Source organism: Oncorhynchus masou, chromosome 5 (assembly GCF_036934945.1).
Source record: "Oncorhynchus masou masou isolate Uvic2021 chromosome 5, UVic_Omas_1.1, whole genome shotgun sequence".
NCBI lineage: Eukaryota > Metazoa > Chordata > Actinopteri > Salmoniformes > Salmonidae > Oncorhynchus > Oncorhynchus masou.
The window spans coordinates 68845309-68917397 of record NC_088216.1 but is presented as its reverse complement, the minus strand read 5'-3'; the positions used below and the strand labels follow the sequence as shown (position 1 = coordinate 68917397).

The window sequence follows — 72089 nt, the reverse complement described above, 5'->3', positions numbered from 1 at the left end:
TTGCTCCTCCCATCTCTTGCACCTCTTTCTCTTTCTTCTCCCATCTCTTGCTCCTCTTTCTCTTTCTTCTCCCATCTCTTGCTCCTCTTTCTCTTTCTTCTCCCATCTCTTGCTCCTCTTTCTCTTTCTTCTCCCATCTCTTGCTACTCTTTCCGTCCTTTTATTTATTGCATTTGAAACAACAAGTGTAGCAGAGTGCAGAGTTAAAAGATGAAGATAGTGAAAAAATAAACAAAATATAAATATTGGGGGGGGGGGGGGTTCCAATGCCTCGCGAAGAAGGGAACATATTGGCAGATGGTGTAAAAATAAAGAAAAATCAGACATTGAATATCCCTTTGAGCATGGTGAAGTTATTAATTACCCTCGATGGTGTATCAACACACCCAGTCACTACAAAGATACAGGCGTCCTTCCTAACTCAGTTGCCAGAGAGGGAGGAAACCGCTCAGGGATTTCACCATGAGGCCAATGGTTACTTTAAAACAGTTACAGAGTTTAATGGCTGTGATAGGAGAAAACTAGGGATGGACAACAATATTGTAGTTACTCCACAATACTAACTTAATTGACAGAGTTATGGCAAATGTGGCAAAGAAATTAACTTTATGTCCTGAAAACAACGTGTCATGCTTGGGGAAAATCTTAACACAACATCACTAATCTATTGTTGTCTCTACCTTCCTGCTCTTTGTGCTGTTGTCTGTGCTCAATAATGTTTGCACCCTGTTTTATGCTGCTACCATGTTGAGCTGCTGCCATGTTGTGTTGCTACCATGTTGTGGTCATGTTGTGTTGCTACCACGCTGTGTTGGTATGTGTTGCTGCCAGGCTATGTTGTCATCTTAGGTGTCTCTTTATGTAGTGTTGTCTCTCTTGTCGTGATGTGTGTTTTGTCCTATATTTTAATTTAATGTATTTTTAAATCGCAGCCCCCGTCCCCGCAGGAGGACTTTTGCCTTTTGGTAAGCCGTCATTGTAAATAAGAATTTGTTCTTAGCCGACTTGCCTAGTTTAATAAAAGGTTAAATATACAGTATGTATATATATATATATATTAATTAACTCAGAACCACTCTTCGTTTTTTCAAGCATGGTGGTGGCTGCATCATGGTATGGGTGTGCTTGTCATTGTCAATGACTAGAGAGATGATTTTTGGGGATAAAAATAAATGGAATAGAGCTAAGCACTGGCAAATTCCTAGAGGAAAACCTGGTTCAGTCTGCTTTCTGACAGATACTGGATACAAATTCAACATCTTTCAACATAAACACTGGAGTTGCCTTCCAAGATGATGTGGAATGTTCCTGGGAGGCCAAGTCACAGTTTTGATTTACATCTGCAAGAAAATCTATAGCAAGACCTGAAAATGGTTGTCTAGCAATGATCAACAACCAATTTGACAGAGCTTAAAGAATTTAAGAATAAATGGGGAAATGTTGCACAATCCGGGTGTGGAAAGCTCTTAGAGACTTACCGAGAAAGACTCACAGCTCTAATTGCTGCCAAAGGTGATTCTAACATGTATTGACTCAGGGGGTTGAATACTTAACTAAATCAAGATATATTAGTGTTTTAATTCTCGTGATTTTTTTTACACGTTATAATTCTTTTCCACTTTGACATTAGAGTATTTTGTATAGATCGTTGACCAAAAAAAATGACATGGTTGACCAAAACATGACCCCTCTCCCCCATCAATGAGACAGGGGAGAGGGAAGGGCCTGGAAACAGGAGACAAAGGGCTGTGAGACATGGGTTTGACTCTGGACACATGAAAGGTGGGATGTATACGAAGGGTATGGGGCAACAGAAGACAAACAGCAGAGGGGCTAATCATTTTGGAGATGGAAAATGGGCCAATAAACCGGGGGGAGAGTTTGCAGAATTCCACCCGGAGGGGCAGATCCCGGGTGGATAGCCACACCTTCTGCCCGAGATGATACCGGGGAGCCGGGGTCTGATGGCGATCTGCTTGTTGTCGATACCTGGAGGTGGTCTTGAGAAGGGCCCACTGGGCTCTCCTCCAGGTACGACGACAGCGGTGGACAACCATCTGGGCAGAAGGTATTTCCCGACTTCCTCTTCCTGCTCAGGGAAGAGCGGGGGATGATACCCCAGGGAACACTCAAAAGGTGACAGACCCGTGGGAGGGAAAGTGTTGCAGGCGTATTCAACCCACACCAGCTGCTGGCTCCACGTGAGGGTGAGGGTGCAGAACGACTTCCAGAACCGAGGCCCCCGGTTGGAGACCATGTCATTGGCAGTCCATGGATCGGGAAGACATGCTGCACCATGAGCTGTGCCACCACCGAGGGTAGTTTGGGGAGAGGAATGAAGTGGGCGGCTTTGGAAAACCGGTCAACCACAGTCAGGATGGCAGAGTTGCCCTCAGACGGAGGGAGACCCGTGACGAAATCCAGGTATATGTGGGACCAGGGACGGTGAGGGACAGACAGTGGCTGCAGAAGACCGAGTAATCTTGTTCTGAGCACAGACAGTGCAGGCAGCAACAAACGTGGTGACATCCGGAACCATAGTCGGTCCAACAATGAACGTATGTTCTACCCCTCCAGCCAGTGCCTCCATTCCTCCAACGCCATCTTCTCCAATGCCATATTCACCGCAAGAAGTTCTAGATTCCACACATCGTAGTTCCTCTTCATGGCGGTGAGGTGGTGAGAAAAGAAGCCGCTGGGATGCAGCTTCAGGTCCAGGGCAAAATGTTGGGACAGGACAGCCCCTACTACAACATTCGAAGCATCCCCCACGAACTGACAGGAAGAGCCAGGATGAACCAAGACGGGAGCAGTGATGAACCGCTGTCACCTTCCTGTGATCCATCTGGACACTCTTAGCAGAGATGATGTAACCCAGAAAGGGGATGGTGGAGTGATGGAACTCGCACTTCTCCGACTTCACAAACAGCTGATTCTTCAGAAGGTGTTGAAGAACCTGCCGGACGTGGAGCATGTGTTCTTTGGGGGAACGAGAGAAGACGAGGATGTCATCAATGTAGAGGAAGACAAACCGGTTCAACATGTCACGGAGAACATAATTTACCAGAGCCTGGAACACAGCATGGGAGTTGGTGAGGCCAAAAGGCATGACCAGATACTCGTAGTGGCCGCTGGACATGTTGAAGGTGGTCTTCCACCTGCCTCCCTCTCGTATCCGCACCAGGTGGTAGCGTTCCGTAGATCTAGCTTGAAAAACATAGTGGCCCCCTAGAGCGGCTTGAAGGCCGAGGAAATTAGTGGTAGCGGTTAAGGGTTCTTAACTTCTTGCGTTGAGCAATCCCGTATCCGGGAGCGTAATCATTAGCATAACGCAACGTTAACTATTCATGAAAATCGCAAATGAAAAGAAAGACAAATATTCACTCACAAGCTTAGCCTTTTGTTAACAACACTGTCAGCTCAGATTTTCAAAATATGCTTTTCAACCATCGCTACACAAGCATTTGTGTAAGAGTATTGATAGCTAGCATAGCATTAAGCCTAGCATTCAGCAGGCAACATTTTCACAAAAACAAGAAAAGCATTCAAATAAAATCATTTACCTTTGAAGAACTTCGGATGTTTTCAATGAGGAGACTCTCAGATAGCAAATGTTCAGTTTTTCCAAAAAGATAATTTGTGTAGGAGAAATCGCTCCATTTTGTTCATCACGTTTGGCTAAGAAAACCCCCCGAAAATTCAGTCATTACAACGCCAAACTTTTTTCCAAATTAACTCCATAATATCGACAGAAACATGGCAAACGTTGTTTAGAATCAATCCTCAAGGTGTTTTCACACATCTATTCGATGATAAATCATTCGTGGCAGTTGGGTTTCTCCTCTGAAGCAAATGGAAAAATGCACGCAGCTGGAGATTACGCAAAATAATTTTGACGGAGGACACCAAGCGGGCACCTGGTAAATGTAGTCTCTTATGGTCAATCTTCCAATGATATGCCTACAAATACGTCACAATGCTGCAGACACCTTGGGGAAATGACAGAAAGTGTAGGCTCATTCTGGCGCATTCACAGCCATATAAGGAGACATTGGAACACAGCGCCTTCAAAATCTGGGCCATTTCCTGTTTGAAATTTCATCTTGGTTTCGCCTGTAGCATCAGTTCTGTGGCACTCACAGATAATATCTTTGCAGTTTTGGAAATGTCAGAGTGTTTTCTTTCCAAAGCTGTCAATTATATGCATAGTCAAGCATCTTTTCGTGACAAAATATCTTGTTTAAAACGGGAACGTTTTTTTAATCCAAAAATTAAAAGAGCGCCCCCTATATCGAAGAAGTTAACAGTAATGTCCTTTTTTCCATGAAGAACCCTGCGCTGGCGGGAGAGGAAGAGGGACGGATAAATCCTGCAGCTAGGGAGGCCCCAATGTAGGTCTCCAGTCCCGACAGAGAGAACAGATGTCACCAGGGCATCTTGGTGCTAGGGAGAAGGTCAATCCCACAGTCATAGGGTCTGTGCGGCAAAACCGAAGTGGCCCAGGCCTTGCTGAACACCTCCCGGAGGTCCTGGTACTCCACGGTGATGGAGGAGAGGTCCGGGGCACTTTCCGAGCCCCCAGGAAGATGTCCCGGGACAGGTTGCGTTGTCTTCAGGCAATGGTCGTGGCAGATCGGACTACAGCCCATGATGGCACCCATAGAACAGTTGATGAGGGGATTGTGTCGCTGAAGCCTGGAGAATCTCAAAACCACGGGAATCTGAGGAGACTTGATGAGCAGAAATTGAATAGTCTCGCTGTGATTCCCTGACACCCATAGGTTGATGGGAGTGGTATTATGAGTGACCCGGCCTATAGAGTGCCTGTCCAGCACTAACATCCATGGGAATGGAGAGGGATTTAGTGGGGATGTTCAGCTTGGAAGCAAGGGTATTGTCCAAAAAGCTCTCATTGGCCCCAGCTTCAATGAGGACATGGAGAGATGTAGACAGGTTTCCCAACAGCAGAATGGCATGAAAAGGGGTGCGAGCAAGGGAAGCAGAAAGGTTCCCCATATGGCCCACCAGAGGACTCGCTCCTATCGGTGAGTCTGGTTTTTTAAAGACAAGAGGACACAAAATGAACAAGAGTTTCGCAATACAGACAATGATGATCCTGTATTGCTGTTCTGCTGGAAACAGCCAGCTCTGCCTAGTTGCATAGGCTCGGGAAGCTGTGACTCGGCCGTCTTCGGCAACTCTTGGGGGAGGTCAGGAAGCCTCGGGTTCTCTCGGTAACAGGAATGTTGGGGACTTCCGGGATGACTCGGACGCAAGGTGGAATGTCTGGATGTGCGAGCAAAATCAAATTTCCTCTCCCTCCATCGTTCCCATACTCGCCCATTTATGCGGATGGTAAACACGATGAGGGAATCGAGATCCATAGGTAACTCCTGAGCAGCAAGCTCGTCCTTGCTTCTTCCGAGACACCGTTCAGGAACATATCGAACAACGCATCCTGGTTCCAAGCACTCTCCACTGCCAGTGTGCGGAAATCTACTGCATAGTCTGCCACACTGCGGGTGTCCTGCCGAAGCTTTACTAGCTTCCAGGCAGCCTCTCTCCCGGAGAACGGGGCATCAAAAACATTCTTTACCTCTTCCACGAACCCCTCCAAACTAACACGTGGCCATCTGTTGTTCCCATAGAGCAGTTGCCCAGGTGAGAGCCCTCCTGGACATCAGCGTGATGAGGTAGGCTATGGAGTAATCCAAGATAAGCAGGGCAACCCGCCCTCCTCACCCTTTTCCTCCGTATTTTCTTCATGCTGATGACAGGGATGTGGGCATTGTCTTGACAAAGCTGTATATCCTTCGCTCAGACTCATTAAAGAAAAAAATCTTTGTCCAGTTCAAGGTGAGTCATCGCTGTTCTGATGTTCAGAAGCTCTTTCGATCATAAGAGACGGTAGGTAGCAGCAACATTATGTACAAAAAACAAGCAAAATAGCACATTTGGTTTGGAGCCCGTAGAACTGCAGCCCTCCCCTCCGGCGCCATTTTCATTACCTTCTGAAGCATCTTGCAGTCAGGTGCCTTGCAGTTGCCGTACCAAACGGTGATGCAGCCAGTCAAGATGCTCTCAATGGTGCAGCTGTCAACCTTGTTGAGGATCTGAGGGCCCATGCCAAATCATTTCAGCCTCCTGAGGGGAAGAGGCGCTGTCGTGCCCTCTTCACAACTGTGTGGGTGTGTGGACCATGTTAATTCTTTAGTAATGTGGACACAAGGAACTTTAAGCTCTCAACCTGCTCCACTACTGCCCCAATCTATACGGGTGGGGGTGTGCTTGCCCCTCCGTTTCCTGTAGTCCACTAGTAGCTCCTTTGTCTTGCTTGCTGATGCTGAGGGAGAGGTTGTTGTCCTGGAACCACATTGCCAGGTCTCTGACCTACCTATAGGCTGCCTCATCATTGTTGGTGATCAGTACCACCACCTTCTTATCATCAGAAAACTTGATGATGGTGTTGGAGTTGTGCTCGACCAATCAGTCGTGGATGAACAGGGAGTACAGGATTGGATTAAGCATACACCTTTAAGGGGCCCCATATTGATGGTCAGCATTAGTGTTGTGCAGCTCCATGGAGCTCCATGGAAGTGTATAGCATCGTACCTTCCTGGGGAGCAATGTGGAGTTGTATTTTTACTGTAGCTGTGGAAAAGCTGTATTTGTGATGTTGTGATGGACTGGGACTGCAGGGACTGAAACAGGCTTGAGTAGATTAAGCCTGTCTGGTTCTGATCCACCAGGTGCTGGACCTACTGGCAGAAGGGGACACTGGGTCACCTTGGAGAAGATGGTTAAATCCACAACATCTTGAGTGGTCACAGCAGAGTCTATCATATAAACTACCACATCTCCAAAATATGTTATGTACCTCAAATCGTTGCTCTTTATAATTTTTCCATGACATATGGCACAATTTTTCATCTGAAGCATCACCTAAGAAAGTGTACCTGTGAAAAATGTATTGTTAATATCCCAAAATATCTGAAGAGTTGGTTGTAATTTAAAAAATGAGCCTGAAAACACTAGTACATTATTTAAATTATCCAGAGGAACCTGCTACCACCCAAAGATGCCAATCTAATTTACTATGATATAAAATAATAAACAGGGATTTTTTAAATAATTCGAGCAGGTTACACATGAGTCCAGACGCAGACAAACAGAAGACAAAACCCCACTAAAACACTGGATGCACGTCACTGAAATTGATCTAATGGATGTAGCTCTGGGCAATACATCAAACAGTGGTGCAATTTGGGAACATGAACAAATCAAATCAAATTTTATTTGACGTGTTTAGCAGATGTTATTTTAGTGAAATGCTTGTGCATCTAGTCCTGACAGTGCAGCAATATCTAACAAGTAATAGCAAACAATTTCACAACAAATACCTAATACACACATATCGAAGTAAAGGAATGGAATTAAGAATATATAAATATATGGATGGGCATTTTCGGAGCAGCATAGACTGAGTTACAATAGATTGTATAGAATACAGCATATACAAATGAGATGAGTAATGCAAGATATGTAAACATAATTTAAAATGACATGATTTAAAATGACTAGTGTTCCATTTATTAAAGTGGACAATGATTTTAAGTCTGTATGTAGGCTGCAGGCTCTCTGTGCTAGTGGTGGCTGTTTAACAGTCTGATGGCCTTGAAATAGCTGTTTTTCAGTCTCTCGGTCCCAGCTTTGATGCCCCTGTACTGACCTTGCCTTCTGGATGATAGCGGGGTGAATAGGCAGTGGCTCAGGTAGTTGTTGTCCTTGACTATCTTTTTGGCCTTCCTGTGACATCGGTTGCTCTAGGTGTCCTGGAAAGCAGGTAGTCTGCTCCCGGTGATTTGTTGTGCAGACCGCACCACCCTCTGGAGAGCCCTGCGGTTGTGGGCGGTGTAGATGCCGTACCAGGCGGTGATACAGCCCGACAGGATGCTCTCAATTGTGCATCCATAAAAGTTTGAGGGTTTTATGTGACAAGACATTTCCTCAGCCTCCTGAGGTTGAAGAGGCGCTATTGCGCCGTCTTCACTACACTGTCTGTGTGGGTGGACAATTTCAGTTTGTCGATGATGTGTACACTGAGGAACTTAACTTGCCACCTTCTCCACTGGTGTCCCGTCGATGTCGATTGGGGGCTGCTCCTCCCGCTGTTTCCTGAAGTCCCCGATCATCCCCTTTGTTTTGTTGATGTTGAGTTATCTTCCTGACACCTCACTCCCAGAGCCCTCACATCCTCCCTGTAGGCCGTCTCATCGTTGTTGGTAATCAAGCATACTACTGTTTTGTCATCTGCAAACTTGATTGAGTTGGAGGCGTGCATGGCCACGCAGTCATGGGTGAACAGGGGGTACAGGAGGGTTCTGAGCATGGACCCTTGTGGGGCCCAAATGTTGAGGATCAGCAAAGTGGAGGTGTTGTTTCCTACCTTCACCAACAGGGCCAGACCTTCAGGAAGTTCAGGACCCAATTGCACAGTGCAGGGTTGACACCCAGGGCCTCGAGCTAAATGATGAGCTTGGAGGGTACTGTGGTGTTAAATGCTGACATGTAAACGAACAGCATGTCAGGAATTATGAAAAACTGAGTTTAAATGTATTTGGCTAAGGTGTATGTAAACTTCCAACTACATACACCTTAGCCAAATACATTTAAACTCCGTTTTCACAATTCCTGACATTTAATCCAAGTAAAGGTTCCCTGTCTTAGGTCAATTAGGATCACCACTTTATTTTAAGAATGTGAAATGTCAGAATAATAGCAGAGAGAATGATTTATTTCAGCTTTAATTTATTTCATCACATTCCCAGTGGGTCAGAAGTTTACATACACTCAATTAGTATTTGGTAGCATTGCATTTAAATTGTTTAACTTGGGTCAAACATTTCAGGTAGCCTTCCACAAGCTTCCCAAAATAAGTTGGGTGAATTTTGGCCCATTCCTCCTGACAGAGCTGGTGTAACTGAGTCAGGGTTTGTAGGCCTCCTTGCTCGCACACACTTTGTCAGTTCTGCCCACAAATGTTCTATAGGATTGAGGTTAGGGCTTTGTGATGGCCACTCCAAAACCTTGACTTTATTGTCCTTAGGTCATTTTGCCACAACTTTGGAAGTATGCTTGGGGTCATTGCACATTTGAAAGACCCATTTGTGACCAAGCTTCAACTTCCTGACTGATGTCTTGAGATGTTGGTTCAAAACATCCACATAATTTTCCATCCTCATGACACCATCTATTTTGTGAAGTGCACTAGTCCCTCTTGCAGGAAAGCACCCCCACAACATGATGCTATCACCCCTGTGCATCACGGTTGGGATGGTGTTCTGCGGCTTGCAAGCATCCCCCTTTTTCCTCCAAACATAATGACGGTCATTATGGCCAAACAGTTCTATTTTTGTTTCGAAAGACCTGAGGACATTTCTCCAAAAAGTTTGATATTTCAATTTTTTTTGTCACAAACACATGGTTAGCAGATGTTAATGCGAGTGTAGTGAAATGCTTGTGCTTCTAGTTCCAACAATGCAGTAATAACCAACAAGTAATCTAACCTAACAATTTCACAACAACTACCTGATACACACAAGTGTAAAGGGATAAAAAATATGTACATAGATATATGAATGAGTGGTGGTACAGAACGGCATAGGCAAGATGCAGTAGATGGTATCGAGTACAGTATATACATATGAGATGAGTAATGTAGGTATGTAAACATATAAAAGGGCCATTGTTTAAAGTTGCTAGTGATACATGTATTACATAAAGATGGCATTTATCCCCATGTGAATTGCAAACCGAAGTCTGGCTTTTTTATGGCGGTTTTGGAGAAGTGGCTTCTTCCTTGCTGAGTGGCCTTTCAGATTATGTCGATATAGGACTTGCTTTACTGTAGATATAGATACTTTTATGCCTGTTTCCTCCAGCACCTTCAAAAGATCCTTTGCTGTTGTTCTGGGATTGATTTGCACTTTTCGCACCAAAGTACGTTCATCTCTAGGAGACAGAATGAGTCTGCTTCCTGAGCGGTAGCAAGGCTGTGTGGACCCATGGTGTTTATACTTGTGTACATTTGTTTGTACAAATGAACGTGGTACCTCCAGGCATTTGGAAATTGCTCCCAAGGATGAACGACACATGTGGAAGTCTACCATTTATTTAAGAGATTTTGGCTTATTTCTTTTGATTTTCCCATGATGTCAAGCAAAGTGGCACTGGGTTTGAAGGTCGGCCTTGAAAGACATCCACAGGTACACCTCCAATTGACTCAAATGATGTAAATTAGCCCATTTTCCAAGCTGTTTAAAGGCACAGTCAACTTAGTGTATGTAAACATCTGACCCACTGGAATTGTGATACAGTGAATTATAAGTGAAATAATCTGTCTGTAAACAATTGTTGGAAAAATGACTTGTGTCATGCACAAAGTAGATGTCCTAACTGACTTGCCAAAACAATAGTTTGTTAACAAGAAATGTGTGGAGTGGTTGAAAAACGGGTTTTAATGACTCCAACCTAAGTGTATGTAGACTTCCGACTTCAACTGTAGGTATTCGTCTTGTCCAGATGGGATAGGGCAGTGTGCAGTGTGACTGCATCGTCTGTGGACCTATTGCGGTGGTACGCAAATTGGAGTGGGTCTAGTGTGTCAGGTAGGGTGGAGGTGATATGATCCATGACTAGTCTCTCAAAGCACTTCATGATGACGGAAGTAAGTGCTACGGGACGATAGTTGTTTAGCTCAGTTACCTTTGCTTTCTTGGGAACAGAAACAATGATGGCCCTCTTGAAGCATGTGGGAGCAGCAGACTGGGATAGGGATTGGTTGAATATGTCCGTAAACACACCAGCCAGCTGGTCTGCGTCTGTTCTGAGGACACGTTTAATTGTTTTTCTCACGTTGGTTGCGGTGATGGAGAGTCTGCAGGTTTTGGTAGAGGGCTTTGTCAGTGGCACTGTATTGTCCTCAAAGCGAGCAAAGAAGTCATTTTGTTTGTCTGGGAGCAAGATATCGTTGTCCACCACCAATATTTGTAATCCGTGATTGACTGTAGACCCTGCCACATACATCTCGTGTTTGAGCCATTAAATTGCGACTCTACTTTGTCTCTATACTGACGTTTAGCTTGTTTGATTGCCTTGCGGAGGGAATAGCTTCATTGTTTGTATTTGGTCATGTTTCCGGTCGCCTTGCCATGATTTAACCTCTTACACTTATGGTGGCGCTATTTCATTTTTGGAAGAAAAACGTTCCCGTTTTAAACAAGATATTTTGTCACAAAAAGATGCTCGACTATGCATATAATTGCTACTGTTCGAAAGAAAACACTCTGACGTGTCCAGAAATACAAATATCTTCTCTGTGCGTGCCCTTTAACGTGAGCTTCAGGCAAAACCAAGATGACTTGGCATCCAGGAAATGACAAGGATTTTTGAGGCTCTGTCTTTCATGATCTCCTTATATGGCTGTGAACGCAAGAGGAATGAGTCTGCCCTTTCTGTCGTTTCCCCAAGGTGTCTGCAGCATTGTGACGTATTTGTAGGCAGATTGTTGGAAGATTGACCATAAGAGACCACATTTACCACGTGTCCGCCCGGTGTCCTGCGCCGAAATTGGTGTGCAAAAGTCACCTGCCAGTATTTTTCCATGGGGCACAGAGAGAGAAGCAAGCTTCCACGAACTGCATGTCAATGAAGAGATATGTGAAAAAACACCTTGAGGATTGATTCCAAACAACGTTTGCCATGTTTCGGTCGATATTATGTAGTTAATCCGGAAAAAGTTTCACGTTGTAGGTGACTGCATTTTCGGTTCGTTTTGGTAGCCAGGCGCAATGTAGAAAACGGAACGATTTCTCCTACACACAGACGCTTTCAGGAAACACTGCGCATTTGGTATGTGGCTGGGAGTCTCCTCATTGAAAACATCAGAAGCTCTTCAAAGGTAAATGATTTTATTTATTTGGTTATCTGGCTTTTGTGAAAATGTTGCGTGCTACATGCTACACAAAATGCTATGCTAGCTTTGCATACTCTTACACAAATTAGTCAATTTCTATGGTTCAAAAGCATATTTTGAAAATCTGAGATGACAGTGTTGTTAAGAAAAGGCTAAGCTTGAGAGCAAACGCATTATTTTAATTTTATTTGCGATTTTCAGAAATCGTTAACGTTGCGTTATGCTAATGAGCCTGAGGCTTAGTCACAATCCCGGATCCGGGATGGGGAGTTTCAAGAGGTTAAAGCAGTGGTTCGCGCTTTCAGTTATGCGTGAATGTTGCCATCAATCCACGGTTTCTGGTTGGGGAAGGTTTTAATAGTCACCATGGCTACAACATCACCGATGCACTTGCTAATAAACTTGCTCACAGAATCAGCGTATACATCAATGTTGTTGTCTGAGGCTATCCGGAACATATCCCAGTCCACGTGATCGAAGCAATCTTGAAGCGTGGAATCAGATTAGTCAGAACAGCATTGAACATACATGAGCACGGGCGTTTCCTGTTTAAGTTTCTGTCTATAGGCTGGGAGCAACAAAATTGAGTCGTGGTCAGATTTGCTGAAAGGAGGGCGAGGGAGGGCTTTGTATGCGTCGTGCACGTTAGAGTAGCAATGATCCAGAATTTTGCCAGCCCGGGTTGCGCATTTGATATGCTGATAAAATTTAGGGAGCCTTGTTTTCAGATTAGCCTCATTAAAATCCCATATGTGTAATTTCCTAGTTTTGATGTCTTCACTATTATTCCACAATGTAGGAAATAGTAAAAAATAAAGAAAAACCCTTGAATAAGTAGGTGTTCTAAAACTTTTGACCAATGGTGTATATTGTCAGAGCAGAGAGACAGGCTGAGGGCCACACTCTGTATCTGTATCCCTGAATCAACACCGGGCCTCCAGTCCTCCCCCGGCTTGGCCACCCCCTTCTCAGTCATGTCCTCAGCAGAGAGGAAGGATACACCCCACTTCCTAGAGCTCCACCCTGCCCAAGCCAAGCGTACCGAGAGGAAAGAGGAGGGAATAAAAATGTGGGCCTGAAAGACTCCCCAGGGGATGAACCAGAGGGTGGGAACAGACAAACATGAAACACAGTGGATTCACCAGTCCAAAGCCTCTTCACTGCAAACATGATGGAATGCGGCCTCTGTCTGTTATGGTTCATTAAGCCTATATACAGTAGTTCCATAATAGTTCCCCTTTACCCAGCATTGCAGTGGTAGGCCTACCTGACAATGTTGTACAATGAAAAATATGAACTGTCCATAGCTTACTAAATTCCAGGTTATTTTTGTTGCTCAGCAGATGACATTCTATATTAGAGAAACATAAGATATGGCTCGACAGGAAGTATACTGAGGAGGACAGGAAATAGGAAGCTCAAGCAGGAATAACAGGGTTAAAATAGCCTGAGAATAAATTTCCGTTCCTCTGTCTTAAGGCTTCTTGTAGTAATAGTCCTGTGCTGTCCTTGAAAGACACAGCCTGTGATTATCTGTCAGATGCAGTGACTAATAGGAAACATCCAATACAGTGATACAGATCAGCACTGAGGAGACACCGAACCACAGAGGTACATAGGGACTGAAAAATCTTTGTACAACACTATGTGTGAATAATATACAGGTAACCAACAAAATAATGGAAACACTTGAGTAAATGAGGGATACAAAGTATATTGAAAGCAGGTGCTTCTACACAGGTGTGGTTCCTGAGTTAATTAAGAAATTAACATCCAATCATGCTTAGGATCATGTATAAAAACACTGGGCAGATCATTATTTTGTCTACCATGGCTATGCCCCCAGACGATAACAATGCCCCCATCCACAGGGCACGAGTGGTCACTGAATGGTTTGATAAACATGAAAAAGATGTAAACCATTTGCCATGGCCGTCTTAATCACCAGATCTCAAGCAATTGAACACCAACAGTGGGGAGAACAAGTATTTGATAACCTACAAACTTGGCAGTGTTTCCTACTTACAAAGCATGTAGAGGTCTGTATTTTTTTTGTCATAGGTACACTTCAACTGTGAGAGACGAAATCTAAAACAAAAATCCAGAAAAATCACATTGTATGAATTTTAAGTAATTAATTTGCATTTTAATGCATGACATACGTATTGGATCACCTACCAACCAGTAAGAATTCCAGCTCTCACAGACCTGTTTTTCTTTAAGAAGCCCGCCTGTTCTCCACTCGTTACCTGTATAAAAGACACCTGTCCACACACTCAATCAAACAGACTCCAACCTCTCCACAATGGCCAAGACCAGAGAGCTGTGTAAGGACATCAGGGATAAACTTGTAGACCTGCACAAGGCTGGGATGGGCTATAGGACAATAGGCAAGCAGCTTGGTGAGAAGGCAACAACTGTTGGCGCAATTATTAGAAAATGGAAGAAGTTCAAGATGACAGTCAATCACCCTCGGTCTGGGGCTCCGTGCAAGATCTCACCTTGTGGGGCATCAATGATCATGAGGAAGGTGAGGTATCAGCCCAGAACTACACGGCAGGACCTGGTCAATGACCTGAAGAGAGCTGGGACCACAGTCTCAAAGAAAATCAGTAGTAACACACTACGCCGTCATGGATTAAAATCCTGCAGCGCACGCAAGGTCCCCCTGCTCAAGCCAGTGAATGTTCAGGCCCATCTGAAGTTTGCCAATGACCATCTGGATGATCCAGAGGAGGAATGGGAGAAGGTCATGTGGTCTGATGAGACAAAAATAGAGCTAAACTCCACTCGCCGTGTTTGGAGGAAGAAGAAGGATGAGTACAACCCCAAGAACACCATCCCAACCGTGAAGCATGGAGGTGGAAACATCATTATTTGGGGATGCTTTTCTGCAAAGGGGACAGGACGACTGCACTGTATTGAGGGGAGGATGGATGGGGCCATGTATCGCAAGATCTTGGCCAATGACCTCCTTCCCTCAGTAAGAGTATTGAAGATGGGTCGTGGCTGGGTCTTCCAGCATGACAAGGACCCCAAAACACACAGCCAGGGCAACTAAGAAGCATCTCACGGTCCTCGAATGGCTTAGCCAGTCTCCAGACCTGAACGCAATAGAAAATCTTTGGATGGAGCTGAAAGTCCGTATTGCCCAGCGACAGCCCCGAAACCTGAAGGATCTGGAGAAGGTCTGTATGGAGGAGTGGGCCAAAATCCCTGCTGCAGTGTGGGCAAACCTGGTCAAGAACTACAGGAAACATATGATCTCTGTAATTGCAAACAAAGGTTTCTGTACCAAATATTAAGTTCTGCTTTTCTGATGTATCAAATACTTATGTCATGCAATAAACATCAAATGAATTACTTAAAAATCATACAATGTGATTTTCTGGATTTTTGTTTTAGATTCCGTCTCTCGCAGTTGAAGTGTACCTATGATAAGAATTACAGACCTCTACATGCTTTGTAATTAGGAAAACCTGCAAAATCGGCAGTGTATCAAATACTTGTTCTCCCCACTGTATGTGAGATTCTTGAGAGGCGCCCGAGACAGCGTTTTCAACCACCATCAACAAAACACCAACTTATGGAACTTCTTGTGGAAGAATGGTGTCACACCCCTCCAAGAGTTCCAGACACTATAATCTATGCCAAGGTGCATTGAAGCTGTTCTGGCTTGTGGTTGCCCAATGGCCTATTAAGATGCTTTATGTTGGTGTTTCCTTTTTTTTGCAGTGACCTGTATCATGCATGATTATAGGTCCCAAAACAGATTTTCAACCCAATTAGTTGGTGAATGCTCTACTGTACTATGTCAAGTATAAACATTGTTAGATGACAGAAGAAATTGCCTTGCAGTAATTCAAAAACATTCTACGATCAAAAGTTCCTATATTTTCCATTGCTTATTCAACATGAATATGCTGTGTTTGGGCAATTATAAACACTGGGATCAATGCGTCTCTGATGTGTCTCTGATTGAGCCAACACCACAGTGGCAGGGCCTCTCCTCCATCTTAGAAAAGCTCCTGGGGACAACAGCAGGGAAAAACATGTGAGGCAAGGTCAGTGCAAGCCCTCCACCCCTCCTGGCAGGAAGTGCAGAGCACAAACTGCCTGTATGTGGGGCCCTGCCCATCAGAAAGAGGAAGTACAAAGTGCCTGCTATGACGTCCCACCCAGCCCTCACAACAGAAAGACAGCAGAATCCAGAAGATGTTTTATTGAACTCTGTGATTGTTTTTTAAAGACTGATTAAGACTGGTCTATGTATTACAGCTTGACTGATACCATTATGATGATGACAATCCCAATGCTGGCACAGTGTCAGTTGTTAAAGGGATAAAGTAAGGGTCAATTAAATTCAAAGCATTTTTGAGATTAAACTGTACATGGACATGAGATATTGCACAAGTTGGAAAATAGAGTTGATCACCCCTCAAATCTATTTATGTGTAGCCATCTGTACTCAGTCATTTGACATTAAATTATCCTCTTTTATTACATCTATGTATTTACTTCCACCACTTCATTCACATCTAGGGACTCTTGACTCTTCCACTCTGTCAACCAGATGACATAAAGACAAACTGGAGCTCACAGACCTGAACTATCAAAACACACAAAATTCATTTTCACAGCAGATAAGAAATATTTACTGAGCTTCTGAGACACAATGACCACACTCCAGGCAATTTCAGCTTTAAAGTGAACACATCCATCACATATGAAATAATTTAATAAGTGTCTATTAAAGGGGGATGTTATCTGCTTTAATACAAAATGAGTGATGGAAGGAGTACATTTCCTTATTAATTTATTCAGACACACTTGCCAAGTTATGGGATTTATATTATAGTAAGGAGATACACACATGCACACTACACACACATATGCACAACTCAACAGAGTGTTTTTGTTGAGTGCATATAGGGATAGTATGATGTTCTGAATAGCATAGATAAATCACAGGAACCTTAATCAAACTACTAAGGCGGAGAGAGTAATCAATCACTTACAGCACAACAACACTCTGGGTATGTCTCTCATCCACTACTCTCCTCTTCCTGATAGTACTGCTCAGACCATAGAGACACATCATCATTACTACCATCACCAGTAGAGTAAGCATACTTTAAAATGTGCAGTATAGCAAAGGCACTCATGTTAGAATAACCTTTACCCCCACAAAATACAATTGCTAATATTTTGTTTGATCGACTCAGAAATAGATATTCAAAATTAAAAACCTTAACAGAAGGAAGGCAATGCCATAAACAGACTGACTATCCCATGATTGAGGGTTGAGCTAGGATTCCTCTTAAAACTTCTTCGAGCTAGGGGGCAGTATTCGGACGTTTGGATGAATGAGGTGCCCAAAGTAAACTGCCTGTTACTCAGGCCCAGAAGCTAGGATATGCATATAATTGGTAGTATTGGATAGAAAACACTCTAAAGTTAGAGTGTTAAAATGATGTCTGTGAGTATAACATAACTGATATGGCAGGCAAAAACCCAAGGACAATCCATCCAGAATTATTTTTTTCAGCTCACCCCTGATTACTATGGCTGTCAATGGGAATATAAAAGGAATACCTCCCAGATTGCAGTTGCTAGGGCTTCCACTAGATGCCAAAATGAGCTAGAATTTGCATTTTTCATAAGTGGCTCCCATTTTGGCTGTAGTGTTTGTAGCACGTTCCGGTGAGGTCGCACACTTGGTTATTTATCTCCGGTAATGAATATACTATTCTCCGCCTTAAATTTGATTGTTTATTTACATATTAAGGTACCTGAGGATTGATTAGGAATGTTGTTTGACTTGTTTGTACCAAGTTTATTGGTAACGTTTGGGATTAATTTTGTATGCATTTTGAACGAGGGGAAATAGGTGGATTATTGAATTAAGCGCACCAACAGAACTGACTTTTTTGCTGGGACCCTTTGGATTGCAAACAGAGGAAGATCTTCAAAAGGTAAGCAATTTATTGTATCGATATTTCTGACTTTCGTGATGCATCTGCTTGGTTGGAAAATGTTTTTAATGCTTTTGTATGCGGGGAACTTACCTCAGATAATCGCATGGTATGCTTTCACCGCAAAGCCTTTTTGAAATCTGACAAAGCGGCTGGATTAACAAGACATTAAGCTGTTAACCGATGTATTTTCATGAATGTTTAATATTACGAATTTTGTATTTTTGAATTTCGCGCTCTGCAATTTCACCGGATGTTGTCGAGGCCGGGCGCTAGCGGTACACCTTTCCAATGCCAGAGAAGCCGGTGTTTGGAGGATATATTGGCACGGGTGTTGATAGGCCCGAGATGAAGTCGATATATCCTCCAAACACCGGCTTCGAGGGCATTATCACTTTTATACAACAGGTTGCCAACATATTAAAATAATGATTTACATATTTTCATAAAAATGTATTCATACTACTTCATCCTTGCACAAGATATAGTCCCGACAGATATATAGGGTTGCTATCCAAGCCGGCTGGTCTTTTGTTCTATCGGTTCGATTGCCAGAGACGCAAACCAGTCGTTCAGTCTTTTTGTTCTGCATCTATGGACGCTATCCAGTCGTTTGTTCTAAATGGCAATGCTCTTATCCCTTGCTTGCTAGCTAGTCAACTACTGCTAACTTACAGTCACATCAAACAGTGTAGGCAGAATAACAGCAAAGTAGCTGCATTTGCATAAGCTCTTTTCTAGTGACATTTATTTGGATACATCCATAACATGGAGCTAATGATGTACGATTTCGCATGGCATAGAAAATGTGCTGTCTCGTCAGGACACCGTTGTTCAGAGGAGCTAGCCAACAACATAGTTAACACAATCACTTCAAACTGAAGCTGAAAAGACAGAAAACGAGCTGTTTTCTATTGATAGTTCTTTGAATATATCCTTAAAAATGATCCTGTTTCATGATTTCGACCTGTCCCTCTCATTCCGACAAGTTCAGTACCATGGGACAGCTGGAGATCGACAGCTGGAGATTAAATTTGAATATTGAAACAATGTTGCAAATGTTGGAGAGACAGACAGCAAGGTTTATACAAAACTCCGCTGTTGAAGACTAAATGTTAGTCTAAAAGAAAAGTGAGATCATGTCTAGATGCTTTTTATAGTGGAGATCAAATTTATAAATTGCCTGGCTGGGCTGATGAGACGGCATTTTAGCATCATAGATTTAGCCGGTGGTAACTTGTGGAAATGACACAGGCTGGAATGTGCTTTTAACCGATAAGCATTCAGGATTAGACCCACCCATTGTATAATGGTCACTACAGCCCCTCCATGGTTCCAACAGTAACTATACTATGATGGATGACAAAAGGTTTGAACACTTCAAAGGCAAACCTGTGACATTGAGAATGTTCTTGAAAAGAGAGAAGAATTGATGGATGATGTTGTCTTCTCACTTCCACAAAATGTCTCCAGTATCCTCAGCTAAGGAGGAGTCTCACAATAAAAGGGCAGGTATGGATTCTGGAGTTTTTTCACTGTTATGTCTTGCTCTCACTGCCCTGTCAGCTGAACAATGTGGCATGTTATTACACTAATAAGAGCTTTCTGTCCTCTATCATGAAGGCATCTTAATTCCTTCACCAAGGTTACACAACACAGTATCTTATCACAGTTTTTTCGGCCATCAGGAGTTTATTTTCTGAATGTTGGTGTACTTCTCCAACTGTTGATATGAAGATAACATGTCTAAAAACATCCACCGATGATATCACAATAACTGATCCAATTGCATATTCCACATAGAAATGTTTTCAAATGAAATTCTTGAACAGTGATTTAAGATCCTTACATAAAATTCTGACTGGTTTGCTCTGTTGTCTGCCATGTTCACATAATTAAAGAGCAAATTAAAGAGAGAAAGATAGAGAAACCAAATAGAAAGAGAGAGAGAGGGAGCGAGAGAGATTGTAATGCCAGCCAGTCAGCTATGAAGGACATTGCTGGGTTAACAGGGTTATTAGTCATCAGATTTCAGAGGCTGTCACACGGAACAAAAATCTCATTATAAAAAAACTTTAATTCTCTCTTCAGATAATACCCAGAGAGCACTTTTTATTGCATGAATAGACACATGCACTGCATACATAAACACAAGGAGACTCACGCATCAATTCATCCACACACATATGGTTCCGTTCTAAAATATCTCTGAAATGTATCTGCATCAAACTGCAAGGAGTTCCATGATGTAATTGCATACATTAGGCAGATTTTGGTGACCTCTGCAGGTAATGGTTGCAAATTTGCTTTATTGCGGGTGTGTGTGGTTGGACAGATACATTAAATGTCATTAATCTGCTCCCAGGCAAGTCTCTTAAAATGCGTTGAGGCACATAAAAGGTTTATTAATCATTTTGTGTTGAGAAGAACCTCCCAGTGTCATTAGTGTCATTTGGGAAGAGTTGATCACTCAAGTAGGCCTACTGGTGAGGAGCAGAGGAATAGAGTGAAAGCCATATCCAATGGAGTAATATCACGCGTCTCTCTACACTGTAAAAAATAGGGGTTCAACAACGGTTCTTCTAAGATCCTCAAAGTTATTTGAGAAACCTCAGGGTTCTTGGCACTGTACATGGCCCCCCAAAAGGTTCTTCCAAGAACCCCATAGGACGTGGGGTTCATCAAGGAACCTCCTTAGTTGGTGGGAGTACTTGCAGGAACCTAACTGCCCAACTGAAACATTTTGATTTCAATTTGAAAGGACAGCAGGTGCAGGCACTTAACTGAAACATGTAAAGATCCCCTGGATTTAAGGTAAGGGTTGTCCCTTGTATGATCTAAATTGATAGTTGTATGATGATACCATCTATCTTTTCATATTTGTGCAAATCTTTCTAAAACAGAACATTTACAAAATTCAATGGATATCAATCAACAAAGAGGTAAGAATATGTAGGCTATAAGAATGTGTTAAAGGCTGGCTGTATTGGGTGCAGATGACTGAACTGCTCACCTTTTGTGTCTGTAGGTATACAGACGAGGAGGCATACAAAAGGTATGTCAAGCTGATCACATTTACCATTCTCCTCCATTACCTCGTCAATGAATATCCCATAAGTCTCTACATTATGGACAAGATATGTGTATGAAAACCATTATTAAAACAGGTTTTTTCATTCACCATAAAAACCAAGGTATGAATACTGTTGTGTGCATGTTTTGTTAAACATCTGTACAATTCCTATATTTTGGATTCGCAGACTTCACCCTCCCTACACCTCTGATGAATATAACAGGAAACCTGTTCCATCACCATGCACTGCAAAATCATTCTGGCTATGGATACAGAGAACAACAACACGCCACTAAAATCACAAAACACTGACAACTAAATTGTGGTATTGTTGTTATTGTTATGCATATTATTGTTATTATTATCAATAATAATAAATAATCATATGGGGGGAGGGGTAGATCAAAAATGAAGCGCAAAATTGTCTTCAAAAGGTTCTTTGAGGATCCATTAAAAGGGGTTCTTTAGCTCTTTGAATAACTTACAGGGATTCCCCCACAGTTTCAATTTAAAGAGCCCCTAATGGATACTGCAGGAACTTAATCTTTTTAAGAGTGTAGGCCAAGCCTACAGTACGTAAACACAAACATTTCTCCAGACCAAGTTTGTTTATCTCCTTTGCTCATTTTATAAAACAATTAACGTTGCTGCGGAAGCTGTGTTGTGTCCATACATTTTCTGTCAATCATTTCTTAACTACGTTTGCAAAGCTGTAAATAGATAGCCCTTCATCTAAAAATAACACCCAAGAGAAAAATTACGTAAATACATGCCTAGGTATCCCTAAACAATCAATTGTGCTGTAGGTTGCATCCAGGCCAATAAGAACAACTGAGATGAATTGCCACTCAAGGAGAGATTTACTCCAGACAGGCCATTTTTCCATCCCCTCCAAGACTGTTAACTGGTTTTATAGGTAATTGCTCATCTTAAAGAGCTGTTCCCTCAGCGGTGTAATTATCAAGTACTGTAATTACCACAGAGTCACATTCACCCTCTTTGCCATTATTAAACCATCATCCACCCAACACCTGGGATCTAATATAAACTTAGTTACAAAATAACCCACAATTAGAAGTAAAATATAATATAGACCATGTGAAAGAGAAAGGCAAGACACAACATCTGGGTACCTGAAATACACTGCATGGTTGTTTTTAAGATGCACAGTAGACTTACCCGTTGACTTATTCACATTTCAATCAAAATGTATTTTATGAAGCCCTTTTTACATGAGTAGTTGCCACAAAGTGCTAGACAGAAACCCTGCCTAAAATCCCAAAGAGCAACCAATGCAGATGTAGAAGCACAGTGGCTAGAAAAAAAACTCAAGAAAAGCAGGAACCTATAGGAATAAACCTACAGAGGAACCAGGCAAATCAAATCAAATCAAATTTATTTATATAGCCCTTCGTACATCAGCTGATATCTCAAAGTGCTGTACAGAAACCCAGCCTAAAACCCCAAACAGCAAGCAATGCAGGTGTAGAAGCACGGTGGCTAGGAAAAACTCCCTAGAAAAGCCAAAACCTAGGAAGAAACCTAGAGAGGAACCAGGCTATGTGGGGTGGCCAGTCCTCTTCTGGCTGTGCCGGGTGGAGATTATAACAGAACATGGCCAAGATGTTCAAATGTTCATAAATGACCAGCATGGTCGAATAATAATAAGGAAGAACAGTTGAAACTGGAGCAGCAGCACGGCCAGGTGGACTGGGGACAGCAAGGAGTCATCATGTCAAGTAGTCCTGGGGCATGGTCCAAGGGCTCAGGTCAGTTGAAACTGGAGCAGCAGCACGGCCAGGTGGACTGGGGACAGCAAGGAGTCATCATGTCAGGTAGTCCTGGGGCATGGTCCTAGGGCTCAGGTCCTCCGAGAGGATTCACACAGGACACCGAATTTGACAGGAGAAGTACTCCAGATATAACAAACTGACCCCAGCCCCCCGACACATAAACTACTGCAGCATAAATACTGGAGGCTGAGACAGGAGGGGTCAGGAGACACTGTGGCCCCACCCGAGGACACCCCGGACAGGGCCAAACAGGAAGGATATAACCCCACCCACTTTGCCAAAGCACAGCCCCCACACCACTGGAGGGATATCTTCAACCACCAACTTACCATCCTGAGACAAAGCTGAGTATAGCCCGCAAAGATCTCCGCCACGGCACAACCCAAGGGGGGGCGCCAACCCAGACAGGATGACCACATCAGTGAATCAACCCACTCAGGTGACGCACCCCCTCCAGGGACGGCATGAGAGAGCCCCAGCAAGCCAGTGACTCAGCCCCTGTAATAGGGTTAGAGGCAGAGAATCCCAGTGGAAAGAGGGGAACCGGCAGAGACAGCAAGGGTGGTTCGTTGCTCCAGAGCCTTTCCGTTCACCTTCCCACTCCTGGGCCAGACTACACTCAATCATATGACCCACTGAAGAGATGAGTCTTCAGTAAAGACTTAAAGGTTGAGACCGAGTTTGCGTCTCTGACATGGGTAGGCAGACCGTTCCATAAAAATGGAGCTCTATAGGAGAAAGCCCTGCCTCCAGCTGTTTGCTTAGAAATTCTAGGGACAATTAGGAGGCCTGCGTCTTGTGACCGTAGCGTACGTGTAGGTATGTACGGCAGGACCAAATCAGAGAGATAGGTAGGAGCAAGCCCATGCAATGCTTTGTAGGTTAGCAGTAAAACCTTGAAATCAGCCCTTGCTTTGACAGGAAGCCAGTGTAGGGAGGCTAGCACTGGAGTAATATGATCAAATTTTTTGGTTCTAGTCAGGATTCTAGCAGCCGTATTTAGCACTAACTGAAGTTTATTTAGGGATGGCCAGTCCTCTTCTGGCTGTGCCGGGTTGAGAGTACATGGGCATTTAGGCCAGATCGTTCTTCAAGACGTTCAAAGTTCGTGGATGACATGCAGGGTCAAAATAATATCCAAAGTGGTTATAGGGGGTGCAGCACTTCGACACCTCAGGAGGAAATTTCTGTTTCTTTTCATAGCCGAGCATTATGATAGAGACATTGAACTTTACTGCAATGGAACTCATAGTGTCTTCCCAGAGGCATCTCTGACATTTCCTAGTATATACTGCCAGCTTCTGGTATCATAGTGAATAAACAATTATTTTTCCTCTGAAGGTAGACTACGGAAAAAAATATTAGTCACCTGACTGGTTTTATGCAGCTAATCTGGGACTCACTTTGCTAGCACAGGGCAGCCAAGAACTAAACTAGCTGTGACTTCTAGTCATCTTCTTCAGTGGGGTTTATCAACAGTTGTCATCCAACATTATGGTGCATTACCTCCACCCACTGTTTTGTTTTACCTTTATTTAACAAGTCAGTTTAGAACAAATTCTTATTTTCAATGACAGCCTAAGAACAGGCCTAAGAACAGGGGCAGAATGACAGATTTTTACCTTGTCAGCTCAGGTATTTGATCTTGCAACCTTTCGGTTACTAGTCCATTGCTCTAACCACTAGGCTACCTGCCGCACCAGGTAGTGTGGACCAGAGACAGAGAAACTAAATCCTACCTGCCAGCACAGTTGCTCTTAAAAAAGATAAAATATTTGACACTATCTAATGACATTCTACTCAATATACTCTTTAAACTAATTTCCCTATATCCCCTTCTCCCTCATACTAGATCTCATCCTCTCTCTTTCCCTCCAATAATGTCCACACTGTATCAGTACATGCTCCACTGTCTCTGTTTCCTGGCAATATTCACATTTTCCCGATGGATGCTTTCCTATCAGGTCTTATTCAACTGGCTGTTTCCCACCCTTAATCTTGTAAATATAGCCTCCTCTCTTATGTCCCTTCCTGCCTTTCTCCCCTCCCCAACTTTCCCCTGTACTTTAAATAAATGCCTGCCCTTAGTATCTCTATTCCACTGCTCCTGCCATTTCTCCACTATCACTGTCAATACCATGCTTTTTGCCCCTGCCTTGCTCATTGAAACTACCACATCAACATCCCCACTACTTAGTGCTTGTTTAGCCAGTACATCAACTGCCTCATTCCCCTCCACTCCCACATGAGCTGGGGCCCATGTAAATATTATCTGTATACCCATTTGTTTACTCCTGCCATGGGTTTGTTGCACCTCATGAAGCAGGTCTTGTCTGCTGCGTGATATAAAGGACTGGAGACTCCTTAGCACTGCACATGAATCAGAGCAAATAACTACTCTTTCTGGCTTAACTTCCTCCACCCACTGCAAGGCCAACATCATCTCCGGCGTTTAAAGAGCCAGATGATCTGTAACACGTTTCCTGACTCTCACCTCACATTCCTGCACTACAAATACTGACCCAGTATGTCCTATCCTTGGATCTTTTGAACCATCTGTGTATATGGCTGTTATGTTCCCCGGTTTGTGTATTTGCATGTGTTTATTTCAGGAAATGGCTTCCTGAAATCCCTCAAGCAGCTGATTGGTCGACTCCGTGGCTAATTGGAGAGCTGACCCCGCCCCCTCATCAAGACACAGCTGTCTCCAGTTACACATTCATTCTGAAGCTATATAAAAGCCAGTGTTCTGTTCAGGAGGTTCATTGCTGGGAGGTCATTGCAGAGAGATTGAATGTGATAGAGAATCATTGCTGAGAGAGGAGGCTGATGGCTATGGATAATTCACTATGTTAGTTGTTGGTAGCTAAATTGGTGGTGCTAAATTAGGTAAGTATTGGTTAGGCAGGTAAGATAGGAGAGGGGGGGGGCTTTGAGATTTACTTTCTTTGCTTTGGTTCCGTCCAGCCCCTTTTCCCCAAATTACCGTGTAAAGGAATAAAGTCCTTGTAAACGGTACCACATCCTGTCTGTTGTCATCCTTACTCGCACTGACAGTCCATACCTTTTTCACTTCACGGAGAGTTGAGTTGTAGCAGGGTGTTGCGTTCCCTCTTCATAGAGGCGTGCGTAACAATGGCCATAAAATCCTGATCCACAGTATCCAGACGTGTCTTAAACCAATCAGATGGATCAACACCCTCCCTATCTTCCCCTAGTATCTTCAATACTTCTAGATCTACTACTGGAGGTGGGACTAGCCATGGTGGATTCACAGGGATAGCTACCGTTGAACTCCCTTCCATACAGTCATCTCCTTCGCCTGGCTATTACCCATCCACCCAAAGCTTGTGTTCCGTCTTCGCTCATGTTCCCAGCATGCCTGTAAAATCCCTTTCGCAGGACAAGATACCCCATGTCCCTGTAGGCTGACCCAATAATTAATTGCCAGCTGCTGTCTCCTAATCTACTATGGCATTTTCCCCACCTCCACCATATTCTGAGCCCCTGTATGACATCTAGCCTTTACAATGATATCTGGGCTGCCCAACCATACGCTTTACTGCCACAGTCGATTACAGATCAGATCAATGCAACAGACAAGGTCTTCAATGAGGAACGCCCAGCCCCCCACTCCTTCCCCGTGAGACAGCACATCACATTTAGTACCTTCTTACACTTTGCCACCACTCTCTCAATGTGTTCTGCCCAGGTCATTCTAGTATCAAAGTATACCCCAAAGAACCTGAAGGCCCCCACCCTCTCCCATATAACCTCAAGCATACCTCATCTCCCAACTTCCTACTGGTAAAGAACACTGAGTTCTCTACAGAGAACCTGATTCCCACATTAATGCCCACCGCACTACCTCATCAATTGCTTCCTGTACCTTCCTGACTATATATGGCACATTTCTTCCTCTCTCCCATAAGGCCTCATCATCTGCAAATAACTACCTCCCAATATCCGGCTGTACCTGAGAGTAAAAATCATTGATCATGATTGAAAACAACAGGACTAATCACACTCCCCTGTGGTGTACCATTAACCACCAAGTAGCTGCCTGAGAGAGACTTCTCCACCCTCACCTGGATAGATCTTTCAAACAGGAAATCCTTTATCCAGTTGTACGTTCTTCCTCCTACCCCCTTAATATCAAGCTTGATTAACAACCCCTCCTTCCACATCATATGCCTTCTCCACATCAAAACAGACAGCTACAACAGTCTCCTTGTTCACCTGAGCCTTCCTGACCTCTGCGTCTAAGCAGAGCACTGGGTCCATTGTTCCCCTACCCTTCCTGAATCTGCTGTGATGTGGCGATACTAACCCCCTGCTCTCCAGGAAGTAAGTTAGCCTCTCCGTTATCATACGCTCCATAATCTTACATACATGTGATGTTAAGGCTATTGTCCGATAGCTTGTTGGCCTCGTTGGGTCCTTCCCCGGCTTCCGGATTGGTACCACTACTGCCTCCTTCCAGCTGCCTGGTAGTTTCCCTTCCTCCCACTCTCTGTTGTACAACACCAATACCTTATCCAGTGCCTCAACATTAAGATGGGCGAACATAACATAGCACACATCATCTTTCCCAGGTGAAGTTAACCCAGCCTTACCTATTGCCCTGTTCACCTCTGCCATGGTAAATGGTTCATTCAACGCATCATTTACATTCTCCCTCCAATCCAGCACTCCAGGATGCTCCTCTCTCTCACTCGCCCCCTCCTCTGACAAATTTGCCAAGCTGTACACTTGGACAAATGCTTTGGCCATCATCTCTGCTTTCTCATCTGCTACTGGCACATCCTTCCCACTCATCAACACTGGATAATCCCACTCCCTTCTGACCCCACTCATCCTTTTAATCATCCCCCACACTTCTCCCACAGGTGTCGGCCTTCCAATGGTGTCACAGAACCGACGCCAACATGACCTCTTTGCCTGACGACTAGTTCTCATCAGAGTCTGGGCCTGCTTATACTGAAACAGATATTGGAGGTTGTGTCCTTTTCAGTACTCCAAATGCCCTGATCCTACTCCTCACCATTGCCCCACACTCCTCCATCCACCACGGGTCTGATTTCCTCCTCCTCCCTGAACTCTTAGGTATCGCCTCCATAGCTGCCCCCACTAAAGCTACTCTTACCCAGTTATTCATACTATCCACTTCCCCTCACATCTAGTCATCATAACTTTGTAGCTAAAATGTACTCAAACTTTATGATGAAACGAACATGACTTACAGTACCATTTCATTTGTGATCTTGGTGACGATTTGAATAAGCAATTTCTTATTGGTCCATTCCGGTTTCTGTGCAATGCATTGTGAGTAGCTTCTTCTTTGGTGGAGTTTAATAAAGATTGGCATCCAATATTAATGGTGCATTACCACCACCAACTGTACAGGGATGAAAAAGGAAACTCCATATGGTGAAATGCCACCACCTACTGTACAGGCATTGAACGGCAAAATAAAAAATTATTTGCGGGAAGGGGGAAAAACGACATTATACAAAAATAGATACATCAACAAACAAAACCTATTCCACTCCTTCAGTGACAAAATACATCCATACACAGGTTCAGGGACCTGTGAGGCAGGAACATTGGTTGACAGGATTCCATGCAAGGCCTAGCTTTGTAATCACAAAGACCCCAAAAACTGCACTGCACACTTAGATGCACAGTGATGCCAATTTCCTCCAACTTCTTCGCTGCTTGTGCTGTAAAGTGTATGACCATTGTAATAATAATAATTTAAAAAAATTAAATCAACCTTTTTAACACTTAATACTGCATATCACGATCCCTCGGTTGGTGAGAAACCTACACTGGTGGTGGTGGCTCTACTACCATTGTTTCTTCACCGCCACTCGCTCCTTCCACTCTTCTGATCGTCTCCAGACAGGAGACACGCTGGAGAGCCACTACTCCTGCCACCTCTGTCTCCTTCATCCTAAAAGGACACTCCAGGAATTCGGGAAGCATTTCACCTCAGCTTGCATACAATACTGTTCCCGTCAGCTTACACTTGACACGCACAACCAAATCTTTTGCATTTGACACTGAAGGGGCTTGTGCACAAAAGTTCTTACAGGGTGTCTCATGAACCCTCACTTGACATGAGAAGGAAGAGACTGCTAATCAAAGAACAATAGAATGGATTAAGTAAAATTATTTTTTTCATCCACAATATAGTCTCGTAAACCCAACCGTAGGCAAAAGTAGTGACTAGACTAGGGTCTGGTTTCAATGATGGACTATTTTGGCATAGAGGCACTACGTCAATAAAATACCGGGGACTCTCCCAACAAATCACAAGGCAGACATACCAGAACCTTGCCATTCAAAACCAAAGTTTGCAGCGAAAACTTTGCAGTGGTTTAAGTTAAGGTAGTTGATGCAAACTAGCCACTTACCAAATGCACTCATTAAAAATAACCTCCTTGATCTCCATCTTGCTAACTATTATTTTATTCAAGCAGATAGGCAGTGATGTTGTTCCTCTATGCCAAAGGAGTCCGTCATTGAAATCAGACCCTAGTCACTGCTTTTGCCAAGTGTCAGGTCTATGAGACTATCCAGAATGTGGGTCAATTGACATGCACACCCCAATCCATCTAGGTCTTCAGTTATATCATCTGCTTCATGTTTTATTTAACAAGGCAAGTCAGTTAAGAACAAATTCTTATTTACAATGACAGCCTAGGAACAGTGTGTTAACTGCCTTATTCAGGGGCAGAACCACAGATTTTTAGCTCGTCAGCTCAGGGAATTGATCTAGCAACCGTTCAGTTACTGGCCCAAAGCTCTAAACACTAGGCTACCTGCCACCCCTGAATAGGTGCCCTGCTAAGAAAACCCATACACTAAAAATTCAACTTCACATATCTTTTGTCTAGCAATGGAAAACCTACTGGAATTTTTCCAATAGAAACTCTAATTTTCAATGAAAAATATTTTCAGTTTGCGGTAAACCTTTTCTGTTGCAAAAGGTTTCTCAACAGACTAAATGTTTTGCAACAGAATCGGCGTAATGAATACACCCCAGGGCATGGAAATATGCAATACACTCCTGCTGCAGACAGCTCAGGCACCTCTCTATACTGCCACCTACTGGAGACCTCACCTCACCTACTGGCCCCTCCCTATACTCACACCTATTCTATTTTATTTAACCTGTATTTAACTTGGCAAGTCAGTTAAAAACAAATTTTTATTTACAATGACGGCCTACCAAAAAGCAAAAGGCCTCCTGCGGGGACGGGGGCCTGGGACTAAAAAAATGAAATACAATATAAATATAGGACAAAACACACATCACAACAAGAGAGACAGCACAACACTACATAAAGAGAGACCTAAGACAACATAGCAAGGCAGCAACACATGACAACACAGCATGGTAGCAACACAAAACATGGTACAAACATTATTGGGCACTGTCAACAGCACAAAGGTCAAGAAGGTAGAGACAGCAATACGTCACACAAAGCAGCCACAACTGTCAGTAAGAGTGTACATGATCGAATCTTTGAATGAAGAGATTGAGATAAAACTGTCCAGTTTGAGTGTTTGTTGCAGCTCGTTGCAGTCGCTAGCTGCAGCGAACTGAAAAGAGGAGCGACCCAGGGATGTGTGTGCTTTGGGGCCCTTTAACAGAATGTGACTGGCAGAACGGATGTTGTATGTGGAGGACGAGGGCTGCAGTAGATATCTCAGATAGGGGGGAGTGAGGCCTAAGAGGGTTTTATAAATAAGCATCAACCAATGGGTCTTGTGACAGGTATACAGAGATGACCAGTTTACAGAGGAGTATAGAGTGCAGTGATGTGTCCTGTAAGGAGCATTGGTGGTAAATCTGATGGCCGAATGGTAAAGAACATCTAGCCGCTCGTGAGCACCCTTACCTGCCGATCTATAAAGTATGTCTCCGTAATCTAGCATGGGTAGGATGGTCATATGAATCAGTGTTAGTTTGACAGCTGGGGTGAAAGAGGAGCGATTACAATAGTGGAAACCATGTCTAGATTTAACTTTAGCCTACAGCTTTGATATGTGCTGAGAGAAGGAGGGTGTACTGTCTAACCATACTCCCAAGAACTTATATGAGGTGACTACCTCAAGCTCTAAATCAGAGGTAGTAATAACATCTGTGGGAAGAGGGTTTTATTTATTTATTTTTTATTTCACCTTTATTTAACCAGGTAGGCAAGTTGAGAACAAGTTCTCATTTACAATTGCGACCCAAGATAAAGCAAAGCAGTTCGACACATACAATGACACAGAGTTACACATGGAGTAAAACAAACATACAGTCAATAATACAGTATAAACAAGTCTATATATGATGTGAGCAAATGAGGTGAGACAAGGGAGGTAAAAGGCAAAAAAAGGCCATGGTGCCAAAGTAAATACAATATAGCAAGTAAAACACTGGAATGGTAGATTTGCAGTGGAAGAATGTGCAAAGTAGAAATAAAAATAATGGGGTGCACAGGAGCAAAATAAATAAATAAATACAGTAAGATAAATAATTAAATACAGTAAGGAAAAGGTAGTTGTTTGGGCTAAATTATAGGTGGGCTATGTACAGGTGCAGTAATCTGTGAGCTGCTCTGACAGTTGGTGCTTAAAGCTAGTGAGGGAGTGTTTCCAGTTTCAGAGATTTTTGTAGTTCGTTCCAGTCATTGGCAGCAGAGAACTGGAAGGAGAGGCGGCCAAAGAAAGAATTGGTTTTGGGGTTGACTAGAGATATACCTGCTGGAGCGTGTGCTACAGGTGGGAGATGCTATGGTGACCAGTGAGCTGAGATAAGGGGGAACTCTACCTAGCAGGGTCTTGTAGATGGCATGGAGCCAGTGGGTTTGGCGACGAGTATGAAGCGAGGGCCAGCCAACGAGAGCATGTAGTTCGCAATGGTGGGTAGTATATGAGGCTTTGGTGACAAAACAGATTGCACTGTGATAGACAGCATCCAATTTGTTGAGTAGGGTATTGGAGCCTATTTTGTAAATGACATCGCCGAAGTCAAGGATTGGTAGGATGGTCAGTTTTACATGAGTGAAGGATGCTTTGTTGCGAAATAGGAAGCCAATTCTAGATTTAACATTGGATTGGAGATGTTTGATGTGGGTCTGGAAGGAGAGTTTACAGTCTAACCAGACACCTAGGTATTTGTAGTTGTCCACGTATTCTAAGTGAGAGCCGTCCAGAGTAGTGATGTTGGACAGGCGGGCAGGTGCAGGCAGCGATCGGTTGAAGAGCATGCATTTAGTTTTACTTGTATTTAAGAGCAATTGGAGGCCACGGAAGGAGAGTTGTATGGCATTGAAGCTTGCCTGGAGGGTTGTAAACACAGTGTCCAAAGAAGGGCCAGACGTATACAGAATGGTGTCATCTGCGTAGAGGTGGATCAGAGACTCACCCGCAGCAAGAGCGACATTATTGATGTATACAGAGAAGAGAGTCGGTCCAAGAATTGAACCCTGTGGCACCCCCATAGAGACTGCAAGAGGTCCGGACAGCAGACCCTCCAATTTGACACACTGAACTCTATCAGAGAAGTAGTTGGTGAACCAGGCGAGGCAATCATTTGAGAATGGCGGTTAAGATATTGTTTAGGACCTTGAGCGTGGCTGAGGTGCACCCATGACCAGCTCTGAAACCAGATTGCATAGCAGAGAAGGTATGGTGAGATTCGAAATGGTCGGTATTCTGTTTGTTGACTTGGCTTTTGAAGACCTTAGAAAGGCAGGGTAGGATAGATATAGGTCTGTAGCAGTTTGGGTCAAGAGTGTCCCCCCCTTTGAGGAGGGGGTTAAGGGTAGAGAAAGCTTGTTGGACACTAAGAACACTTTGTTGTAAAGCATTTAACACAAAATCCAGGGAGGGGCCAGCTGAGTATAAGACCATCATCATCATGCATATAAATGGATGAGAGAGCGTCCTACTGCCCTAGCTTTGTTGTTGATGTAAATTGAGAAGAGCGTGGGCCTAGGATTGAGCCTTGGGGTACTCCCTTGGTGATTTTCTGATTGTATACACTGCACTCGGAGGTAGTTAGCAAACCAGGCCAAAGGCGACTCCGAGACACCAATACCCCTTAACCGGCCCACAAGAACGGAATGGTCTACCGTATCAAAGTGTTTGGCAAAGTCAATAAAAATAGCAGCACAATATTGCTTAGAATCAAGGACAATGGTGACATCATTTAGGACCTTTAAGGTTGCAGTGACACATGCATAACCTGAGCAGAAACCAGATTGCATACCCGAGAGAATACTATAGACATCAAGAAAGCCAGTCAGTTGATTATTAACAAGTTTTTCCAGAACTTTTGATAAACAGGGAAAAATGGAAATGTTTGACCCTGGTACAGTTAGGATCTGCTTGATCTCCCCCTTTAAATAAAGGATGAACTGTGGCTGCCTTCCAAGCAATGGGAACCTCACTAGAAAGGAGAGACAGGTTAAAAAAGGTCAGAGCTAGGCTTGGTGATGATAGGGGCAGCAACCTTAAAGAAGGGTCTAAACCATCTGACCCAGATGTTTTTTTGGGGTCAAGTTTAAGGAGCTCCTTTGGCACCTCGGACTCAGTGACTGCCTTCAGGGAGAAACTTTGTAGCGGGGCAAGGGAAAAAGAGGGAGAAGCATCGGGATAGTCGCGTTAGAAGGGTTGGGAGATGAGGAAATGTTGGATGGGCAAGGAGGCATGGCTGAGTCAAATATGAATCCTGACTTAATTATTAAGTGGTGATTAAAGAGCTCAGCCATGTGCTTATTCAGTAACAACCACATCATCAACATTAAGGTATATGGGCATCTGTGAGGAGGAGGGTTTATTCTCCAGGTCTTTAACCGTTTTCCAGAATTTCTTGGGGTTAGACCCACAGAGAGAAGACTGCTCCTTAAAGTAACTAACTTTGGCCTTCCGGATAGCCTGAGTGCACTTATTTCTCATTTGCCTGAACGAGAGCCAGTCAGCCTGAGTATGCATGTGCCGAGCATTTCGTCAACTCGGCAAGATCAGGGTCGAACCAGAGGCTAAGCCTGTTTTTAATTCTCATTTATGGGGGCGTGCTTGTTAACAATACCACTGAAAATAATCAAAAAGGGAGGTCCAAGTGTTCACCTGGTTACCGTGGTACATTAGAGCGACTCCAGTCATGTTTGTGCCTGTGAGATGGAGTCTGACTAGTAGAAACGTTGTCTTCTCTTCCCTAGCAGTTGAAACTCAAACATAGAAAAACAACCTAGCTTGTGAACAAAACAATGTAAATAGCCAAGAAACACAAAGTCTCACTTCAGTAGACTTTAATTTCAAGTAAATTAGACCAACTTTTATGCCTGTGTGCAGAGCTTCTAAAAATGAGTCTTTCACTCAGCTCTTCAGGTACGCACAGCCCCAAGCCAGGTAGTGTTACAGCGTGAAGTGGAATAACCTATAGGATTTGTGGTTGTTTTACTTTGTGTGATTAATTTACCAGCTATGAAACAAAAGAGAGGAAATACTTTGAAAATAGCTACTGCAGCATTTATTTTCCTATAAAATGTGATCATATTTGACTATTTTTAGTCACAAATGTGAGTGAAATGCTTTGTGAACATTGTGGAGCCCTGACCACCTGTCAATGTGGCTGGTGAAATAGACATTTTACCCTTTAATGCCAAAATCTACCAGAATTTGGCAGGTGGCCAGTGTTCATTTTTGACCCTGGAACCTTGACCACCCAGCAGTCCAGACTTTAGTACAGCAGACTACACCAACAACTCCAGCCCTGACCTGCTGAGGCTGATGATGAGCCAGCAGCTGATGTTGGGTTAGCAGTTGACAGGCCTGAGACCAAGCCTTCTCACCCAGGCCCACGACAGATGAGTGACCTTCCCAACACAGAACGACATCATGGCAGGTATGTGAACAGTTATGGTAGAAGCTGGTTCTTTACTTTCCTTAATTCTTCGATTAACAAAAAGAGTGTTCCGGCCCCCATCCTTTTCCAAATACTGAACATGTTTACAATATATTTTCAACAGGTTTGAAATGAAGTCTTAAATTCTAATGTAATATGACGTAGTTATAATTTGAAGTTTGACTCTTATTAACTGCTCTGTCTCCCCGTGACAGTAGCGGTGAGCAGCAGAGTGTCTATGTTGAACACTACAACCTCGCCCATACGCACAGCACAGACACCCAATAACGCAGTGTCCCCACCCTCCATGCATCCCCTCTACCCTTCTGTGGACATCGGTGCACATGTTCGTCACACGACATAGCTATATTTTTCTATTTATATGTCCATCTTTTCAGGGAACATGGTCATTTGTGTGTAGAGGTGGGAGTCTGTATCTGTCTGATGGTGTTGGAGAGCAATCTAACTATCTGTCCCCAAGTTTCACTCCTCTAATTTTGATGGATCATGTTGAGGTGGAGATCCTGCTGGATAAAGGAGAGGAAATCAAGAACCCAGTCAGAGAGAACCAAAATCACAATGTTGCATGGGTGAGCTGGATGGATGGCACACACCACTAACTCCAGCTGAACTGCAATAGGTGGCTGCAGCTTAGGACCATGTTCTGTCTACAACCATCTCCACACTGGCAGGAAAAGACACACTGCTGTGAAGGGTCCTGCCCGACTCAAATGCTTCAAATGGCACAATTACATAAGAGGCTGTCTGTTTGACAGGTGTTAAACAGAAACCAACAGAACACCATCACTCACAAGACAGAATAAAAAAAAGTGAATAACGTTTGATTTAAACTGTTTTATCATAAAGTAATGATTAATTAAGGAGATGATTGTGGACTTCAGGAAACAGCAGAGGGAACACCCCCCTATCCACATCGATGGGACAGTAGTGGAGGGGGTAGTAAGTTTTAAGTTCCTCGGCATACACATCACAGACAAACTGAATTGGTCCACTCACACAGACAGCATCGTGACGAAGGCGCAGCAGCGCCTCTTCAACCTCAGGAGGCTGAAGAAATTTGGCTTGTCACCAAAAGCACTCACAAACTTCTACAGATGCACAATCGAGAGCATCCTGGCGGGCTGTTTCACCGCCTGGTACGGCAACTGCTCCGCCCACAACCGTAAGGCTCTCCAGAGGGTAGTGAGGTCTGCACAACGCATCACCGGGGGCAAACTACCTGCCCTCCAGGACACATACACCACCCGATGTTACAGGAAGGCCATAAAGATCATCAAGGACATCAACCACCCGAGCCACTGCCTGTTCACCCCGCTATCATCCAGAAGGCGAGGTCAGTACAGGTGCATCAAAGCTGGGACCGAGAGACTGAAAAACAGCTCCTATATCAAGGCCATCAGACTGTCAAACAGCCACCACTAACATTGAATGGCTGCTGCCAACACACTGACTCAACTCCAGCCACTTTAATAATGGGAATTGATGGGAAATGTAAAATATATCACTAGCCACTTTAAACAATGCTACCTAATATAATGTTTACATACATTATTCATCTCATATGTATATACTGTACTCTATATCATCTACTGCATCATTATGTAATACATGTATCACTAGCCACTTTAACTATGCCACTTTGTTTACATACTCATCTCATATGTATATACTGTACTCGATACCATCTACTGTATCTTGCCTATGCTGCTCTGTACCATCACTCATTCATATATCTTTATGTACATATTCTTTATCCCCTTACACTGTGTATAAGACAGTAGTTTTGGAATTGTTTGTTAGATTACTTGTTGGTTATTACTGCATTGTCGGAACTAGAAGCACAAGCATTTCGCTACACTCGCATTAACATCTGCTAACCATGTGTATGTGACAAATAAAACTTGATTTGAAATTATGTGGACTACATATTGTTACACCTTCCATTATTGATTTTAGAAATCATGACTGATGTCCCTAGGTTAGTATTTGTCTAGCACAAACACTTGTAGCTGAATGCATTGCTAATACCACCCCTAAAATGTTGCCATTCCCATTTCGTTTCATTATGTGCATCTCATTAGTCATTTACATAAACATGTGTATTACGAGGTGGTATGTTTCTGTGTTGACAGTTGCAATAGTCAAAATAACAAGCATTACAAATGAATTCATATATTTTCTTTCTTAAATTTGTCTAAATACCAGTTCCCACATCATACGTTTTATACTCTGCAGGGTTCTCTCTCTATTTAATACTACTTGTTGATAAAAAGGAAATCATGATGTCAAATATATACAGTATATAAACACACACAAAAGTATAAAGACACCCTTTCAAATGAGTGGATTTCAGCCACACCCGTTGCTGACAGGTGTATAGAATCGAGCACACAGCAATACAATCTCCATAGACAAATATTGGCAGTAAATGTCCTTACTGGCACCGTCATAGGCTGGAAGCAACTTCAGCAGAATAACTGTTCGTCGGGAGCTTCATGAAATGGCTTTCCATGACCGAGCAGCCACACACAAGACCTCCATGCGCAATGCCAAACATCTTGAGTGGTGTAAAGCTGGTGGCAAGCTTGCTTTATCTGGATTGATAAATCACGCTTCACCATCTGGCAGTCCAACGCATGAATTTGGGTTTGCGGATGCCAGGAGAACGCTACCTGCCCAAATGCATAGTGCCAACTAAAGTTAGGTGAATAAAAAAAGGAAGACGAATAATGGTCTGGGGCTGTTTTTCGTGGTTCTGGCTAGGTCCCTAAGTTCCAGTGAAGGGAAATGTTAATGCTACAGAATAAAATTACATTCTAGACAAATCGGTGAATCCAACTTTGTGGTAACAGTTTGGGGAAGGTCCATTCCTGTAACTGTGCAGGATGTAACTCTCAGTCGGATGCTTGACGCTGGATGCAACTCTGAGATGGATTCTGGGATGTACAGTTGAAGTCGGAAGTTTACATACACCTTAGCCAAATACATTTAAACTCAGTTATTCACAAATTCTGACATTTAATCCAAATTCCCACATAAGAATGTGAAATGTCAGAATAATAGTAGAGATCATTATTTCTTTCATCACATTCCCAGTGGGTCAGAAGTTTACATACACTCAATTAGTATTTGGTAGCCTTGCCCTTAAATTGTTTAACTTGGGTCAAACGTTTCGGGTAGCCTTCTACAAACTTCCCACAATAAGTTGGGTAAATTTTGGCCCATTCCTCCTGACAGTGCTGGTGTAACGGAGTCAGGTTTGTAGGCCTCCTTGCTCGCAAACACTTTTTCAGTTCTGCCCACAAATTTTCTGTAGGATTGAGGTCAGGGCTTTGTGATGGCCACTCCAAAACCTTGACTTCATTGTACTTAGGTCATTTTGCCACAACTTTGGAAATATGCTTGGTGTCATTGTCCATTTGGAAGACACATTTGGGACCAAGTTTTAACTTCCTGACTGATGTCTTGAAATGTTGCTTTAATATATCCACATAATATTCCTTCCTCCTGATGCCTTCTATTTTGTGAAGTGCACCAGTCCCTCCTGCAGCAAAGCACCCCCACAACAGAATGCTGCCACCCCCGTGCTTCAAGGTTGGGATGGTGTTCTTCGGCTTGCAAGAATCCCCCTTTTCCTCCAAACATAACGATGGTCATTATAGCCAAACAGCTCTATTTTTGTTTCATCAGACCAGAGCAAATTTCTCCAAAAAGTACGCTCTTTGTCCCCATGTGCAGTTGAAAACCTTAGTCTGGCGTTTTTTATGGCGGTTTTGGAACAGTGGCTTCTTCCTTGCTGAGCGGCCTTTCAGATTATGTCGATATAGGACTTGTTTTACTGTGGCTATAGATACTTTTGTACCTGTTTCCTCCAGCATCTTCACAAGGTCCTTTGCTGTTGTTCTGGGTATGATTTGCACTTTTCACACAAAGTACGTTCATCTCTAGAAGACAGAACGCATCTCCTTCCTGAGCGGTATGATGGCTGGGTGGTCCCATGGTGTTTATACTTGCGTACTATTGTTTGTACAGATGAACGTGGTACCTTAGGGCAATGAAAAAATGCTCCCAACGATGAACCAGAGTTGTGGAGGTCTATAATTTTTTTCTGAGGTCTTGGCTGATTTCTTTAGATTTTTCCATGATGTCAAGTAAAGAGGCACTGAGTTTGAAGGTAGGCCTTGAAATACATCCACAGGTACACCTCCAATTGACTCAAATTATGTCAATTAGCCAGAAGCTTCTAAAGCCATGACATCATTTTCTGGAATTTTCCAAGCTGTTTAAAAAGGCACAGTCAACTTAGTGTAAAATTCTGACCCACTGGAATTGTGATACAGTGAATTATAAGTGAAATAATCTGTCTGTAAACAATTGATGGAAAAATGACTTAGGACATTTACTTTGTGCATGACACAACATACTTGCCAAAACTAAACTTGTGGAGTGGTTGAAAAACTAGTTTAAATGATTCCAACATGAGTGTATGTAAACTTCCGACTTCAACTGTAACTCTGTGCCGGATGCTGGATGTAACTCTGAGCTGGATTCTATACCGGATGTCACATATAGCATCTAGCTCAAAGTTACAGCCCCTACTGCACCCAGAATTCCACACAATGGTTTGTGGACTCTACTCCATAATTGCCAGGAGGTGAATAAGCTGCATGTTGGTATGTTATTACAAAATGTATTCTAAATTAAACAATTGATTAATTCAAAAGCAAACTAGTCCTTGCTTGTTCAAGTACCCTTATGTCCTGCACAGATTTCCATGATCACTGTAAAAAGCCAGTCTATTAGATATACAAACGATTGATTATACATTTGTGGAATAAATGAGTACAATATTGCTGAACGTATTTCTTTCATAGTCTGCTTACTCTTGTATAATATTGAAAATATTAGATTTGTACATTTGTTTTCATTTTCAGCCAGAATGTAGTATTGTTACTGAGTTGTTTTTTTCCTCACGCTGCATGTGTTGTAAAGAGAATTATCACGGCTGTGGCGTCCACAAATACAGTCTGTAGCTAGGTCTCCATCAAATTGGTGACAAATTTCCTTGCGAATATTCTAAAATCGGCATAAAGAAAATATGCACATTTTTTCCACCCAATTAATGTGTTGAGGATACAAATCAGTGCATGATAACGTAGTGGACACAAATGTACTTTTTGGCTTAAATGTTCATGTACCGAATAAAAATCTAAGATTCAATGGTGTTTCCATTGCATTTTAAACTCTACCGATAGTTACTGTTGCGTTGAATAGCAATGTGCCTACTCTAGCCAAAATCAAATCAAATTTTATTTGTCACATACACATGGTTAGCAGATGTTAATGCGAGTGTAGCGAAATGCTTGTGCTTCTAGTTCCGACAATGCAGTAATAACCAACAAGTAATCTAACTAACAATTCCTAAACTACTGTCTTATACACAGTGTAAGGGGATAAAGAATATGTACATAAGGATATATGAATGAGTGATGGTACAGAGCAGCATAGGCAAGATACAGTAGATGGTATCGAGTACAGTATATACATATGAGATGAGTATGTAAACAAAGTGGCATAGTTAAAGTGGCTAGTGATACATGTATTACATAAGGATGCAGTCAGTGATATAGAGTACAGTATATACGTATGCATATGAGATGAATAATGTATGGTAAGTAACATTATATAAGGTAGCATTGTTTAAAGTGGCTAGTGATATATTTACATCATTTCCCATCAATTCCCATTATTAAAGTGGCTGGAGTTGAGTCAGTGTCAGTGTGTTGGCAGCAGCCACTCAATGTTAGTGATGGCCTTGAGATAGAAGCTGTTTTTCAGTCTCTCGGTCCCAGCTTTGATGCACCTGTACTGACCTCGCCTTCTGGATGATAGCGGGGTGAACAGGCAGTGGCTCGGGTGGTTGATGTCCTTGATGATCTTTATGGCCTTCCTGTAACATCGGGTGGTGTAGGTGTCCTGGAGGGCAGGTAGTTTGCCCCCGGTGATGCGTTGTGCAGACCTCACTACCCTCTGGAGAGCCTTGCGGTTGAGGGCGGAGCAGTTGCCGTACCAGGCGGTGATACAGCCCGCCAGGATGCTCTCGATTGTGCATCTGTAGAAGTTTGTGAGTGCTTTTGGTGACAAGACGAATTTCTTCAGCCTCCTGAGGTTGAAGAGGCGCTGCTGCGCCTTCTTCACGATGCTGTCTGTGTGAGTGGACCAATTCAGTTTGTCTGTGATGTGTATGCCGAGGAACTTAAAACTTGCTACTCTCTCCACTACTGTTCCATCGATGTGGATAGGGGGTGTTCCCTCTGCTGTTTCCTGAAGTCCACAATCATCTCCTTAGTTTTGTTGACGTTGAGTGTGAGGTTACTACAACTCGTAGTGCGGGTGATGTGCTTGTAGGCTACTCTACTTCAATCTACAAGATGAGATTATTTTGAATAAACAAGAATATTTTTATTTGTCAAACGGCAGTCAAGCATCAAGCCTCATGTCACCAGAGTAAATCTGTCAATATTTATTTGAAATCTAGATCACTGTGCACTTTCACCACCCTGTTAAGTTCATCATCATTTATTTAATAGCCTAATAAACTGCATGGTTTCCTGAGATAGTGGGAGGACCACACACCATATAATTGCGTGGCTCCCAATTGACTTTGGTATGATGTTATTTGTCAATATTTGTTCATAAAGGCGTTTAACCACCATTTCTTGCATAATTAATTTTACTGACACAAAAATATCCCACCATGTCGAATGAACAAATTATCTGTCCACATTTATACAATTTTATGGAAACTGTACCTGTTTCGATCAACGCTGTTATTATTTTTTTTTTTTAAGATATGACTTCACTCGCATAAAACCTGTGGATGAAAACGTAGTTATTGCTGGTAATTGATTAGACACTAAAAGGAAATGTGCGCGTTTTATTTAGCTAGTTAAAATATAAATAAAGTGTTTTATGACCTGGTTTAAACAGACAGCATTAGATGTGTATTCTGGAATTGAGACGCTCTGCAACCAGGTTGTGATAGGACCTTCTGTGTTTGCTTTCAATAAATAGATTTGATAACTGCTTCCCCCCCATTTTAGCTGCTTGTGCCACGGATGTCTTCAAAATAGCATCAATATGAGTTTTCAATTGCTGATTATCACTAGACAAGTCCATATGTACATGTACGTGAATATGCATTTCACGACAGCTTCACGACCTTTTGCTTTGTCTGCAGTGCCTACATTCCTCTGAACAACATGGTGTTTGTTTAATGACGTTGATGGTCTGTACACCACAGTGAAAGGTAGGTTTTCTGTTTACATCTTTCTGGTTAAGAATACTATGACGAAAGGTACCTGGTAATAAATTGTTATCTAATTCCACTATATTTATTTCAAATGTCAAGGGAACTGTTAAGCCTGCAGCCAAGTTAAGACTCAAGTCTCTATCTACACATTTGATTCTGGAAAGCCAAACTACTCCACTGTCATATTTCATATCTGGAATTGTTAGTGATATCTCTGTTATATGCACTGCAACCTCACAAGCTCTCTTGCACTGGAGAAAAGAGAACAGTACCATACTTAAACAAACTTTCTTCTTTTACAGTTTTTTGTGAGTTCTTTATTAATGTGTTTGATTTCATTGCAGGAATTCCTTCATTGGATTTCACACACCCAGACATAACAGGAATAAATGTTTTCCTACACAAAACATATCTGTGTGTCTACAAGTCTGTCAGAGAACTGGAGATTAAATGCATTGACTTACATATTTTCAATTAAATACACGGTAAAACTTTGAGTTTCGTTGTCATGTCAAATCCCCTGTATTCTGTTGGCAATGTAATGACAGCGACATCTGGTGCTTGATGTTGGGGAGAACATACTCGTTCTATGAGGTAAAGCGGAGTTTGAAGAGCAAAGTCCTGGGAAATTTATGACTGAGACTTCAGGCCTGAGTGGCTAAATGGTTTTCCTTGTTGCATATCCATCATGTTCAATTGTGTTCCTTACCTGCCACCCTAGACCCACTTCAGCTTGCATACCGCCCCTAGAGGTCCATAGACCATGCAATCGCCATCACACTGCAGAATCCCATCTGGACAAGAGGAAAACCTATGTAAGAATGCTGTTCATTGACTCAGCATTTAACACCATAGTACCCTCCAATCTCATCATTAAGCTGGAGGCCTTGGGTCTCAACCCCGCCCTGTGCAATTGGGTCCTGGACTTCCTAAAGGGCCGCCCCCAGGTGGTGAAAGTATGAAACCACATCTCCACTTCGCTGATCCTCAACACTGGGGCCCCACAAGGGTGCGTGCTCAGCCCCCTCCTGTACTACCTGTTCACCCATGACTGCGTGGCCATGCACACCTCAAACTCAATCATCAAGTTTGCAGACGACACAACAGTAGTGGTCTTGATTACCAACAACGACGAGACGGCCTACACGGAGGAGGTGAGAGCACTCAGAGTGTGGTGTCAGGAAAAACAACCTTCCACTCAACGTTAACAAAACAGAAGAGATGATTGTGGACTTCAGGAAACAGCAGAGGGAGCTCCCCCCATCCACATCGAAGGGACAGTAGTGGAGAAGGTGAACAGTTTTAAGTTCCTTGGCGTACACATCATAGACAACTGAAACGGTCCACCCACACAGACAGTGTGGTGACAAAGGTGCAACAGCGCCTCAGGAGGTTGATGAAATTTGGCAAGTCACCGAAATCCCTGACAAGCTTTTATAGATGCACAATTGAGAGCATCTTGTTGGGCTGTATCACCGCCTGGTACAGCAACTGCACCACCCTCAACTGCAAGGCTCTCCAGAGGGGGGTTCAGTCTGCACAATGCATCACCGGGGGCAAACTACCTGCCCTCCAGGACACCTGTAGCACCCAATGTCACAGGAAGGCCAAAAAGATCATCAAGGACAACAACCACCCGAGCCACTGCCTGTTCACCCCTTGACCATCCAGAAGGCGAGGTCAATACAAGTGCATCAAAGTGTAACAGTATAACTTTAGACCGTCCCCTCGCCCATACCCGGGCGCGAACCAGGGACCCTCTGCACACATCAACAACAGTCACCCACGAAGCATCGTTACCCATCGCTCCACAAAAGACGCGGCTCTTGCAGAGCAAGGGGAACTACTACTTCAAGGTCTCAGAGCAAGTGACATCACCGATTGAAACGCTATTTAGCGTTAACACCGCTAACTAGCTAGCCATTTCACATCCGTTACAAAAGCTGGGACTGAGAGACTGAAAAACAGCTTCTATCTCAAGACCATCAGACTGCTAAACAGAAAATCAAATCAAATTTGATTTGTCACACACAAGCCGAATACAACAGGTGTAGATCTTACAGTGAAATGCTTACTTACAAGCCCTTAACAAGAATATAATTTTCTTAAAACTGCTTTATATATTTTCCCCCGAATGAGTTTCCTGAAGAAGGACAAAATCTGCATTACTGCGTTTACAATATAAAAATAAAGCTTACCTTTTTGTAAGATTTCTCAAACCCCTAGCATTCAGACTAACGATATTGAGTGAATTGAAAACGAACTCCTGCATTTAAAAAAAGAAAGAACACAAATTAGATAACACAAGTAGTAATGTGAACAATAAAACAAACAGTGAACCTTGAAACGATTACTCCGACGGAAAACTACCCTCTGCTGAGGGAGCGGTGGTTAACAGTAGAACACATCTATTTCCTTCCTTTTTTAGTTGGCAAGCGTTCATCAGTTGTAGTTCGAACGGTACATTTATTCGTGGCATTACATTAACTGTACTCTTGGTAGTACTCACAGTTCCAGTTTGGTGAATGTCAACAGAGTTACCCAGTAATCATTCTTCCTTCGAGAAACGCATGTGGGCCCTTCAGGACAGGAGCCTCCACTTCATCAGACGTTAGCATGACGTCACATGTGTGTGGTTGCTGCTACGTGGACAGGAAGTACCTCGCTCAGCTCGCCAGTCGCCAAAAATACCAAAACAAATCGACGGTGCAGGCGAAAGACGGTTCATGAAGCAGCATAATATTTAAACATGTCATGATTGAGGCAAGGCGTTTCATTGCACTTTATGGATTACCGAGCTTTCTCTATGGAGTATTCTTTGACGTGAATCGATGAAAGGTTTGCCTGATTGTTGTTAGCTTGCTAACATTAGTTGCCTAACCAGCTAACGTTAGCCAAGTAGCCAAGTTAGACAACTCGCTGCTTAGCATTTCCTTTTTTGGAGTAACAAAACTTAGCTATACCAGATCGAGATTGTCATAAGTCAACTATATTGTTAGCTAACCTCATTTGAAAGTGCATACTCCTAGCTAGCTAACCTGGTCACTAACGTTAGCTAGCTAGCAATAGACCGCTATGAGTTGGTTCAGTTCTACCCAACTGTCAAGCTTTGCCAAACAAGCTTTGACAACAGCTCAGAAGTCCATCGACCGAGTACTGGACATTAAAGAAGACGAATGGGGTGACACAGTGGTAATGCCTTATGACGGTAGGTAAAATAACGTTATCTAGCTAGCTTAGCATGTCAGTGTGCTGTTGTTTTGGGGTCAACATTATACAACCTTTTTCGTTTGAACATTATTGATGTGATTACCAATGGAAGCAAGACACTAGTCATCTTGATAAAGAAGGTAGTCATAAAGAGGTGTATAATGTACTCTACCCAATAAAGCTAATATGTGATATGCTTGGGAGTTTATATGACCTTATCTTCTCGACATTAACCAACAAGGGTTTTCACGTTAGATCTACCAGGGAAGACTCCATTGAGCGGTGGATGGGGGATGACACAATGGGACTCTCCCCCGGAGGAATGCACCACAACTCTCCCCCCATCATCTGAGGCCATCACGACCCCTGTCACCCGCATGGTTGTAGATGAAACCGAGAACTTCTTCAGTGCTTTTCTGCCCTCAGGAGAGCTCCAGGGTGTCATGGACACTCAGGTCGTATCTGTGCCGCCCACCAAGTCCCACAGGCGGCCACAGGAGAAGGATGAGGAGGACAAGGACGACGTGGACCCTCACAAGACAGGCCTGACAGAGACCAACAGACTGGAAGACCAGGAAGCTACTGAGAACCAGGCTGTCCTGACTGAGTCCTCTAGTCTATGGTCTTCCTCTGAAATTGTTCTCGTTCAGACACCAGAGCCTCCAGTCCTGGCTCAGGGTGATTCTCCTGATGGCACTGACAGTCCACTAATCAGTGAGAGCTGGATAGAATCAACTGTGGATGATACAACTGCTGTTTCTGAGGATGCACGAACCGAACAACCATTTACTCCCTCAGAAACCCAACATGATTATGATGATCACATCTCTGAACCCACCGTCAACACTGAACTAGAGCCCCCCTTCAATCCATCTCCTCCCACACCCCCTATGGAAATCTTATTGGAGGCCAAAGACCCCAAAGCGGGGGACAGGCAGAGTGACACACCCTCCCCTAAATCTGAGGACAGACAGAGCAACACCCCCTCTCCTCCTGTCAGCGCCTTCTCCTCAGGCACCTCCACCACCAGTGATATTGAGGTTTTGGACCATGAGAGTGTACAGAGCGAGAGTTCAGCCAGTTCCAGGCAGGAGATAGCAGAGGCCAAAGCAGGCCTCCACCTGATGCAGGGCTCCTTCCAACTTCTCTCAGCCTCTGCCTGTGGGGACTTCCCCCGCTTAGAGGACTACCCCAAGCTGACCGAGAGCTGTGGATCCTCCTCAGATGCCTTTGAGCGCATCGACTCGTTCAGCATGCAGTCCCTGGACAGCCGCAGTGTCAGCGAAGTCAATTCTGATGATGAGATCCCAGGGAGCCGGACACTGGCATCTGTCACCGCAGGGCCCACGCCTTCTCTGCCTGTTAGAGTGGCAACCACTGCACAGGAACGGGAAGAAGAAGAGGAGGAGAAGCAGCAGCAGCAGGAGGAGGAAGAGGATGAAGAGGGGCTAACAGAAACAATGAAGGATCAGTCTCTGGATGAGAATGAGATGGAGGAGAGTGGTCGCAGTGCCACACCTGTTAACAGCGAGCAGCCCGAGGACCTAATAGAACAGGAATCAGAGGCGGACGTCACGCTGTCAGGTCCCACCCCTGACCATGAGGAACAGTTGCCCCCACCAATAACGGAAGAGAAAAGAGGGGTGTCAACATGTCAGATTCTGGAGCTTCAAAAGGTAACACACCTGTTCAGAATATGACCTTTGTGACTTGTAACAGCACTTTTTAATGAACTGCTTGTGTGTGTATGAGTTGGTGTGTCCCCTTTTTTAAATACCAACGCCTGGAGAGCAGAATAGTAAAACACCTGGTTGGACATTCCTGTTCATATGCTAAAGTAAATAGTCACTGTGGATAAGATGCATTCTCCCAAACCATCATGAATTAAACAATGTGCACCTCAATTTGAACAACACATTTGATGGAGACTGTGAGACAAGAATTAAGTACTAATAATTTATTAAGGTGCCTTGTCAGTGTTTTCAATGCGGTGGTTTGTGGAAAATCATTTCTTTGTAGGTAATTGATGAGCTGTCAAGCCGCCTTGAGAAGAGGGAGTTACAGCTGCTGTCAGTCAGCAAAGACAAAGCCAGGCTGGAGGAGGAGTGTGACAACCTTAAAGAGTGAGTATAAAGATCCTGACAATGTTTAAAACCCATTTCTTAAATGCATTGTAAGAGCAGAAAGAAGCACTCTCCAAACACACCTATGGAAATACACTGAGTGTATAAAACATTAGGAACACTTTCCTAATATTAAGTTACACCCCCTTTTGCCCTCAGAACAGCCTCGTGGGGGGGGGCATGGACTCAATAAGGTGTCAAGCGTTCCACAGGGATGCTGGCCCATGTTGACTCTAATGCTTCCCACAGCTGTGTCATGTTGGCTGGACGTCCTTTAGGTGGTCGACCGTTGTTGATACACACAGGAAACTATTGAGCGTGAAAAATCCAGCAGCGTAGCAGTTCTTGACACACTCAAACCGTTGTGACTGTCACCTGCTACCATACCCTGTTCAAGTGCACTTAAATATTTTGTCTTGCCAATTCACCCTCTGAATGGCACACATACACAATCCATGACTCAATTGTCTCAAGGCTTAAAAATCCTTATTTAACTTGTCTCCTCCTCTTCATCTACACTGATTGAAGTGGATTTAACAACTGACATCAATAAGGGATCATAGCTTTCACCTGGTCAGTCTTTGTCGTGGAAAAAGTAGGTGTTCCTAATGCTTTGTACACTCAGCATGCTCTATAGACGGGTTGGCTGACAAAGTCACAAAAATGATGTCCAAAGCCTGAAGCTGTGCTTTGTTATGATTCTGAACGGTCAGATAGCTAGCAATAATGACAAGAATCTGTCATGTGGGGAATCGCAGGTGTCTTGTTTCAGCTAGTTTTTATGTTGGAATAATGTATGTGAGAGACTAGTGCTAATTGTGCAAATGTATTTGTTTTCAATAAACATTTGGAGATGAAATATAGGTTACATGTTGTCAACAATCTAAGCCAACCATGTCTGTTTTGCCCCATAGTTTCGCATGTGTCAGTTTTGTTTCTAAACAGCTAACCCATCTATACATGAATGGTAAAGTAAATAGCAAATAGTTTGTCTGGTTGTGTCTATGGTGAAGTATAGTCTATAGATAAGGATGGTCCTTTAAGAGACTGAGAAGTCTCTGTGTGTTGCAGTGAGGTGATAGGTCTTAAGGAGGAGAGTTCCAGTGTGCAGTCTCTGAAGGAGGAGTTCACCCAGCGCATCGCAGACACAGAGAGGAAAGCCCAGCTAGCGTGCAAGGAGAGGGATATTGCCAAGAAGGTAAAACACAAACCGATATCTCTGTCTGTGTCAGGTATTACTGTCCCTGGTTACTCTACCCCCATAAGAATTGATTTATGATCATTGAGTCAAATAACTGAAAATTAGTGACCATGATAGTCACATTATGCACAAAGCCTCTCCAGCCTATTTTACTGTTATGTTTCCTCCGGAGGAGATAAAGGGGATGAGGGAAGAGCTGTCCACCAGACTGAACTCCAACGAGACTATGGAGATCATCAGAGAGAAGGAGGAGCAGATCCGCGAACTGCTGGAGGAGGGTGAGAAGCTGTCCAAGCAGCAGCTGCAGCACTCCAACATCATCAAGAAGCTGCGTGTGAAGGAGAAGGAGAGCGAGACCAAAATCACCAAACAGAACAAGAAGCTGAAAGATCAGGAGGAAGAGCTCAAACACCTACAGCAGGTCAGTGGAAATTTGGGGTCACTTAGAAATGTCCTTGTTTTTGGAAGAAAAGCACATTTTTGGCCATTTAAAATAACATCAAATTGATCAGAAATACAGTGTAGACATTGTTAATGTTGTAAATGTCTATAGCTGGAAACGGCAGATTTTTTAAATAGAATATCTACATATGCCTGTTATCAGCAACCATCACTCCTGTGTTCCAATGGCATGTTGTGTTAGCTAATCCAAGTTTATAATTTTAAAAGGCTAAATGATCATTAGAAAACTCTTTTGCAATTATGGTAGCGCAGCTGAAAACTGTTGTTCTGATTTAAAGAAGCAATAAAACTGGCCTTCTTTAGACTAGTTGAGTATCTGGAGCATCAGCATTTGTGGGTTTAATTACAGGCTCAAAATGGCCAGAAACAAATAACTTTTGTCTGAAACTCATCAGACTATTCTTGTTCTGAGAAATGAAGACTATTCCATGTGAGAAATTGCCAAGAAACTGAAGATCTCGTACAACTCTGTGTACTACTACATTTTGAGCCTCCCTTCACAGAACAGCGCAAATGGACTCTAACCAGAATAGAAAGAGGAGTGGGAGGACACGGTGCTCAACTGAGCAAGAGAATATGTACATGAGTGTCTAGTTTGAGAAACAGACGCCTCACAAGTCCTCAACTGGCAGCTTCATTAAATAATACCCGCAAAACACCAGTCTCAATGTCAACAGTGAAGAGGTGACTCCGGGATGCTGGTCTTCTAGGCAGAGTGTCAAAGAAAAAGCCATATCTCAGACTGGACAATAAAAAGAGAAGATTAGATGGGCAAAAGAACACACACTGGACAGAGGAACTCTGCCCAGAAGGCCAGCATCCCGGAGTCGCCTCTTCACTGTACTACTAAATGAAGCTGCCATTTGAGGACTTGTGAGGCGTCTGTTACCATCATAAGCAATGTTTACACTGTATTTCTGGTCAATTTGATGTTATATTAATGGACATCAATGTGCTTTTCTTTCAAAAACAAGGACATTTCTAAGTGACCCCAACCTTTTGAATGGTAGTGTATATATTTTAAATTTTAAGGATTTTATTGAACAATCACATTACTTCAGTAGTCATCAAAGTGTACCCTGATCCTGAAAGCCCATTTGGTATTTAACCCTGCCTGGCTGTATGTGTTTGAAGGTTCTGGATGAGAAGGAGGAAGTGGAGAAGCAGCACAGGGACAACATTAAGAAGCTGAACGTGGTGGTGGAGCGCCAGGAGAAGGACATGACCAAACTCCAGAGTGACTCAGAGGAACTCCTGGAAAACAACAGGAGCCTGCAGGCTGCCCTCGACAACTCCTACAAGTGGGTATACATTCTGTACTCCACTCTACTAGTATAACTCGCACTGGTGAAATAATAACTCACTCCACCCTACTTTTCTTATTCCTGCTTCAGACGTGCAATGTGCTTGTCATTTTGAAAAGCCACAAAGACATAACGTTCTGCCGGGTAAAGACGGTCACAGAAGCACCAACTCACACAGTATATCCAAGTCAGTGTAATGTGGCGTAAGGTAGCCAGAAGTTAACAGCGTTGGGCCAGTAATTGAAAGGTAGCTGGTTCGAATCCCTGAGCGCACTAGTGAAGAATCTGTCGATTAGCAAGTCACCCGAATCGCTCCTTTAAGTCACTGTTGATAAGAGCGTCTGCTAAATGATTAAAATGTAAATGTGTGTCTGTGATCTCAGGGAACTGGCTACACTGCACAAAGCCAAGGCAAGCCATGCCAGCGAGGCCCAAGAGGCTGCTTTGAGCAGGGAGACCCAGGCCAAGGAGGAGCTGGCTCTGGCCCTGGTGAAGGCCCAGGAGGAGGCCCGCATGCAGCAGGATGCTCTGGTCAACCAGGTGGCTGATCTGCGGCTGGCTCTGCAGAGGGCTGAACAGCAGCAGGCCAGGAAAGAAGACTACCTGAGGGAGGAGATCAGTGACGTGCAGCAGGTAAGAGACACTCATGACTTCTTTGGAGTTGTCTGTAAGGGGAAGCCGTGCTTGTATTAGGGGTCAAAGGTCACACACTGATGTGTTTGCTGGTTGTCTCCATAGAGACTGCAGGGGGCGGAAACCAGGAACCAAGAGCTGAGTCAGAGTGTTACCTCTGCAACGCGGCCGCTGCTCAGACAGATTGAGAACCTGCAGGCCTCGCTGGGGGGCCAGACGGCATCATGGGAGAAACTGGAGAAGAGCATCTCAGATCGACTAGGTTACTCTCAAAAATTACTCTAGTTTGTAACAAGCTTTTTAAGAGTCTCCTCTGGACAACCGATTGTTCCTATTTAAAAAAAAAAAATGTTTTATATGTAATTCCTTTAACCTCCCACCCTTTAACTCAACAGTGGAAGCACAGGCCCAGCTGGCTGTTGCTGTGGAAAAGGAGCGTGCAGCAACTGAGGAGCTGATGGCTATTAAGGCCCAGCTGGCCTCACTGGAGTCCCAGAATTCCCTGCTTCGACAAGAGAAAGGGCGTCTCCACGGTCAGCTGGACGCAGAGAAGACCAGGCGGGAGAAACTGGAGGATGACAGCAGCAGGTACTGGGGGGCTTTTTTCATAGGTTTTGTGAGACTATAACTGTTGCATAGTAGTCAGTTGCCTCTACTTTCCTTAAGTTGGACCGAGCAGCTATCCATTACAAAGCTTTGGAGCCTTTCCATTAATGGCCATTTCCTGTCATCCTTATGGTGTAGGGAGCATGTGGAGCTGGAGAATCTGAGGGGAGAGCACACTCGAACACAGGAGGAGGCCAAGAAGGAGAAGGTATGTTCCCTCCCCTGCCCTACTCACCCTGCAGTAATGGAACAACACTTCTTACACAACTGTAACCTTCTCTGTTCCTCCCGCCAGCTCCTCCTGACCAATCAGCTGGAGATGGAGAAAATGAAGGTGGAGCAAGAGAAGAAGAAATGCTACCTAGCACAAGAGGCCCTGAAGGAAAAGGTAGATCTATTTATCAATGTAAGTTCTATATCAATGACCAGCCGTGTGTGTCTGTTCTTAAATCAATCTGTGTGGAGTGAGACTGACGTATATGATGTTTCTCTGTCATGAGGAGCGGAAGGTATTGGTTCACTCTGTGGGTGAGCCCCCAGCCTCATCCACCCCCTCCCTGTCCCGTTCCAGCTCCATCAGTGGGGTAGACCACGCCGGCCTGCACTCCTCCTTCTCCCAGGTACTTGCCACAGGCACACCTTTTACGCTTTCGTACCCAGCCAGACTTCCATTTCTAGCCCTGTATTTGGGATGGTGACCTAGAATGTTCTGTTTTTTTTGTTTATTACATGCAGCTAAGTAAGATGAATAGGGAACATATGACAAAGGGCCAAATCCTAACTAGTTTGCATATTTGGTTCGTTTGAGGTTGGATGGTTAACAAGACAGACCTGTTTTGAATTTCGTCAGGAGGACTCTCTGGGTCACTCATTGGGGACGATGACGATGTCTATGAGTGGGACCAACCTGTATGAGGCGGCTCGGCTCAGTGGAGGCTCCAGCATCATAGAGAACCTGCAATCCCAGCTCAAACTCCGAGAGGGAGAGATAGCACAGCTACAGGTACTAGCTGCCTGTCTGACACCTTGCTTTGAGGACTGCCGTTGGAAGTGTCCTACATGCATTTCTTTAAATGCCTTCTGGTTTTCAATGAAGTGATTTACAAATATACTGTTGTTGAAAAACAATGCTTGCCAGGATATTACCTCTTGCTTCTCGTCTCCCTCCCTCTCTCATCTCTTTCTCCCTTAGCTGGAGATCGCTAGTCTGGAGAGGACTCGCTCGTCCATGGCGGAGGAGATGGTCAGATTGACCAATCAGAATGAGGAGATGGAGGACAGTGTGAAGGAGATCCCCACACTGAAAGTACAACTTCAGGTGAGGAGAAGTGTTCACACAAGTGCCACTAAGCCAGTGAAATACAAGTGCCACTAAGCCAGTGAAATACAAGTCCCACCAACCCAGTGAAATACAAGTGCCACCAAGCCATTGTAATCATATTAGGGTCAATCCTTGTTGTGATTCTTTAATCAAAAACCAAGATGTTATGTGAAAACTGACATCTCACAAGATGAGTTACCATTAGTAAACCCTCTTGTGACTATATAGATCTAGTGTTGTCCTCTGAGCCTGTGTTGTGCGACTGACTATTGTAGGAGCTGGAGCAGAGACACAACACCATCCTCCAGATGTATGGAGAGAAGGCTGAGGAGGCAGAGGAGCTGAGACTCGACCTGGAGGACGTCAAGAACATGTTCAAAACCCAGATTGACGAACTGCTCAAGAACCAGAAGTAGACTGTTCCATCTAACATCCAGACCATACACAGATACAATAAACCATTTTTTGTAAAAGTGCATTTACTGTAAAGGATGGGAAAAGAAGAGTTAATGCACCTTTTTATTTCTGATTACAGAACAGTTATTGTTTTCTTTAGGTTTTCCATCACTGTCTCTAAAGGAAGGGACATTTGAAAATCTGTCATATTATTTTAACAATTAGAATCAAACTATTTAAGTGGGAAATGATGGGTAACAAATCAATATCTTAACATGTACAGATATGAAGGATAGTCACAATTAATATTCTACATTCATCATTTACTAGTTCCTTTGCATTGATTCATAACCCAACAGCCTGTTAAACAGATTGTTTTAGATGTCATTGTCCTTTATTGTGATCAACTGGCTTCCTTTTTCACTTTCTGTGTAGTGGGATGATTCAGAATGGACTATCAAGTTATATTGACAGTCTCAATCCCCTTGACCCCAGCATCCTAATTGTCATCAGTGTGTATGTTTCTGAAAACTGTACATCTTACTTTAGGATGAAAGAACAGAAAGAGTAAAGATTGTATATATTGCTTGTTTGCATTTGCTTCAGAGGTGTCACGTGTAGACAACCAAACCTTGCCCTTGGTGTGTATCAGTGGACTAGGAAATCTGTAGAATTGAAAGTTAAGCTGTGTTGAGGCAAGGCAAGGGTAATCTGCAGATATCTGAGGCATTTTCTTTAATTTAAAAAGAAAGCTATTTAATCTCATGTTAACATAGATAATGGTATAAGATTGATGTTTACTCTAAAATGTTTGGTCTTTCCCTTGCTGGGTTTCTGTCCAAATTCAAACAATTAACTGTTATAAAAATGTATCAAAAAGAAAGAATATTGCACAGTGGTATGTAGTCAATAGTTTACAGGTTTCTTCACAAATCATGGAGCATAGACATAGACATGAAGTTAGAAACACTGTTAATTTACCAGATTCTCGGGTCTAAAATGTAGAGTCTGTAAATAAATATGGGGTGGGGATTTATTCTTGATGTGGTTTTCTTTTTTATTGTTGCAGAATTGTAGGCAAAAACAGTTGCACTTCTGCAAGTCTGAATTGCATCCTACAACTCCACCTTGTGACTAATAATATACTGCATGCCGGTGAAAGGTTTCCGGTGTTATGGCGACCTGGAGCATACATTTTTGTTTGCAGAAGGTAAGCGCCAGGTTTCATGTGTAGTTTAATCGATAAATCCGATAAGTAGTTTTTCGAAGTTTGCTGGTTCTATACTTTCGCTGTCACCCTTTTTACTCGGATTGCAGTCAATTGTACGGTGTACCAGCAAAAGCGGTGCCACCAAGAATGTTGCAAGCTGTCGATGTCTGCGTAGCGGGAGCACAGTGATGATGATTTGTCCAGCAATGCAAATAAATATTCTAGTCCAGACATTTTAGGGGCGTTTTGCAAAGTGAGTGTATTAATAATATCGGTGCAACTTGTTAACGAGCGGAGATAGTCGTTCCCTTCCTGTAAGCTACAGATAATTATATTGTAGCTGGATAACTAGTTAAAATGGGATACAATGTGTCACTGTGCTGTATAGTTTATGGTGTGGTTTACATTGTAGCATTCAACAAAACGATTGTGTTCTGGATGCGCAATGTATTACTTAGGTACAATAGACGGCCAGCGACACTCCCTAAGAGAAGTCTAGACGGCTAACTTAATAGCGTCAGGGAACAACATTTTACAACAGAAACGGATGTCGTAGTTACGTTATCCCACATATAGCTTGTTGGTGTTATTATTCAAGGCTCTGAACTTACATATAGCCCACTAACAACTTGAGCATCTTTATGTTTTGAAGCCTTATGGCATTTTCCCACGGACTCAAAAGCATCTCAGACATTTGGCTCATTGTTCCACCAATAAAATAAAAAAGTCTCTCAGCGGGTGTGTAAAGCAGGCTAGGCAACTGTATACTGTATTTAACGTTTTGCTTTGCTCAGCAGTCTTTGGTTGTGTCAGCATATGCATCAACAAACACATTTTCCACCATTAAGTTTTTTTCCCCCAGGACAAGCACAGAAGCATGGGACTATAATATGATGATGTTATGTGGATATTCTTCCAGTCTGACCTTTTTTGGTAGCTGTGTTCTTATGGGTCACATGTCATACAGGTCCCACACTTGTTTTCTCAAACAATGGTAGGAAAAGGGTCACTAATGTTTCCTTCACTAGGACCTCTCCTATATGGAGTTCAGATCCGCCTCGGCAGGTTCCCACACTATGGTCTATACCCACACTCTTGTAAACTGCAGTATACATCTCTAGCCTAGATTACAGTGTATCTGCCTCTATTGCACTTTATTTCCCCATCTCTTTCTCTGTCTCTTTTTCTCTCTCTTTCCACAGAGTTTGGGTTGTGCTGTGAGGTAAGCCAAGGCGACTCTCCCATGTGTTTCTGTGGGACTGACTATGCTGCTGTTGGTAGCACTGGTCATGGTCTGTACTTACACTGTGGTAGCTGCCGACGAGGCTGAGAACACCAGCCACAAACCACCACTCCACTACAGCAGCCTCGCGCTGCCACAGCACCATATCCCCTACTTCCTCCACACTAACAAGAGAGTGGCCAGGCTTTGTCGAGAGGACCCACTCTGCCCTTTTAAAGTAAGAACTGCACTTTCATTGTTTTTAATAGTACAGGGTGAGCTACTGTTTTATTATCACTGTTGTGTTATTATCACTGTTATTGTGTTATTATCACTGTGTTATTGTGCTATTATCACTGTGTTATTGTGTTATTATCACTGTGTTATTGTGTTATTATCACTGTTATTATTTCTGTTATAATCACTGTGTTATTATCACTGTTATTGTGTTATTATCACTGTGTTATTGTGTTATTATCATTGTGTTATTATCACTGTTATTGTGTTATTATCACGTTGTTATTGTGTTATTATCACTGTGTTATTGTGTTGTTATCACTGTTATTGTGTTATTATCACTGTGTTATTGTGTTATTATCACTGTGTTATTGTGTTGTTATCACTTATTGTGTTATTGTCACTGTGTTATTGTGTTATTATCACTGTTAATATCACTGTGTTATTGTGTTATTATCACTGTTATTATCACTGTTATTGTGTTATTATCACTGTGTTATTGTGTTGTTATCACTGTGTTATTATCACTGTGTTATTATGTTGGGTATCGTACCATGTTGGGTGTCATCATTCAAACTGTGGAGTGGGATTCGCTCTTTTAAATTCTTGAACTCAGTTGAATTTTTGTCAAGGTGAATCTATTTTCTAAGCAGCCAGTCTTGTGGACAGAGAATGACAAAAATGTTAAGAACTTAAGTTTACAATTATTGCAAATTTAAAGCTTTGGACAGTGACCACACACAGATTTTTATGTGTATCATGATGGTACAAGTAGCTGTTTAGTGTGGACTTTCATGGTCTATGCAAATGTGTGTTAGCACATCTTTAGTGCGTCTCTCCCCCTCCCCCACCCTTAATGTTTTACGACAGGATGCTCTGCAGGATGTGTCGTCCTGCTGGGGGTATGAGAAGAACTGTGCCCCAGAGAACCGCTTTGGCTATCCTGTCTGCACCAAGATCGACTCTGGATGGTACAACACAATCCCCCTCTCTGCATTTCTTTTTATTCATTAGCATATTGTGCCAAACTCCTGTCATACATGTGGATGTGCATAATGTATTTCTGCAGCTGGTTTGGCCTAACAGAGCTCTTTGTCCTCCCTAGGGCTAGCTCAGTGGAGGCAGCCCAGGAGCTGTTCTGGAAACAGGCAGACTTTGGTTATGTCATGGAGCGCCTCAGTGAGATGAAGACCCTCTGCAAGGCCACCAATCCTGTAAGACCCTGCCATCCCTTGGTGCAGCTGCACACAGAGGACTCAGGGATCCACAGGGAAAAACAGAAAAGGCATTTGCTAAATGCTTACATTTTATTTCTAGGGAGATTCATCTCTGAAATGCTCCAGCCACACTCGCTTCTGCAGGGCGACCAATCTGTACCTGGACCTGAGGAACCCTCGCAGGGGTCATGAGAGGTCAGTGCACCTTGGTTGATACTTCCTGTCTCGCGACCCATCTGGTTTCCTTGTTTTCCTTTGTGGACCATGTCAGGGGAAGAATTCCCTAGCTGTAGTTTATTTTGGGTCTGTTTCTTCCATTTGCTTGTCCCTTCATCTTCATCAAACTAAAAGACAGGATAGGCAATATTGCAGCCACTTTTCTTAGACTAATGAAATAAATTATTATCAAATTAAAGAAGTGTGAGACACACCTGTGTTTTCTCTGCAGGTATAAGGAGGACTTTCTCCAGGAGGGGGAGATTGGGGGGCGTTGCAGTCTGAACAGCCGAGCGCTGGCCGCAGAAGGAGAGCACAAGAGCCCTCTGCAGTCCTGGTGAGACAACACAGAGAATCCTTATGCCCCTCCCTGAACTGTCAGATTCATATCAAGGTTTCTTCTTTCTAAATACATTTCACTTTGTAACAAAAGTATTTGATTGATTGATGAATGACACATACATGAAACTCTCTGAAATACACTCTTTTTCCTTCCCAAGGTATGCTGAACTGCAGGCATACACAGAGCTGGACTTCAACCCCACAGATGAAGAGCATTGTGACATCATCATTGAGAAACCTACTGTATTCATGAAGCTTGACGCAGGTGGGTACAATCTTCATGCCTTTAGTACAATGTCAAATAACTTATTTTCTGTTTATGTACAGTGTAGAACTAGTGACACAGTAACAGATGTACTGAGATGTGATGGACAAACCTGAATGTGCCTTTTTCACAGGGGTGAACATGTACCATCATTTCTGTGACTTTGTCAACCTGTACATTTCCCAGCACATCAACAACTCCTTCAGCAGAAACATCAATATCCTGATGTGGGATACGGTAGGTACAACATTCTGCAGCCCGTATCCATTTCACTGATCTGAGAGGACTGGATAGGTGCATTTCACTGATCTGAGAGGACTGGATAGGTGCAAGAAATCTGTTGAGGACACCGCTGGGCCCTCCATAGGCTAATTGGAGATTCCACCATGTTGCAAGCTGTTGTTTTGTTCAAAGCTGTATGTACTGTACAGAAAGAAGTATGGTTGTTGACCAGAGGGTTGTGTAAAGAAGTGTTAGTATGGTTGTTGACCAGAGGGTTGTGTAAAGAAGTGTTAGTATGGTTGTTGACCAGAGGGTTGTGTAAAGAAGTGTTAGTATGGTTGTTGACCAGAGGGTTGTGTAAAGAAGTGTTAATATAGTTGTTGACCAGAGGGTTGTGTAAAGAAGTGTTAGTATGGTTGTTGACCAGAGGGTTGTGTAAAGAAGTGTTGGTATGGTTGTTGATGGTTGTTGACCAGAGGGTTGTGTAAAGAAGTGTTGGTATGGTTGTTGATGGTTGTTGACCAGAGGGTTGTGTAAAGAAGTGTTAATATAGTTGTTGACCAGAGGGTTGTGTAAAGAAGTGTTAGTATGGTTGTTGACCAGAGGGTTGTGTAAAGAAGTGTTAGTATGGTTGTTGACCAGAGGGTTGTGTAAAGAAGTGTTGGTATGGTTGTTGACCAGAGGGTTGTGTAAAGAAAATGGTTGTTGACCAGAGGGTGTTAAAGAAGTATGGTTGTTGACCAGAGGGTTGTTTAAAGAAGGTTGTTGACCAGAGGGTTGTGTAAAGAAGTGTTAATATAGTTGTTGACCAGAGGGTTGTGTAAAGAAGTGTTAATATAGTTGTTGACCAGAGGGTTGTGTAAAGAAGTGTTAGTATGGTTGTTGACCAGAGTAAAGAAGTGTTAGTATGGTTGTTGACCAGAGGGTTGTGTAAAGAAGTGTTAGTATGGTTGTTGACCAGAGGGTTGTGTAAAGAAGTGTTACCAGTATGGTTGTTGACCAGAGGGTTGAAGTGTTAATATAGTTGTTGACCAAGGGTTGTGTAAAGAAGTGTTAATATAGTTGTTGACCAGAGGGTTGTGTAAAGAAGTGTTAGTATGGTTGTTGACCAGAGGGTTGTGTTAAGAAGTGTTAGTATGGTTGTTGACCAGAGGGTTGTGTAAAGAAGTGTTAGTATGGTTGTTGACCAGAGGGTTGTGTTAAGAAGTGTTAGTATGGTTGTTGACCAGAGGGTTGTGTTAAGAACTGTTACTATGGTTGTTGACCAGAGGGTTGTGTAAAGAAGTGTTAGTATGGTTGTTGACCAGAGGGTTGTGTAAAGAAGTGTTAGTATGGTTGTTGACCAGAGGGTTGTGTAAAGAAGTGTTAGTATGGTTGTTGACCAGAGGGTTGTGTAAAGAAGTGTTAGTATGGTTGTTGACCAGAGGGTTGTGTAAAGAAGTGTTAGTATGGTTGTTGACCAGAGGGTTGTGTATGGCGGTGCTGTGTTTTACATGTGACTACTTGTGTGCGGAGGGGGTCAACAGGAAGTAGTAGGTGAAAAACAGAATGATTTATGGGAAACCTTATCCTGTCCATTGTTCCCCCCTCTGGCTGTGGAAGTGAAGGATGAGGGTAAAGAAATAGAGGGAGGGAGAGAAAATGACAGCGAGAAGGAAAGGAAGGGCCTTTCATCTGACAAACAACACAAGTTGTAAGGTAAACTGGTGACTGACTGCTGGGAAAGGTTCTAATGAAACATACACCATAATACCAACCACTGTTTCTTAATAGTCTCCATGTAATCTGGAATTGAGTTGAGCCAGTTTGATGAAGCAACTGAATTTCGAAGTCGGCTTTCTTATGTATGTTTCTTCCTTTTCAGAGTTTTAGTGGATATGGGGATCTGTTCAGTGAGACATGGAAGGCTTTCTCTGACTATGACATCATCCATCTGAAAACATTTGACACTAAAAGGGTAAAATAATCAAAGCTCAGTGTGTGTGTGTGTGTGTGTGTGTGTGTGTGTGTGTGTGTGTGTGTGTGTGTGTGTGTGTGTGTGTGTGTGTGTGTGTGTGTGTGTGTGTGTGTGTGTGTGTGTGTGTGTGTGTGTGTGTGCGTGCATGTGCATTCGAGTGTGGTCGTACATGGTTGTTTACCGTGTCCATTACCTTGAAACAGGTGTGCTTCAAAGATTCCGTGTTCTCCCTGCTCCCCAGGATGAGATATGGGCTGTTCTATAACACACCTTTGGTACGTATTCTGTCTGTATCTCCTATGTAGTAAAAATATAGAGATAGAATTGCGCCGCCTTTGAGTAAATCTGAATCCCTTTGAACTTCTTGGGATGTCCCTGCCTTTCTGACTCCATGCGTTTGCCTATTTTTATCACGCAGACTTTATGTCCGTGCTTTTTTTTGTTCATACTTCTCGCCTCCTCATTCCGTTTTCCTGCATCTTCTGATATCCAGGTTGGTAATAACATGCAATTTAGGTCAAATATTTATGTTTTGTATTCATCGTGTCCAGCTCTTATGTAATTTAAATGATAATTTCAAGGGGATTTGTATACACATGGTAACATGTAAATACGTACAGTGCCAGTCAAAAGTTTGAACACACCTACTCATTCCAGGGTGTTTCTTTATTTTTACTATTTTCTACATTGTAGAATAATAGTGAAGACATAAACACTATGAAATAACACATATGGAATCATGTAGTAACCAAAAATGTGTTAAACAAATCAAAATATATTTTATATTTGAGTTTCTTCAAAGTAGCCACCCTTTGCCTTGATGACAGCTTTGCATACTTTTGGTATTCTCTCAACCAGTTTAATGGGGTAGTCACCTGGTATGCATTTCAATTAACAGGCGTGCCTTGTTAAAAGTTCATTTGTGGATTTTTTCCTTTAATGCGTTTGAGCCAATCAGTTGTGTTGTGACAAGGTAGGGGTGGTATACAGAAGATAGAGCTATTTGGTCAAAGACCAAGTCCTTATTATGTCAAAAACAACTAAAATAGCAGAGAAAAACAACAGTCCATCATCACTTTAAGACATGAAGGTTAGTCAATTTGGAACATTTAAAAAACATCTTGAAAGTTTCTTCAAGTGCAGTCGCAAAAACCATCAAGCGCTGTGATGAAACTGGCTCTCATGAGGACTGCCACAGGAAAGGAAGACCCAGAGTCACCTCTGCTGCAGAGGATACGTTCATTAAAGTTACCAGCTTCAGAAATTGCAGTCTAAATAAATGCTTCACAGAGTTCAAGTAACAGACACATCTCAACATAAATTGTTCAGAGGAGACTGCTTGAATCAGGCCTTCATGGTCCAATTGCTGTAAAGGAAACCACTACTAAAGGACAGCAATAAGGTCACTAATAAGAAGAAGGGACTTGCTTGGGCCAAGAAACACGATCAATGGACATGTCTTTTTGTCCAAATTGGAGATTTTTGGTTCCAACTGCCATGTCTTTGTGAGACGCAGAGTAGGTGCATGGATGATCTCTGCTTGTGTGGTTCCCACCGTGAAGCATGGAGGAGGAGGTGTGATGTTGTGGGGATGCTTTGCTGGTGACATTGTCTTTTGAGTTATTTAGAATTCACGGCACACTTAACCAGTATGGCTACCACAGCATTCTGCAGCGATATGCAATCCCATCTGGTTTGGGTTTAGTGGAAGTATAATTTATTTTTCAACCGGACAATGACCCAACACAACTCCAGGCTGTTTAAGGGCTATTTGAGCATGAAGGAGAGTGATGGAGTGCTGCATATGACCTCCACAATCACCAACCTCAACCCAATTGAGATGGTTTGGGATGAGTTCGACCGCAGAGTGAAAGATAAGCAGCCAACACGTCCTCAGCATATGTGGGAACTCCTTCAAGTCTGATGGAAAAGCATTCCAGGTGAAGCTGGTTGAGAGAATACCCCGAGTGTGCAAGCTGTCATCAAGGCAAAGGGTGGCTACTTTGAAGAATTTAACACTATTTTGGTTACTACATGATTCCAGATGTGTTATTTCATAGTTTTGATGTCTTCACGATTATTCTACAATGTAGAAAATAGTACAAATTAAGAAAAACCCTTGAATGAATAAGTGTGTCCAAACCTTTGACTGGTACTGTAGGTTTAGGGGGCAGCCTTGAGGTGTGAAATATTGATCATTTATTTAAATTCAGGTGTTTAAATGTATGACTGATGTGCTATGGCTTGTAGGAGTGAATAACAGACCTGTGCTCTGGCCTGTAGGAGTGAATAACAGATCTGTGCTCTGGCCTGTAGGAGTGAATAACAGATCTGTGCTCTGGCCTGTAGGAGTGAATAACATATCTGTGCTCTGGCCTGTAGGAGTGAATAACAGATCTGTGCTCTGGCCTGTAGGAGTGAATAACAGATCTGTGCTCTGGCCTGTAGGAGTGAATAACAGATCTGTGCTCTGGCCTGTAGGAGTGAATAACAGATATGTGCTCTGGCCTGTAGGAGTGAATAACAGCTCTGTGCTCTGGCCTGTAGGAGTGAATAACAGATCTGTGCTCTGGCCTGTAGGAGTGAATAACAGATCTGTGCTCTGGCCTGTTTGAGTGAATAACAGATCTGTGCTCTGGCCTGTAGGAGTGAATAACATATCTGTGCTCTGGCCTGTAGGAGTGAATAACAGATCTGCGCTCTGCATGAATTTTAAATGTGTCTTTTCATGTGTATGGAATTATGTTTGGATTTGGCAGATATCTATCAAATTACACATTTCACTGTGTGTTGTTCTATCTGTGCATGTGTGTGTGTGTGTGTGTGTGTATGTGCGTGTGAGGGACACATACAAATGGATCGGATGTTTTCTTCTTGGCATGTTAATGGCAGATATCTGACTGCTACAGTGAAGGGATGTTCAAGGCCTTCTCCCAGCATGTTCTATATCGACTCAGCGTTCCACAGGATGGACCCATGGTAAGGAATACTGACCACACACACACACACCCTCATACGACTACGCAGACACACACTGAAACACACACACACACCCACATACGACTACACACACACACACACTGAAACACACACACACCCACATACAACTACATACACACACACTGAAACACACACACACACACACACATAGCACGGGTCACTTTGTTGGCGCACACACACCTTTTCTTCACTGGTCTGTAACTCCCCGATACAGGCTTCACTGGTCTGTAACTCCCCGATACAGGCTTCACTGGTCTGTAACTCCCCGATACAGGCTTCACTGGTCTGTAACTCCCCGATACAGGCTTCACTGGTCTGTAACTCCCTGTAACTCCCCGATACAGGCTTCACTGGTCTGTAACTCCCCGATACAGGCTTCACTGGTCTGTAACTCCCCGATACAGGCTTCACTGGTCTGTAACTCCCCGATACAGGCTTCACTGGTCTGTAACTCCCCGATACAGGCTTCACTGGTCTGTAACTCCCCGATACAGGCTTCACCTGGTCTGTAACTCCCCGATACAGGCTTCACTGGTCTGTAACTACCCTTCACTGAACTCCCGACAGGCTTCACTGGTCTGTAACTCCCCGATACAGGCTTCACTGGTCTGTAACTCCCCGATACAGGCTTCACTGGTCTGTAACTCCCCGATACAGGCTTCACTGGTCTGTAACTCCCCGATACAGGCTTCACTGGTCTTTACGACAACAGACTGAGTGCATTTGACTGTATCTTTATGACCATTGAAGACGTTTGCGAGGATGCAGCTCATTGTGTATTCTCGGCTGATGCTAAGAATATGTTAACAGGCTTCCTGTGAGATGATGGTGCTTGCGATAGCGTCTCCCAGCTGAATGAGAGGTGTGCCTGGCCCTGACCCCCCTCTCAGCCCCTTTCAGACCCTCCTTTTATTCCTCTGATTAATGGCTAAGGGAGACACCAGACCGTTGTGCTCTTCTCAGAATCATATCTGCTCTTCTTATGCACACACTGCTGTTTCATCTCATCCATCTAATAGGTTTTATAGTTTGGTAAAGGCATGTATTTAGCACTATGCGGTGTTGGTGTACTCCCTCTGGGGTTCTCCTGGCAGTCTTTGTGGTTTGTGGCTGATCACTTTCACAGTTTCTCTGTTTTTAGCATCAGGAGTTGTCTTCCTCAGGCTATTTTCACCTCAGATGGCACAATGCCAGTGAGACTGAAAGGGAGTTTTGTAGCTCTTTTAGCCACTAGGAGATGGTAATGCTGTATAACAAGCTTGCTCTCGACCTTGTTAGCTCAGCCCGCTCGGCTGTAGCTCTATCGTGAACATAATATTTGTAAAAAATAAATTATCAATACTTTAAAAAAAAGTTCTGTAGAAAACTCCCACTTCCCCTTACCTTATTTGTTGTGGCAGTTTTCTACAAGTACATAAAGTCTAAATGAAGGTCCTTGAAAAGCTATGGATGGGCTTAATATGTCAGATTATGAGATCAGCATAATATTTGCAGATGTTGCAATTGCTCTTACTGCACCATATAAAATATATATGTCATTTTTATTATAATAAGATATGCCATTTACCAGATGCTTTTATACAAAGTATCTCAGTCATGCATGCACACACTTACTTATAGGTGGCCCCAAGAATTGAACGCACAATGCTGGCGTTGCAGGGGCCATGTTCCACTTTACCAACTGTGCCACACAGTAAGTATCATCTCACCACCCCTATGTTCTGTGTTTCAGAAGGGGAGGATTCGGGTGACGTTGTTGGCACGCAGCACAGACTACCGTAAGATATTGAACCAGCAGGAGGTGAGTCCAGGCTGAGGTAGCACTGCCAACTCTCTGCTCCCTCCCTCCCTCCCCTCCACCAGCTCTTAACTGGCCATTTAAAATGGTATTTGCTATAAACTGGCAGCGTAAAATGCCTATGATTTATGCAGCCCGTTTCTGTGTTTGTTTGAGCTATCATTGATCGGAGAATGCATCTCACTGTGTTCATACAGCTCACAAACGCCCTGAAGACTGTGCCTCTACTTGAGGTCAGAGTGGTGGATTACAAATACAAGTGAGTGAACAGTTTGTGTTCTTTAGACGTAGTTTAGGGGAAGTAAGGTTGGATTATATAGTAATGCTGGAGAATACAATGCAGCAGCACAAAGGGAATTGTGTAACAGCTGGATTTTATTGTCTGACACACCGCTTTTAGAGTGGAGTAAATATTGAATGTACAGTATAGTATGTTGGACTGAAGTCTGTCGGGGGATTGGGTTAAGTAGTAAGTTCAATTTAAATATAAGCTTTTGACGTGAGTGCTGCAGGTGCTTGTTGGGTGACCTCTGGTCTTGTCTTGTCTTGTCTTGTAGGGACGTTCCGTTCCTGGAGCAGCTCAGCATTACCCACAACTCTGACATCTTCATCGGGATTCACGGGGCAGGACTTACTCATCTGCTCTTCCTTCCTGATTGGGCCGTCATCTTTGAGCTGTGAGTGACAATTGTCAGTCTGTCTCTGTGGGTCTACAACAGGTTTACTGTGTCTTTGTGTTTCTGGGTCTGTCTGTCTCACTGGATCCTTGTCTCTATCTGTCCTTCCATGCTCTATGGATGGCAGTACGGGTCTACAGGCAGTGATGGAAAAAATATGCAATCGTCATAATTAAGTAAAAGTAAAGATACCTTAATAGAAAATGACTCAAGTAAAAGTGAACATCACCCACTAAAATACTGCTTGTCTAAAAGTATTTGGTTTGAAATATGCTCTAGTGTCAAAAGTAAATGTAATTACTAAAACATACTTAAGTGTAAAAGTATAAATAATTTCAAATTCCTTATATTAGCACAATTGTTTTATTATTTTTTATTTACGAATAGCCAGGAGCACAATCCAACACAGAGACATAATTTACAAACAAAGCATTTGTGTTTAGTAAGTCTGCCAGATCAGAAGCAGTAGGGATGACCAGGGATGTTCTCTTGATAAGTGTGTGAATTGGACCATTTTCCTGTCCTGCTAAGCATTCAACGAGTACTTTTAGTTGTCAAGAAAAATGTATGGAGTAAAAAGTACATTATTTTCATTAGTAATGTATTGAAGTAAAAGTAAAAGTTGTCAAAAATATTAATAGTAAAATACAGATACCCCCCAAAAACTACTTAAGTAGTACTTTAAGGCATGTATGCTTAAGCATAACAGGGCAGAGTGATATCTGGGCTGGATATGGTATTGTGTATCTATGTGTGTGATGGGTGGGTCTGGCAGCATGCTGTGCTCTGTTAGCCCTTAGCCGCAAGGCATGGCGGTGAAATACGGCCTAATTTAAACAGGCATTCATCAGGCAGGACGAGGAGGCGGACGCCACAGAGAGAGGAGAGAGAGAGCAGGAGATGAAGTGTCTCCATCTGTTCTCCACAGATATAACTGTCAGGATGAGAGCTGCTATCGAGATCTGGCTCGGCTACGGGGGATTCGATATGTGACTTGGCAGAAAAGGGACAAAGTGCTCCCAGAAGATAAGGTGGGAAACTCCAACACCACTCTTGCCACCACCTCCACCTAACTCACCGCCCCAGATTCCCAAAGACACCTGACTAATGCTCACCTGAAGCTTCAGCATTTATCACCACACTCATCTGTCATTTTGTTTTTAGTACACACACTCTTGCTGCCTCACACACACACTCACGCTGCCTCACACACACACTCACGCTGCCTCACACACACACTCACGCTGCCTCACACACACACTCACAAATAACAGACCTGGAGTGCAGTGTTCATAAAGACTTTCTCTCACTTTTCCATCATCACCCCCCTCCCCCACTCACCACACACAGGGTCACCATCCCACCCTGGGGGATCATCCGAAGTTCACCAACTACTCCTTTGACGTGGAGGAGTTCATGCGTCTGGTGCTGGAAGCAGCAGACTACGTCCTGCACCACCCCAAGTGGCAGCCCCCACCCAGCCATGATGAACTGTAAGCCTGCACCACCCCAAGTGGCACCCAGCCATGATGAACTGTAAGCCTGCACCACCCCAAGTGGCAGCCCCCACCCAGCCATGATGAACTGTAAGCCTGCATCACCCCAAGTGGCAGCCCCCACCCAGCCATGATGAACTGTAAGCCTGCACCACCCCAAGTGGCAGCCCCCACCCAGCCATGATGAACTGTAAGCCTGCATCACCCCAAGTGGCAGCCCCCACCCAGCCATGATGAACTGTAAGCCTGCATCACCCCAAGTGGCAGCCCCCACCCAGCCATGATGAACTGTAAGCCTGCAGCACCCGCCCAGCCATGATGAACTGTAAGCCTGCAGCCCCCACCCAGCCATGATGAACTGTAAGCCTGCAGCACCCGCCCAGCCATGATGAACTGTAAGCCTGCAGCCCCCACCCAGCCATGATGAACTGTAAGCCTGCAGCCCCCACCCAGCCATGATGAACTGTAAGCCTGCAGCACCCGCCCAGCCATGATGAACTGTAAGCCTGCAGCCCCCACCCAGCCATGATGAACTGTAAGCCTGCAGCCCCCACCTAGCCATGATGAACTGTAAGCCTGCAGCACCCGCCCAGCCATGATGAACTGTAAGCCTGCAGCCCCCACCCAGCCATGATGAACTGTAAGAGTGCAGCCCCCACCCAGCCATGATGAACTGTAAGCCTGCAGCACTCGCCCAGCCATGATGAACTGTAAGCCTGCAGCCCCCGCCCAGCCATGATGAACTGTAAGCCTGCAGCCCCCACCCAGCCATGATGAACTGTAAGCCTGCAGCCCCCACCCAGCCATGATGAACTGTAAGCCTGCAGCTCCCACTCAGCCATGATGAACTGTAATCCTGCAGCCCCCACCCAGCCATGATGAACTGTAAGCCTGCAGCCCCCACCCAGCCATGATGATCTGTAAGCCTGCAGCCCCCACCCAGCCATGATGATCTGTAAGCCTGCAGCCCCCACTCAGCCATGATGATCTGTAAGCCTGCAGCCCCCACTCAGCCATGATGAACTGTAAGCCTGCAGCCCCCACCCAGCCATGATGATCTGTAAGCCTGCAGCCCCCACCCAGCCATGATGATCTGTAAGCCTGCAGCCCCCACCCAGCCATGATGAACTGTAAGCCTGCAGCCCCCACCCAGCCATGATGACCTGTAAGCCTGCAGCCCCCACCCAGCCATGATGATCTGTAAGCCTGCAGCCCCCACCCAGCCATGATGAGCTGTAAGCCTGCAGCCCCCACCCAGCCATGATGATCTGTAAGCCTGCAGCCCCCACCCAGCCATGATGAACTGTAAGCCTGCAGCTCCCACCCAGCCATGATGACCTGTAAGCCTGCAGCCCCCACCCAGCCATGATGAAATGTAAGCCTGCAGCACCCACCCAGCCATGATGAAATGTAAGCCTGCAGCCCCCACCCAGCCATGATGAACTGTAAGCCTGCAGCTCCCACCCAGCCATGATGACCTGTAAGCCTGCAGCCCCCACCCAGCCATGATGAACTGTAAGCCTGCAGCTCCCACCCAGCCATGATGATCTGTAGTAAGCCTGCAGCCCCCACCCAGCCATGATGAACTGGAAGCCTGCAGCTCCCACCCAGCCATGATGAAATGTAAGCCTGCAGCCCCCACCCAGCCATGATGAACTGGAAGCCTGCAGCCCCCCCAGCCATGATGAAATGTAAGCCTGCAGCCCCCACCCAGCCATGATGAACTGTAAGCCTGCAGCTCCCACCCAGCCATGATGATCTGTAAGCCTGCAGCCCCCACCCAGCCATGATGAACTGTAAGCCTGCAGCCCCCACCCAGCCATGATGACCTGTAAGCCTGCAGCCCCCACCCAGCCATGATGACCTGTAAGCCTGCAGCCCCCACCCAGCCATGATGAACTGGAAGCCTGCAGCACGAGGACAGTTTGGTGAAGTCAAACACACGACTTAAACACAGTCATCTTTTAAATCTAAAAGTATTTTTAATTCTAGTTCTTGTATATTATGAAGGTTTAATTTAAGTTTACAACATCACTTTTCAGCTATTTATTATTTCAGTCTTTAACACAGCCTTCTAGGCCAACACAGCCCAAGGTGCATCTCAGTAGCGATAATAAAGAGAAATCAAATGGCCGTGGCAAACTTAGAGTACCTGCTACCATTTTCCTTGTTAGAGAACAGTATATGTGCTATACATACACTCCTTACAACAAATGACTATTTCTATTACAAGCTGCCACTGGTGGTTGCCGTAATGATCATTTGTTTACTTTCTAAAACAATGGGTTTATTTTCTGCATTTTCTGATTAAAGTGGTGTGTTATAGACAGACAGGGATGGAACTTTCAACATGTTGTAAATGTGACCATTTTATCAACCCCACAGAATTGTCTTTGCAACTATTTTGTCGTCACTACATATAGTAAACTTCCAGGAAAGGGAAAACACAACTGATATAATCAATCTAAAGCTGGATGTTTTATTTATAAGTGAAAGGGAGTCAGACCTTTTGGTCAATGTTTTGGAAAGTCTTGTAAGTCATGTTATATTTCAAAGCCATGGAAATGTTTTGAAATAAACATTTTCAAAAGTGTTGACATCTCTCTTTTTTTGGCAATTTAAGCAGCAATGATTTTATTAATCATTATTCAAATTCATATTTTGATAGTAACTGTGTACAGTATCTCCTGAACTTTTCAAACAGAATTGCTGATCTCAGACAGTTATTTGCTGAGGGTTTCATTATTTTAGTTTACAGGGGGCTGGGAGGAATGGCTCCCCACAAAAGGGCACTTGTTCAGATATATTTGTCATCACCATAAATCTGGCTGACCTCAAAACCACCACGGCTGCGCTGTCGGTGACACCTATTTGCCATGACACCTGTGTACCACTAGATGGCAGTAGAACACCACACATGAGTCAATTTAGATTTCTTTTTTTCCCCAGGATCACAGAGGAGAGAATTGCACGATGTGTGGAACTGCATTGATTGGTGTGAGAGTGCTTCTATTGTATAAATCTGTCGAAATCCTCTGAAATCTAGGTCAGGTTTTATTGAGTTGATCATAGAATGATAGATATGCTAGCTCTTAAATCTGAAGACGCATCAGGCCGAATAGCTCATGTTCTAAAGTTGTGAACTGTTGTACCCCATACAAAACACTGCCACCACAAATCTCTCTATCTGAGCTGCGCTTGTCAATGTTGTGGTTGAACTTTCCCATTATTGACAGACACCAGTGCTGTCTGGGATGAACACTATTTCTAGGTCGGCTCAGTTTACCGCCAGTGACCAGCATAAAGAAAATAATCACCTCTACGCAGGGGCTGAAAAGCAGAGAAACCAAGATGTCTGCTGCTCATTAACCCTCAGCAGGTTGAACATCGATGCCAAGCCCAATGTTCCCTTCTCTCCACTTTTTACTTGTAACAACGGAAGAAGACATCATCACAATTTGTATTTTTGGAAAGAAATGAGAACATGGGAAAACTAGGTACAAAGAGTTATTGTCACTTGACTCAAAAAGTAAAATATTGTGCGTGAGTGTGAAAGAGCAATGCCCCTTGGAAACCCGATGTAGTCCATTGGCCACCTGTGCGCGGTGTGTGTGTGCGTGCCTCCTGTGTAATTAGGAAATGGAAACCCGATGTAGTCCATTGGCCACCTGTGCGCGGTGTGTGTGTGCGTGCCTCCTGTGTAATTAGGAAAAAGCATGTGAGTTATGGTCTTAGGGCGCGGTAGAATCCACCTCACCACTCATTATCTATGAGTGTCAGCCATTAGTGATGATGACAGCGACGTTTGAGTATTTGTTTCAGGTGTCCCACGTGGTGCTTTATAAACAGTTCTGCGTGGCTGGGCGTATTTCGTCATGTTAGAAGCAATGGTGTGAGTCCACTGGAGGTGTTGAATTACTTCCTCTGTTGCTCTTAATGCACGCCTTATAAGATGGAAATATGCAAGCAGAGGGAGTGCTCCTTCAAAGACAGCCCATGTCTTCGTCATGGGGAAGTGTGCTGTGCGTAAAGTTATTACCGCACATCTCAGCCTGTGATTCAGACTAGATTAGGGATTTTAAAAAACGTTGTTGTTTTTTTAGGATTGTGCTCTCACTGTCAATATAGGCCTAAGGACAACTACCGACTGGGGTTATTTTCACCCCAGAGGGATATTTTTTTAAATTATATTCTTAATAAATTGAAATCATTGTTAAGTGTTTCTGTATCAATATGGACTAAAATGTTGTCATTTGGGTTCATTTTGATCCCATCCAGAAATACCTAATTCGGCCTATAGTAATTTGATAGACAGGACCTTTATTTGAGTCTAGGCTTCTCTGGAGACATAATAAGAAGTCATCCATACCCCCAGAGGGTGAAGGGAGACCTGTCTCAGTGATTTTGACCAGATAGACAGATCATCTGCAGAGATATACTCCCCCTAATATTGTACTTTTCTATACCACACATCATATGACTGTGTACAAAAACAAAATGACCGGGTTTTGTTTGCATACAAATACAAATCTGCCAATGGTATACAAAGTCTGTGAATGATAGACATGCTGGATTGAACTGCAATACATAATTTAGATACACTCTGAATATACACAGAGATGTATTGATGTGTATTCATTGAACACTGGTCACTTTAATATTGTTTACATACTAATTTACCCACTTTGTGTATATATTGTATTCTAGTCATGGCTCATCCTATATAACTAATGCTGTACACACCTTTTCTTTTCATATACTGTCTTACACACTATTTTATATATATATATATATATACACACATGATGTTAGCAGTTTGAGTGGTTAAATGAATCTGCATATTGTGTCCCTTGTTAACGGGTGAGTAACTTGTTCACCTAGTTTTCTGAAGCTCACTTTTTGTTGTTGAACTTAC

General features: G+C 43.5%; 2 protein-coding genes and 1 long non-coding RNA gene across 6 annotated transcripts; 2 read left to right on the top strand and 1 right to left on the bottom strand.

The window, feature by feature from the left end:
- Nucleotides 1-42378: 42378 nt before the first annotated feature.
- On the bottom strand, nt 42379-44656 carry LOC135540142 (uncharacterized). The gene is made up of 3 exons (XR_010455715.1): nt 44569-44656; nt 44258-44325; nt 42379-42853 (listed from the first exon to the last, which is right to left on the bottom strand). It is a non-coding gene; the product is annotated as an uncharacterized LOC135540142 (long non-coding RNA).
- Nucleotides 44657-44700: 44 nt separating this feature from the next.
- On the top strand, nt 44701-54356 carry LOC135540139 (TATA element modulatory factor-like). 3 transcript variants are annotated; one of them, XM_064966557.1, is made up of 15 exons: nt 44701-45267; nt 45525-46945; nt 47289-47392; nt 48464-48590; nt 48769-49014; nt 50190-50356; nt 50743-50992; nt 51098-51254; nt 51388-51580; nt 51737-51806; nt 51894-52004; nt 52099-52218; nt 52449-52601; nt 52791-52916; nt 53195-54356. In XM_064966557.1, exons 1-15 carry the CDS (start codon nt 45135-45137, stop codon nt 53333-53335), a joined length of 3519 nt encoding a protein of 1172 aa, XP_064822629.1. In that variant the 5' UTR covers nt 44701-45134; the 3' UTR covers nt 53336-54356. The 3 variants fall into 3 exon arrangements, with proteins under 3 accessions (XP_064822629.1, XP_064822630.1, XP_064822628.1); XM_064966558.1 differs by having other exon boundaries at nt 48766-49014; nt 51894-51986; XM_064966556.1 differs by having other exon boundaries at nt 48766-49014.
- An 82-nt stretch (nt 54357-54438) lies between these two features.
- On the top strand, nt 54439-69767 carry LOC135540141 (EGF domain-specific O-linked N-acetylglucosamine transferase-like). Of its 2 annotated transcripts, none has more exons than XM_064966559.1 (16): nt 54439-54525; nt 55728-55985; nt 56855-56955; nt 57090-57198; nt 57302-57396; nt 57650-57754; nt 57918-58024; nt 58158-58261; nt 60111-60203; nt 60407-60478; nt 63096-63182; nt 64936-65004; nt 65199-65260; nt 65559-65678; nt 66607-66709; nt 67029-69767. In XM_064966559.1, the coding sequence occupies exons 2-16, from the start codon at nt 55791-55793 to the stop codon at nt 67173-67175; spliced, it is 1569 nt and encodes a 522-aa protein (XP_064822631.1). In that variant the 5' UTR covers nt 54439-54525; nt 55728-55790; the 3' UTR covers nt 67176-69767. The 2 variants fall into 2 exon arrangements, with proteins under 2 accessions (XP_064822631.1, XP_064822632.1); XM_064966560.1 differs by lacking the exon at nt 54439-54525 and adding an exon at nt 54577-55604.
- The last annotated feature ends 2322 nt before the right edge of the window (nt 69768-72089 follow it).

Excerpts from the sequence above, each read along its gene's own strand:
- LOC135540139 (XM_064966556.1), top strand. The coding sequence starts at position 45,135 with ATGAGTTGGTTCAGTTCTACCCAACTGTCAAGCTTTGCCAAACAAGCT. Across the intron at positions 46,946-47,288 it reads AGATTCTGGAGCTTCAAAAG|GTAATTGATGAGCTGTCAAG; the intron begins GTAACACACCTG and ends ATTTCTTTGTAG. Across the intron at positions 51,807-51,893 it reads AGGAGGCCAAGAAGGAGAAG|CTCCTCCTGACCAATCAGCT; the intron begins GTATGTTCCCTC and ends TCCTCCCGCCAG.
- LOC135540141 (XM_064966559.1), top strand. The coding sequence starts at position 55,791 with ATGCTGCTGTTGGTAGCACTGGTCATGGTCTGTACTTACACTGTGGTA. Across the intron at positions 56,956-57,089 it reads ACCAAGATCGACTCTGGATG|GGCTAGCTCAGTGGAGGCAG; the intron begins GTACAACACAAT and ends TGTCCTCCCTAG. Across the intron at positions 60,479-63,095 it reads TGTTCTATAACACACCTTTG|ATATCTGACTGCTACAGTGA; the intron begins GTACGTATTCTG and ends TGTTAATGGCAG.